General features: G+C 36.8%; 4 protein-coding genes across 5 annotated transcripts in view; 1 reads left to right on the top strand and 3 right to left on the bottom strand.

Annotated features, from left to right (window-relative positions):
• The first annotated feature begins 1,305 nt into the window (after window positions 1-1,305).
• On the top strand, window positions 1,306-2,244 carry LOC136254991 (zinc finger Ran-binding domain-containing protein 2-like). The gene is made up of 4 exons (XM_066047712.1): window positions 1,306-1,553; window positions 1,606-1,688; window positions 1,738-1,817; window positions 2,182-2,244. The coding sequence occupies exons 1-4, from the start codon at window positions 1,306-1,308 to the stop codon at window positions 2,242-2,244; spliced, it is 474 nt and encodes a 157-aa protein (XP_065903784.1).
• Window positions 2,245-5,714: 3,470 nt separating this feature from the next.
• LOC136254992 (collagen alpha-1(IV) chain-like) lies at window positions 5,715-29,914 on the bottom strand. The gene is made up of 48 exons (XM_066047713.1): window positions 29,789-29,914; window positions 29,620-29,697; window positions 29,362-29,553; window positions 29,255-29,308; window positions 29,139-29,174; window positions 29,023-29,076; window positions 28,918-28,968; window positions 28,817-28,861; window positions 28,735-28,756; window positions 28,598-28,674; window positions 28,489-28,533; window positions 27,224-28,371; window positions 22,668-22,767; window positions 22,503-22,580; window positions 22,245-22,436; window positions 22,137-22,190; window positions 22,013-22,048; window positions 21,899-21,952; window positions 21,795-21,845; window positions 21,694-21,738; window positions 21,605-21,626; window positions 21,468-21,544; window positions 21,355-21,399; window positions 20,101-21,237; window positions 15,537-15,647; window positions 15,372-15,449; window positions 15,114-15,305; window positions 15,007-15,060; window positions 14,891-14,926; window positions 14,775-14,828; window positions 14,670-14,720; window positions 14,569-14,613; window positions 14,487-14,508; window positions 14,350-14,426; window positions 14,237-14,281; window positions 12,976-14,124; window positions 8,423-8,533; window positions 8,258-8,335; window positions 8,000-8,191; window positions 7,892-7,945; window positions 7,768-7,803; window positions 7,654-7,707; window positions 7,550-7,600; window positions 7,449-7,493; window positions 7,360-7,381; window positions 7,223-7,299; window positions 7,110-7,154; window positions 5,715-6,992 (listed from the first exon to the last, which is right to left on the bottom strand). The coding sequence occupies exons 1-48, from the start codon at window positions 29,897-29,899 to the stop codon at window positions 5,841-5,843; spliced, it is 7,635 nt and encodes a 2,544-aa protein (XP_065903785.1). The 5' UTR covers window positions 29,900-29,914; the 3' UTR covers window positions 5,715-5,840.
• A 4,374-nt stretch (window positions 29,915-34,288) lies between these two features.
• LOC136254993 (collagen alpha-1(I) chain-like) lies at window positions 34,289-45,335 on the bottom strand. The gene is made up of 24 exons (XM_066047714.1): window positions 45,207-45,335; window positions 45,042-45,119; window positions 44,789-44,980; window positions 44,681-44,734; window positions 44,565-44,600; window positions 44,449-44,502; window positions 44,344-44,394; window positions 44,243-44,287; window positions 44,161-44,182; window positions 44,024-44,100; window positions 43,911-43,955; window positions 42,649-43,797; window positions 36,977-37,048; window positions 36,812-36,889; window positions 36,554-36,745; window positions 36,447-36,500; window positions 36,331-36,366; window positions 36,215-36,268; window positions 36,110-36,160; window positions 36,009-36,053; window positions 35,927-35,948; window positions 35,790-35,866; window positions 35,677-35,721; window positions 34,289-35,564 (listed from the first exon to the last, which is right to left on the bottom strand). The coding sequence occupies exons 1-24, from the start codon at window positions 45,309-45,311 to the stop codon at window positions 34,413-34,415; spliced, it is 3,786 nt and encodes a 1,261-aa protein (XP_065903786.1). The 5' UTR covers window positions 45,312-45,335; the 3' UTR covers window positions 34,289-34,412.
• A 19,196-nt stretch (window positions 45,336-64,531) lies between these two features.
• The window catches only part of LOC136256973 (collagen alpha-1(I) chain-like), a 23,253-nt gene continuing 15,695 nt past the window's right edge, over window positions 64,532-72,089 (bottom strand). Inside the window, exons 1-12 of one of the 2 annotated variants that reach the window (XM_066050060.1) lie at window positions 67,180-67,333; window positions 67,011-67,088; window positions 66,767-66,958; window positions 66,659-66,712; window positions 66,551-66,586; window positions 66,435-66,488; window positions 66,330-66,380; window positions 66,229-66,273; window positions 66,147-66,168; window positions 66,010-66,086; window positions 65,908-65,952; window positions 64,532-65,806 (exon numbers count right to left, since the gene is read on the bottom strand). In XM_066050060.1, coding sequence (XP_065906132.1) covers window positions 64,655-65,806; window positions 65,908-65,952; window positions 66,010-66,086; window positions 66,147-66,168; window positions 66,229-66,273; window positions 66,330-66,380; window positions 66,435-66,488; window positions 66,551-66,586; window positions 66,659-66,712; window positions 66,767-66,958; window positions 67,011-67,088; window positions 67,180-67,284 — 1,911 coding nt within the window. In that variant the 5' untranslated portion in view covers window positions 67,285-67,333 and the 3' untranslated portion in view covers window positions 64,532-64,654. Of the gene's footprint in view, window positions 65,807-65,907; window positions 65,953-66,009; window positions 66,087-66,146; window positions 66,169-66,228; window positions 66,274-66,329; window positions 66,381-66,434; window positions 66,489-66,550; window positions 66,587-66,658; window positions 66,713-66,766; window positions 66,959-67,010; window positions 67,089-67,179; window positions 67,334-72,089 lie in introns of those variants that run through there. The other variant, XM_066050061.1, reaches the window with a different exon arrangement.

A 72,089-nucleotide genomic window follows, 5' to 3' on the forward strand; every position in this document is an offset into this window, starting at 1 on the left:
TTTTGATTAGATATATATAGCCTAAATATTTCGATGGGCAATATTTTTGAGGGAGAAATTTTGTTTAAAAATTTTGTTGTGAATTTTCAAACAGTTAAAAAATGTAATAGACTATAATGTAAGGTGCAAATATTTCAAGGACAAAATTTTCACCCTTGAAATCAGCAAAACTTGTATTCCCTTAAAATATTTAGGCTAACAGTATATATGTACACTACTGAAAAAAGATGTACTGTTAGTAACTGTATACCATTGGGGCAACTTCACTTTATGCTACATTCTATTTGTTCACAAGCTATTTAATTGCCCTATATACATGGGAATGCATGTATATGATCCATAAGTGACTGCCCAGTACAATCAAACAAACAAGCATAATTAATGTTAAGGTTCTCAATATGTAATTTTTCATGCATTGTTAAAAGGAAACTGTCACCAACTGGATTAGTTTATCTCCTGCAATGTATGTAGCTACATCTACAACAGTATATCAATGATAAAAATGTAATACATGTGCAGCCATAGGTATAATTCACTGTTTACAAAATATACTTCAGTAATTTAAAGTTGCTTTGGACAATCAACTGACATTGTTATTAAGGAAACCCTATAATTTCCCAATGTATAATGTGCCAAAGCAACTTACATATGTACATAGCTGTATCAGAGGCTGTATAGGAGTGTGAACATCTACTACACAACATTGTAAAAGGTTATACGACTTCGGATTAATAGCAGAAATATCAAATCAATGTTGTCAAGCATAGCTAATTATTTGCATATTGTTTGTGTGCATAAAATGACTGGACAAAGTTTAAAGCAGACAATGTATTTAATGATTGCCTTGCATAGTGTATTAACTTATGCCAAAAATGTTTGTACATAATTTTTCATTGCAATCCATCCTAGCTAGACACTTATGCAGTAAAAGAAGTACTAGTGATATATAGGTACGTATTTGTCATGCAGTCTTTGTATACTATGTGGTTATGTAGTTCATAGTGTGCATGTGAGTGTCAGGTCAGACTTTGCTGACCGCAAAATCCCCTCTGTGTTCCCCTTCACAATACCCAACTGGTAAAGTGATAGTGTTTAACATTTCCTTACTTATGTGGCCTTCTTAGTGTGGTCAGCTGGTATTTGTGTTGCCTGAAAATTGACTCATAATGTTGAGATTGGCATTTTTGGCTCTTTTAGATATTTGTCCCACTTACACTAGCGCTAGGTTTTATATCATTAAACAAGTTTCACAGAAGACAAGAGGCCTTGTGGTGATAGGCAAACAACTTGTTAACATTGTTAGTGATGTGTGTTAGGCGCCTTTTTCTACTAGTTGTGGAAACATCAACTTCACGTGGAGGTCACGTTGTAACAGATGTGGGAAAGGTTTTAATAGTTTGCCGGTTGTTTGCATCTGCTCTATTTGCTTGTTGTTCACGTGATGCAGAAAAAGGTAAAGTGGACATATTTAAGAAAACAGGCTCAGAGATTGGCAAGTCAGCAGCGGCTAAAAGTGGCGGGCTATTTAGCGCTGAGGATTGGCAATGTTCAAAGTGGGCGTGTCCCTATAATAATGTGATATCACGTGCCTTATTGCTGCTACAGATGCGGCAATGTCAACTGGGCTCGTCGTAATACCTGCAATGTTTGTAATGAGCCAAAATTTGGCAAGGTAGAGGCTAGGACAGGTTAGTGTACTGGTGTTGCTATGGTGATTAGTTGCATAACATTAATTAGGATTTGGAGGTGGCTACAATGAGAGAGATGAGATAGTGGAATACAAAGATCGTGATGATTCTGATGGGGAACTTGATGAGGTAATCGTCAACTATAGTTTTGATTGTTCTCAACTATCAGTCTATCATAATGTATATCTCTTATCATGATTATTGTGGTATCATCATTCTACACTTATCAGTTAAAATGCCTCTGATATTAATGCAAAATAAAGGTGCAAGACACTCCTCCAAGTCACTGTGAGGGGATTTCCCTGTGGTGAAATGAGCTAGGTATTGTACGGCTTGCATGATGCCATGACAACAAGATTTTCCATAAATGGTTGAAATGTTTAGCTTTTCACACACATGAGCTCATGGTGTGTTAGGTAAAAGATCTTTTGATCACAAGAAATATGTATTACAAGATATTTAGTGTGATTTTGCTCTATTACTCTTCCCAAAGTATCTACTGAAACTGAAGTGGGCGTGTTTATCACATGATCCATTGACTAGTGCTAAGGAATAATATCGATAGTTTGATACTCACAATCAAAAATCATTATCGTTATATGATAATTACAGCTACAATTTATTATCAATCAATATTGCTGTAGGTTTGCTAAAAATGTTGTTGCCAAGTTATTTACGTTTTATAACTCTAGGCTTGTGGGACAGCAATTGTAGAACTATCATCCTCCCACGCAATTAATTACCTAATTAATGAGCTTGAAAGTAGTCATCTTTGAATACGTTAGCAGTTGATTACTTGACTCAATCAAAGTGTAACTATTGTATTGTAAATAATATCAAGTATATAATGGGGAGGGAGAACTATGCTATAACTTGTGAAATATGAACCTGTCAACGACTCAGTGATTTGTGTTGATTGGTGATCAATTGTAAGTGCAGTCGGTGCACTTTGTTGCATGCATGCACGTACGTACATGTGAAGAAGTACTGGGTGAAAAAAGAACGTATTTGAAAAAGTATGATAAATCATGAAGAGGAACTCAATACAAAAAGAAGATGCAGAAACATCACCAGGTACATTGATGCTGCCTTGGATAAATCCATGTTCCATTTCTCATGTGCACTGTACTCTGGGTCATGATAAGCTCACATGTGACAGCTTCTTTTGAGATTTCATCATAGCTGTCATCCCCTACCTCAGCAGTTAGCAGTGTTGGGGGTAATGCGTTACTCATTATGTAAGTAATAAGTATTACATAAGTAACGCATTACGTAATAATTATTACTTTTATGGTAACAAAGTAATATAACGAAATATGCTATAATTATAACTCAAGTTACTTTACTTACAAATGTAACGTGTTACCTAAGTAATGAAGTTACTGTAACGAGTCTAATATTACATAATATTATTACTACAAGTAACGAATTACTCATCTCGTTAGTAATCCACTGTGTAATGTCTAGCCACAACGAAGTAATGAAGCCTACTGAATGAAGCTTATTCACCAGCTTCTTGTAACCAAGATTTGCATATTCATAATCATGTCACGTGATAAGGTGGTAGTTTCACACGTGACAGCTTAAGGCTGTGGACACAAAGTAATATAATATGTAATATTATTATAGTTACTTTATTATATGGGTAATATGTAACTGTAACTAAATAGTTCAGTTGTAAGTAATATGTAACTAGTTACTTTTGAAAAGTAATTACCCCAACACTGACAGTTTGTGACACATGTAGAGTTTCAACCATGCGCCATACAGTTATGTTGGGTATCTCTTAAGATATAAATTAAATGGCTACGATTACAACACGCCTGTCTCTCCCTAATACCTTATTTAGTTTTGCCCCCCGTGCTGGGTTTGCGATTGCGTTGTTCGCGGGCGCCCCTCCAGTCTCCGCCCCTGGCGCACGTGGCCTCGATAGGCTTGGGTGAGACACATGGGCGTAGGTGCCCACTGTACCAAGAGGCTGGATTGCTTATTGCAATTCAGACCTCACCCAAGCAAACGGGGGGGGGGTTTAATTTATTTTTAAATCATCCAACTCTGTTTGCTTTCCCGTAGTCTCTATCTAATACAACATGCTGGCACCTGACCACAATGCTACAATACAATTTTATTCATTATTTATTCATTCCTTTTAAACAAAGCACAGAATATATTCATAGCACTCAATTCACATGTTTCGTTTGGTCACTTGTGATGTTGAACAAGGCGGCTCGCTACTGAGCATGTCTCCTTTGGGGTCCTGATGTAAACTGTGTATGCCGCACTCTCCCATCTCCCCAGTGTCTTTATCAATGAGTCTGGTAGGCCGGATCGCGTTGCTGTTGTTGCTGCGCTAATCCGAAAGCTATGTCCTGCATATTTCCGCAAATCTAGTCCTGCCTGCCCCAGTGCTGTCCTCATTGTTGTCACTAACCGTTCCCAGGTAAGAAATCAGTCAGAAGAATGGGCCCTCGTCAGGACCTCTCTGCACTATGTATGCTAGGACAGCAGATACTAAGCACAGGTTGCTGTCTGCTCTTCCCAGGTACACTGTCACACCTTTCCTGAATGGGTCTGTCTTTGACACTTTAATCCTGACCTCCAGATATTGTGGATTAACCGTGCTATCTACTCTCACATCGCCGTATGATAGGTGGACCGTTTTATCATACCCACTATCTGTTGGGACCACTACTTCGCCTGAGCGGAGAAAGCCGAAGAAACACATGCACACTGCTGCCCACAGCATGACTGCCTTTTCCCGGTCCACATCATCTTCCCAAGCTTTCTTTAACGCACATAAGATCTCTGGAGTTACTGGAAGTCTCGCCTGATTTTGTCCAGTTGCTGTCCTCTTCTTCAAGCCCCTAAACACAAATTCTAGTTGTGGCATTCCTGCTACGTTTGGGCCCCTGAAACCCAATGATATTTGGGTGTATCTTGCAGCTGACAAGTAGCTCTTAACAGTACCCGCCGACAATCCCTCATTGTAGAGAAAAGCCACGAAGTATGTCAAGTTCACTTCCGTCATTGGAAACGGAGTTAGGCCAAATTTACTGCAAAAATACATACCGCTTACTCCCTGACTTACATATTCTCTGTGTTGATTTAGCTATTCCTGCTGAAAATGCTAGTAACAGAGTACATGCTAGTAACAGAGTAATAATGGATGCCCAGAATTATGTTAGGCAGTATCTGGGATCTGATTTTGGTGAGTATGTGGGAATTTCTATTCGAACAGTTGTGAGAACAAAGTATTTGCCTGATAAAGAACATCTATACACCTTTTTCAAGGATTGTTTTAAAAGTCTTAGGCAAGCTATTCAATCTTTAAACATAACTAGTAAGAAAATGTTTAGGTCATTGGATCTAGGGAGATTGGGAGACAATAAACAAGCATCATTTATATCTCCACCAATGATTACATCTATTGAAGACACGCTATTTCAAACTGAGTACAATGGTTCAGTAACAATGCAAGAATGGGAATCATCTTTTATTGACAATGCAAATGGTGTAACATATAGCGGATACATTGCAGCTGTACAGAGAACAGCACTAGACAACAGTAAATGTCTTATCCTGTTTGGTGGCAGATCAAATTTCCAAAGAAGCATATTAATAGAGTACAAAGAAAGACATGGTAACAATTCATGTGTTAATGACCCATATTGTGAACTTTAAAGCTTCATAACTTTTTGATCATCGTATATAATTGCTTGAAAGTTTCACTGCATGTAGCAACAGTATCTGGCTACATTTTGATACTAAGATAAAGTTAATCAGTAAAAGGAGTCAAGTGTTACATCATTTTGTTTGCTGGTATGTCAAATGTGTGGAAAAGGTACCTTTTCGCAAATCTGGTCACCATTTAATTTTGTGGTGAAACTAGCAGAATTTTTTATAATATTGAATGTTAGAACAAAACTTCTAGCAGTCCACATCAAAGCTGTATGTATCTTCAAAGCTTCAATCACTAGAGCTTGTGTGTACATAATTTTATTATTATGGCTATGAATTACTATAGTATTTGTATGGAACACCAATTTTCATTTATTGTAAATTATGGGTGTACAAATTATAGTGCAGTTAAAGAATTAGAAATAATAATAGCACCAATCATAAATTGAACTTAAAATAATGTTTATACAAGCTTTAGTATTTTGGAACATAGCAGCACTTCCCTGTGGCTACTTTGTCTGCCAGCTTCTTCAATTCCAACTTGTAATATATCAACTCCTGTTTAGAAATATCACCTTCTGCTGCATCTCCCTTTCCTCCTGGTGGGCCATGTCTTCCTGGTTGTCCCTTCTTTCCAGGAACTCCAGGATAACCAGGTATTCCAGGGGCACCATCAGGACCATAAGAAGGTGGACAAGCATCTCCTCTAGGGCCACGGGATCCAGGCCTACCGGGAACACCCTGAACTCCCTTTCTGCCACGTATTCCTTTTGGTCCTTTGGGCCCTTGAGTAGGACAATCCAGGTAGAAATCTTCTCCATCTGGTCCCTGTTCACCAGGTGGTCCAATTTTACCCTTAGGTCCTTTGGCACCTGGTGATCCATCTGCTCCATCGTCACCTTTTGGTCCAGCATAACCTTGTATACCAGTGTCTCCTCTGGGTCCTTGTGGTCCAGGGTATCCCAATGGTCCCTTTGTAAATGGACAGTATTGAAAGTAGTAGTTGCATGTGTCACCATCTTCATAGTAAACGTAGTACTTGCATGGAAGTGCGTAATCATCTAAATCGTCAGTGATTCCAGCATCATCGCTCATTGTGTCATTAGTGTCCTCATCCATTTCTGATGCAATTTGTCTGACTGCTCTTTTAATGTGTGACTTGATTGTGAGACCAAAGCAACATTGGTAAAAGTCAGATTTAAAATTGGCAATGTATCTTAGGAGTTCATTTACTCGTGTAGCATTCTTTAGAGTTTTAATACTTCCTGGTCTACCTGGATATCCAGGAGGTCCTTGCTCTCCCTTTTGTCCATCATTACCAGGTTCACCAGTCTGACCTTTCATACCAGGTCTACCAATAAGACACTTAGCATCTTGTCCAGGAGGACCCTTTGGTCCTCTGTTACCAGGTCTACCCCGATCACCTTTTTCTCCATTGTCACCTCTATCACCTTTGATTGCAGGATGGTTTGGACACTCTTCACACTGATAACGTTCTCCAGGATATCCCTTTGGTCCATCAGGTCCCTGTGCTCCTTTATCACCTGGATACCCAACATGGCCATGCTTTCCAGGTATTCCATAATATCCTTTTGGTCCTTGTCTTCCATAGTCACCCAGTTCTCCCTATAATATTGGAGTAAAACAATAATACATACATAATACATTGATGTTGGTGTTGTGTGGAACTTTGTCACAAACATAAATGCTATGCAATGTATAGTATTGTTGTACATACAATACCTTAGGTCCTTCTGGTCCAGGGTATCCACGCTCCCCAGTTACATACTATGTAAAGACAAGATAAATAATTTACGGAGTTTCTTAGCTTCCAACACATTGTAGTACAAACTTACTGTGCCATGTTTAGGACATGTGCTGTAAGATGCGTATGCGGCACGTCTCTTTTTTGTAGGAGCAGAATAATGTCCAGCTGAAAGGATGGATTTTTAAATAATACTTTAATCTGGCATCACATTTGTAGTGATCATACCTCCATTACAACATGATTGCAGCTATTGTATGAAAAAAAGAATAATAAATTTGGCTAGCTATTATTGCTTTAATTAGTAATTGACATACCTGAAGTCCAAGGTATGTGATAAGGTAATCAAACTGCTTCCTGACCTAAAATTATAGTAAAGCATGTATATTGTATGATACACTTTGAATGTATAACTCACTTTGTAGAGTTGCCTTGTCATACCCTTCTGTCCCTTAGGACCTGGTGGACCCTACAAGAGTATAGTATTTTGAACATATTTTTCCTGTTGTCATTTATTCTTACTGGATCTCCTGCTTTTCCATCTTTTCCACATGGTCCTATCTCTCCAGGTGCTCCCTTAAAAATTCAATTCAAATTATACATTAATGTTATAGTGATAGATGGACAGCAACTTACAGGGTAGCCAGATGGAGCAAACAGGCAGCATTGTCCCTATGATAGTAAGAATGAAGCAATTTAAATGAGATCACAGGAGCAGTTGCATGTATGTATGTGCATATGTGTATATGTGTACACAAACCTTTTGTCCCTTGTAACCACGGGGACCAGGGAGTCCTCTGGATCCTCTAACACCCTGTAATAATAGTAACGATAGTAATAAACATTTATAAATGAATGATGCATTTACTTGTCTCCCTTGATCTCCCATATCTCCTGGAGGTCCAGCAGGTCCAGGTGTCGTAGTACAATTTCCTGCAGGTCCTCTTGGACCAGGATGACCTGGGTCACCTGTGTCTCCTTTAGGTCCATAATGTCCATCTTTTCCTGGTTCACCATTGTCACCACGAGGGCCATCTGGACCAGGGTAGCCTTTAGGACCCTATATGGATTATTTGTAATATAATATTTAATAAACAGTTTTTATTTCATGTAACCATTCACCCACCTGTGGTCCTGGTTCTCCATCATGTCCTCTGAAAGTACTGTATATGCAGTCACCACATGATGGGTAGGGAGGATCATCCTGCAGAGAAATTTAACATGTATAGTGACAACATCAACTAGTTAGCTACATTATTATCTCATACAATACTGTATATATTTGACTTACAGTCGCTCCTGCTAATGCCAATGCTGCAGTCAGGCTTGTGAGTATAAATAACAAATTCATCCTTCTGATTATCTGAACAAGATGTGATGATTTTGTTAAGCTCATGTTCATTTATATATACCACCATCACTTAGTGTGTGTGACATTGCATACATTCCTTTACTCATAAGTGAGACCAGTTGTGGTCTATCATATAGGGATACTGTTTGTCATTAAAGCACTACATAGTTATACCCACAGAATCCAGAATAATAAATCTTTTCTTCATCAGTATCACTGCACTGTTCAACACTGACTGCCCTTAAATTTGTTTACAAGTGCAAATGAAACTTGCTAGCTATCTTATGCTTTTAATTGATATTTTGTAAAATTTATTCAGATCTGGTGGATGAATATCAATTAAAGGCATTTGATTTGAATTACACCAAACCTCTCTAATTTGCACTTTGGTAGGGTCATTAAAGTTTCTTACAACGAAACAATGTACAACAGTTACTATAGGTATTGGACATTTTATTCTGTATGTATCACATATATATACAATTTGATGATATATACAACATGTATTGATAGTCAGCTGTGCATGTAATGCAGCCATATACTGTTGATATAGAAAATTACATATATGCATGTATTCTGCACACAGTACCCTTATACATACTGTAGTAGCTAAGTGATTATGGCAGCTATGAAGTCACTTGTGCTCATTATAGGGAATCAATGTTTGTTAACAACCATTATAGACACTACCGTACATCATTTAAAAATGTAGTGCAGTCTGGTATGCACACCCATACACAACCATCTGAATTTTTGCAGGCACAATATACATGTTGTTCTTTGAATGGAAAGTTGACTCATGTTTGCACAGTATTCTGCTGATTGTGTAATTTGATTGCTTGCGTATCAGTATACATTTTACATACTGAACTGTTACAGTTTCTGATCTATTTACTCAGCCTCTGCAGGTCCAACTACACTTTTGTCACTGTACATATTTGTGGCTTCCTATACTGACAATTATTTTCTTTAGCATGCAAGCATGACAAATTGGTAGTTGCAACCAATGAAAACCTATCAACTATGCCTATTCAATTTTATGCTACAAAAGATTTTCAGACATTAATGCACACATTACAAAAACACTATTACATACAGTAGCTACATAACTAACACTAGGACTGATCAGCTGTACTAACATGGCTATGCACATACATATGACAACCATTATCCGTTCACACGGTTGAGGCAACATCTGTATATACCCATACAATATACACTATACAACTTTTGAAGCAGATTAAAGCTGCATACAACTCTGCATGCATGGTGATTACTACATTGTAACTAGCTATAGTCGTAAAATCAAGCTTGTACAAATATGTACATACAATGAATATAATTTGAACTATGCATGAAGTTGACATATTAAGGACATTTTGTTTGTTCACATTATAAGCCATCTATTTTTTATCCAACCATATACGGTGAAGTATACAATATGTAAGTACAGTTTCATATAAGTGTTCAAGTTCATGATGTGCAAAACATGGATATCATAAAGTGCCTACACCTGTGGATTGGACTGACAGAGCCTGAGATTGATACCACATTTGAAACTAGCTCCGGATAAACAATGTAAATATATAGTCATCACTTATACATTGCAAACATGTATGCTGGAGATTCTCTATTATTGACAACATCTACTTCAGAATATGTAACAGTTTATGCAGTATTTAAAATATGCTAACTGTGACAAGCCTACATGCCTACTTTAATTATTTAAGATACCTTAATCATAGGATAATTGCATTTAGTACATGAATCAGGATATACCATTTGGTAATAAATCTGTGTTACCAGAGCTATAATATCGTATGTGAGTTCATGTACGTAAACACGTATGCTGTAGCTACAGATTTTGTAGCACATGGAATAAATAATTCATGCAGGCGTACAATGATTTGAGTAGTGTGTTTGTTTGTTGTTAATATACTTCAATCAACAACAGTTTTGATCCCCTAGATAGAATGGATATATATAGATCTAGAAACTTGCATATCACATATTGTACTTGTCTGTACGTTACTTGTACACAATCATTGACTTAGGTTGTTTATTTTGTCCTACAGTAAGGATTATGATCACTCATAGAATACTTGGTTGATGGGACGTACGTATGTAAAGATGGCTACTTAGGTCGTACAAACATCAGCTGCAGGTCACAACTTCATTACACCCACATGGAAAGCATATGTGTGTGTGTTTCCATTTGATAAACACAGCCATACCAAGGAGAATCACCATTATTTTGTTGTAACTAGTACTTAAAGCGCATTCTAATGATATTCTGTTTTCAATTGTTTGTGCATCAAGGGTGCCACATGTACAACAGCTATATGCAGTGTAATTGTTGTATATATGGTGAACCGGCTGCCAAAATATTTTATTAAATTTTTTCAAGATTATTGCTTTAATAGCACTGTCATCTATTAAGTACTGTACCAAGGAAACCACAGAATTTAGCCAGCTGACTTCTCAGTTTTTGAGCTAGGGCGTAGAGCCTCCTGGAGTTGGACCCTATATACAAAGAAAGCTTGTATGTAGTGACAATGAACACCAACATAAATATGAACAAGCTATTTGTGCTACACAATTCAGAAATATCCTACACTACATACAGAAACCCTGATCTGTTATGAGAAACCATATCAGACAAAATAAAATTTGAAATATTTGTCTATTAAAGCATGTAAGTATCAAGTAGCCACAAACATGCACATATGTATATAATACTAAAAACTCTGCTAAATGCAGAAAAAAGTAATGTTCTACTACATATTAGTGACTTGTATCTGTGTGTTACTGATCATAAACTCTTGGCTCCCTCTCCTGATACTGTTACACTTACCTCCAGTTAGGTTGCTCAGTTTCCTTTATCATAAGAAAGAGTCACTGTACATGTAACGTTCTATAACAATTGTAAATAATATTAGAGCTTAGTTCCTGCACTGTTGGTAATGTTCAGCATAGACATTACAACCAGTATTACACATCAGGCTGCCTAAACCAGAAATAGGTGTTTTTAATTTGGAAAGTATTACTCAAAGTTGTGTAGCATAGAAGTCAAGAACACTGTAAATAGTATATATGCTAGTAATAGCATAGTTACAAACACACAGCCTACTGTATGTTTGACAGTGTATATAAAGTGAGTTGGGGAGTATCCATTTAAACCATTGTAAGAGTTAAGTATTTTCGTAATGAAGAATACATATATACATATTATACAAACTGCTTTAAAAATCTAGGAGAGACTATTGGATCAACAGATATAACCAACAAGGAAGCATTTACGTCTTTGGATATTGGAAATTTGGAAACATTATACAATTAGTTATGTCGTCCTCATCTATTGGGGGAGTATCTATGATTGAAGACATGTTGCTTCAGACTGTGTATAATGGAGGTAATTATCATTTATTGACAGTACAGATGATATTACTGATATAAGACATGTGTATTGCAACACTTTAGAAAAAATTATGATCTAGACAATGAATGTCTTATCATGGAGGTGGTAGTCTACTAGTAGATCTAAACTCCAGAGACATCTTTTATATAATAGTTTGCAAAGAAAGACATGCTAATTATTCATGTGTTTATGAGGCCCGCTCACTCTGCTGCTGTATAATGTTGATAGATATAAATGACAAAATACTTGGTAGCAACTGCTGTCCATTTCCTTTCATAATAAAACTCTTGAGTTCAGACTTGTAGTGATATATAAAAGGTACTTGCTTTTAATTGCTACATACAAACACTGAATACCTGCTCAACTTTTGCTGACACATGTTCAAAGGTGGCTCTAGAAATTTTAGTGACAGGTTTCCAAATTTTCTGTTGCATCAACACTTAAGTCTAGGGGCATGCTCACCTAGAAAATTATTTGTTTGGAGATTAAATCTGGTGACAATTTGCACCAAAATACACTTTCAAGTAAAGCTTACATTTTAAACATATCTTAGGAATTAGCTGATTGATTGATTGATTGATTGATTGATCGATTATTTGATCGATTGATTGATATAGGTTGTTTTTGCATGCTTTCTTCTGCTGGAATAGCATCAGGAACAGGCTAAACAGTTAAGCTTGAAGCATACAATAGACACATGGATGCCATCCTGGGTGTTTGCATATACCCCCCAGGAAAGTTTTAAGGAATTAAACTAGGATTTTTACTATGCAAACGTTAAATATGACTGTTCTATTAAGATAGTTGACTGCTCTATTAGAGTATTTCGACCTGAACCCTTGATACCTTTGTATACTTGACCAGTTTCTAGAAACCTCAGAACTCCCCCCCCCTCCCCCACAGATCTGCCCCTGATAATGTAATTATTTATACATAGCTATCAGTGAATATGTAGATGAGAACAACAGTCTTAATTTATTGTCAAAGGATTACAAAATATAGTGCAGTTAAAAGAATAGAATCATAAAAACACAAATAATAGCTTTAACTTTAAATAATGTTTATACAAGTTCTAGTATTTTGGAATATAGCAGCACTTCCCTGTGGCTACTTTGTCTGCCAGCTTCTTCAATTCCAACTTGTAATACATCAACTCCTGTTCAGAAATATCACCTTCTGCTGCATCTCCCTTTCTTCCTGGTGGGCCATGTATTCCTGGTTGTCCCTTCTTTCCAGGAACTCCAGGATAACCAGGTATTCCAGGGGCACCATCAGGACCATAAGAAGGTGGACAAGCATCTCCTCTAGGGCCACGGGATCCAGGCCTACCGGGAACACCCTGAACTCCCTTTCTGCCACGTATTCCTTTCGGTCCTTTGGGCCCTTGAGTAGGACAGTACAGGTAGAAATCTTCTCCATCTGGTCCCTGTTCACCAGGTGGTCCAATTTTACCCTTAGGTCCTTTGGCACCTGGTGATCCATCTGCTCCATCGTCACCTTTTGGTCCAGCATAACCTTGTATACCAGTGTTTCCTCTGGGTCCTTGTGGTCCAGGGTATCCCAATGGTCCCTTTGTAAATGGACAGTATTGAAAGTGGTAGTTGCATGTGTCACCATCTTCATAGTAAACGTAGTACTTGCATGGAAGTGCATAATCATCTAAATCGTCAGTGATTCCTGCATCATCGCTCATTGTGTCATTAGTGTCCTCACCCATTTCTGATGCAATTTGTCTGACTGCTCTTTTAATGTGTGACTTGATTGTTAGACCAAAGCAACATTGGTAAAAGTCAGATTTAAAATTGGCAATGTATCTTAGGAGTTCATTTACTCGTGTAGCATTCTTTAGAGTTTTAATACTTCCTGGTCTACCTGGGTATCCGGGAGGTCCTTGCTCTCCCTTCTGTCCATCATTACCAGGTTCACCAGTCCGGCCCTTCATACCAGGTCTACCAATAAGACACTTTGCATCTTGTCCAGGAAGACCCTTTGGTCCTCTGTTACCAGGTCTACCCCGATCGCCTTTTTCTCCATTGTCACCTCTGTCACCTTTGATTGCAGGGTGGTTTGGACACTCTTCACACTGATAACGTTCTCCAGGATATCCCTTTGGTCCATCAGGTCCCTGTGCTCCTTTGTCACCTGGATACCCAACATGGCCATGCTTTCCAGGTATCCCATAATATCCTTTTGGTCCTTGTCTTCCATAGTCACCCAGTTCTCCCTATAATATTGGGGTAAAAAAATAAAATACGTACATTGATGTTATTGTTGTGTGGAACTTTGTCACAAACATAAATGCTATGCAATGTATAGTATTGTTGTACATACAATACCTTAGGTCCTTCTGGTCCAGGGTATCCACGCTCCCCAGTTACATACTATATAAAGACAAGATAAATAATTTACGGTGTTTCCTAGCTTCCAACACATTGTAGTACAAACTTACTGTGCCATGTTTAGGACATGTGCTGTAAGATGCATATGCAGCACGTCTCTTTTTTGTAGGAGCAGAATAATGTCCAGCTGAAAGGATGGATTTTTAAATAATACTTTAATCTGGCATCACATTTGTAGTGATCATACCTCCATTACAGCATGATTGCAGCTATTGTGGGAAAAGGAATAATAAATTTGGCTAGCTATTATTGTTTAGTAATTGACATACCTGAAGTCCAAGGTATGTGATAAGATAATCAAACTGCTTCCTGACCTAAAATTATAGTAAAGCATGTATATTTTATGACGCACTTTGAATGTATAACTCACTTTGTAGAGTTGCCTTGTCATACCCTTCTGTCCCTGAGGACCTGGTGGACCCTACAAGAGTATAGTATTTTGAAACATATTTTTCCTATTATCATTTGTTCTTACTGGATCTCCTGCTTTACCATCTTTTCCACATGGTCCTATCTCTCCAGGTGCTCCCTTAAAAATTCAATTCAAATTATATAAATAAATGTTTTAGTAATAGATGGACAGCAACTTACAGGGTAGCCAGGTGGAGCAAACAAGCAGCATTGTCCCTATGATAGTAAGAATGAAGCAATTTAAATGAGATCACAGGAGCAGTTGCATGTATATATGTGTATATGTGTACACAAACCTTTTGTCCTTTGTAACCACGAGGACCAGGGAGTCCTCTGGATCCTCTGACACCCTGGAGTAATAATAACGATAGTAATTAACGTTTTAAATAAATGATGCACTTACTTGTCTCCCTTGATCTCCCATATCTCCTGGCGGTCCAGCCGCTCCAGGTTTAGTAGTACAATTTCCTGTAGGTCCTCTTGGACCAGCATGACCTGGGTCACCAATGTCTCCTTTAGGTCCATAATGTCCATCTTTTCCTGGTTCACCATTGTCACCACGAGGGCCATCTGGACCAGGGTAGCCTTTAGGACCCTATATGGATTATTTGTAATATAATATTTAATAAACAGTTTTTATTTCATGTAACCATTCACCCACCTGCGGTCCTGGTTCTCCATCATGTCCTCTGAAAGTACTGTATATGCAGTCACCACATGATGGGTAGGGAGGATCATCCTGCAGAGAAATTTAACATGTATAGTGACAACATCAACTAGCTAGCTACATTATTATCTCATACAATATTGTATATAGTTGACTTACAGTCGCTCCTGCTAATGCCAATGCTGCAGTCAGGCCTGCGAGTATAAATAACAGATTCATCCTTCTGATTATCTGAACAAGATGTGATTTTTCTGTTAAGCTCGTGTTCATTTATATATACCAGCATCACTCAATGTGTATGACATTGTTTACATTCCTTTACTCATAAGTGAGACCAGTTGTGGTCTATCATATAGGGATACTGTTTGTCATTAAAATACTACATAGTTATACCCACAGAATCCAGAATAGTAAATCTTTTCTTCATCAGTATCACTGCACTGTTCAACACTGACTGCCCTTAAATTTGTTTACAAGTGCAAATGAAACTTGCTAGCTATCTTATGCTTTTAATTGATATTTTGTAAAATTTATTCAGATCTGGTGGATGAATATCAATTAAAGGCATTTGATTTGAATTACACCAAACCTCTCTAATTTGCACTTTGGTAGGGTCATTAAAGTTTCTTACAACGAAACAATGTACAACAGTTACTATAGGTATTGGACATTTTATTCTGTATGTATCACATATATATACAATTTGATGATATATACAACATGTATTGATAGTCAGCTGTGCATGTAATGCAGCCATATACTGTTGATATAGAAAATTACATATATGCATGTATTCTGCACACAGTGCCCTTATACATACTGTAGTAGCTAAGTGATTATGGCAGCTATGAAGTCACTTGTGCTCATTATAGGGAATCAATGTTTGTTAACAACCATTATAGACACTACCGTACATCATTTAAAAATGTAGTGCAGTCTGGTATGCACACCCATACACAACCATCTGAATTTTTGCAGGCACAATATACATGTTGTTCTTTGAATGGAAAGTTGACTCATGTTTGCACAGTATTCTGCTGATTGTGTAATTTGATTGCTTGCGTATCAGTATACATTTTACATACTGAACTGTTACAGTTTCTGATCTATTTACTCAGCCTCTGCAGGTCCAACTACACTTTTGTCACTGTACATATTTGTGGCTTCCTATACTGACAATTATTTTCTTTAGCATGCAAGCATGACAAATTGGTAGTTGCAACCAATGAAAACCTATCAACTATGCCTATTCAATTTTATGCTACAAAAGATTTTCAGACATTAATGCACACATTACAAAAACACTATTACATACAGTAGCTACATAACTAACACTAGGACTGATCAGCTGTACTAACATGGCTATGCACATACATATGACAACCATTATCCGTTCACACGGTTGAGGCAACATCTGTATATACCCATACAATATACACTATACAACTTTTGAAGCAGATTAAAGCTGCATACAACTCTGCATGCATGGTGATTACTACATTGTAACTAGCTATAGTCGTAAAATCAAGCTTGTACAAATATGTACATACAATGAATATAATTTGAACTATGCATGAAGTTGACATATTAAGGACATTTTGTTTGTTCACATTATAAGCCATCTATTTTTTATCCAACCATATACGGTGAAGTATACAATATGTAAGTACAGTTTCATATAAGTGTTCAAGTTCATGATGTGCAAAACATGGATATCATAAAGTGCCTACACCTGTGGATTGGACTGACAGAGCCTGAGATTGATACCACATTTGAAACTAGCTCCGGATAAACAATGTAAATATATAGTCATCACTTATACATTGCAAACATGTATGCTGGAGATTCTCTATTATTGACAACATCTACTTCAGAATATGTAACAGTTTATGCAGTATTTAAAATATGCTAACTGTGACAAGCCTACATGCCTACTTTAATTATTTAAGATACCTTAATCATAGGATAATTGCATTTAGTACATGAATCAGGATATACCATTTGGTAATAAATCTGTGTTACCAGAGCTATAATATCGTATGTGAGTTCATGTACGTAAACACGTATGCTGTAGCTACAGATTTTGTAGCACATGGAATAAATAATTCATGCAGGCGTACAATGATTTGAGTAGTGTGTTTGTTTGTTGTTAATATACTTCAATCAACAACAGTTTTGATCCCCTAGATAGAATGGATATATATAGATCTAGAAACTTGCATATCACATATTGTACTTGTCTGTGCGTTACTTGTACACAATCATTGACTTAGGTTGTTTATTTTGTCCTACAGTAAGGATTATGATCACTCATAGAATACTTGGTTGATGGGACGTACGTATGTAAAGATGGCTACTTAGGTCGTACAAACATCAGCTGCAGGTCACAACTTCATTACACCCACATGGAAAGCATATGTGTGTGTGTTTCCATTTGATAAACACAGCCATACCAAGGAGAATCACCATTATTTTGTTGTAACTAGTACTTAAAGCGCATTCTAATGATATTCTGTTTTCAATTGTTTGTGCATCAAGGGTGCCACATGTACAACAGCTATATGCAGTGTAATTGTTGTATATATGGTGAACCGGCTGCCAAAATATTTTATTAAATTTTTTCAAGATTATTGCTTTAATAGCACTGTCATCTATTAAGTACTGTACCAAGGAAACCACAGAATTTAGCCAGCTGACTTCTCAGTTTTTGAGCTAGGGCGTAGAGCCTCCTGGAGTTGGACCCTATATACAAAGAAAGCTTGTATGTAGTGACAATGAACACCAACATAAATATGAACAAGCTATTTGTGCTACACAATTCAGAAATATCCTACACTACATACAGAAACCCTGATCTGTTATGAGAAACCATATCAGACAAAATAAAATTTGAAATATTTGTCTATTAAAGCATGTAAGTATCAAGTAGCCACAAACATGCACATATGTATATAATACTAAAAACTCTGCTAAATGCAGAAAAAAGTAATGTTCTACTACATATTAGTGACTTGTATCTGTGTGTTACTGATCATAAACTCTTGGCTCCCTCTCCTGATACTGTTACACTTACCTCCAGTTAGGTTGCTCAGTTTCCTTTATCATAAGAAAGAGTCACTGTACATGTAACGTTCTATAACAATTGTAAATAATATTAGAGCCTAGTTCCTGCACTGTTGGTAATGTTCAGCATAGACATTACAACCAGTATTACACATCAGGCTGCCTAAACCAGAAATAGGTGTTTTTAATTTGGAAAGTATTACTCAAAGTTGTGTAGCATAGAAGTCAAGAACACTGTAAATAGTATATATGCTAGTAATAGCATAGTTACAAACACACAGCCTACTGTATGTTTGACAGTGTATATAAAGTGAGTTGGGGAGTATCCATTTAAACCATTGTAAGAGTTAAGTATTTTCGTAATGAAGAATACATATATACATATTATACAAACTGCTTTAAAAATCTAGGAGAGACTATTGGATCAACAGATATAACCAACAAGGAAGCATTTACGTCTTTGGATATTGGAAATTTGGAAACATTATACAATTAGTTATGTCGTCCTCATCTATTGGGGGAGTATCTATGATTGAAGACATGTTGCTTCAGACTGTGTATAATGGAGATAATTATCATTTATTGACAGTACAGATGATATTACTGATATAAGACATGTGTATTGCAACACTTTAGAAAAAATTATGATCTAGACAATGAATGTCTTATCATGGAGGTGGTAGTCTACTAGTAGATCTAAACTCCAGAGACATCTTTTATATAATAGTTTGCAAAGAAAGACATGCTAATTATTCATGTGTTTATGAGGCCCGCTCACTCTGCTGCTGTATAATGTTGATAGATATAAATGACAAAATACTTGGTAGCAACTGCTGTCCATTTCCTTTCATAATAAAACTCTTGAGTTCAGACTTGTAGTGATATATAAAAGGTACTTGCTTTTAATTGCTACATACAAACACTGAATACCTGCTCAACTTTTGCTGACACATGTTCAAAGGTGGCTCTAGAAATTTTAGTGACAGGTTTCCAAATTTTCTGTTGCATCAACACTTAAGTCTAGGGGCATGCTCACCTAGAAAATTATTTGTTTGGAGATTAAATCTGGTGACAATTTGCACCAAAATATACTTTCAAGTAAAGCTTACATTTTAAACATATCTTAGGAATTAGCTGATTGATTGATTGATTGATTGATTGATCGATTATTTGATCGATTGATTGATATAGGTTGTTTTTGCATGCTTTCTTCTGCTGGAATAGCATCAGGAACAGGCTAAACAGTTAAGCTTGAAGCATACAATAGACACATGGATGCCATCCTGGGTGTTTGCATATACCCCCAGGAAAGTTTTAAGGAATTAAACTAGGATTTTTACTATGCAAACGTTAAATATGACTGTTCTATTAAGATAGTTGACTGCTCTATTAGAGTATTTCGACCTGAACCCTTGATACCTTTGTATACTTGACCAGTTTCTAGAAACCTCAGAACTCCCCCCCCCTCCCCCAACAGATCTGCCCCTGATAATGTAATTATTTATACATAGCTATCAGTGAATATGTAGATGAGAACAACAGTTTAATTTATTGTCAAAGGATTACAAAATATAGTGCAGTCAAAAGAATAGAATCATAAAAACACAAATAATAGCTTTAACTTTAAATAATGTTTATACAAGTTCTAGTATTTTGGAACATGGCAGCACTTTCCTGTGGCTACTTTGTCTGCCAGCTTCTTCAATTCCAACTTGTAATATATCAACTCCTGTTCAGAAATATCACCTTCTGCTGCATCTCCCTTTCTTCCTGGTGGGCCATGTATTCCTGGTTGTCCCTTCTTTCCAGGAACTCCAGGATAACCAGGTATTCCAGGGGCACCATCAGGACCATAAGAAGGTGGACAAGCATCTCCTCTAGGGCCACGGGATCCAGGCCTACCGGGAACACCCTGAACTCCCTTTCTGCCATGTATTCCTTTCGGTCCTTTGGGCCCTTGAGTAGGACAGTACAGGTAGAAATCTTCTCCATCTGGTCCCTGTTCACCAGGTGGTCCAATTTTACCCTTAGGTCCTTTGGCACCTGGTGATCCATCTGCTCCATCGTCACCTTTTGGTCCAGCATAACCTTGTATACCAGTGTCTCCTCTGGGTCCTTGTGGTCCAGAGTATCCCAATGGTCCCTTTGTAAATGGACAGTATTGAAAGTAGTAGTTGCATGTGTCACCATCTTCATAGTAAACGTAGTACTTGCATGGAAGTGCATAATCATCTAAATCGTCAGTGATTCCAGCATCATCGCTCATTGTATCATTAGTGTCCTCACCCATTTCTGATGCAATTTGTCTGACTGCTCGTTTAACGTGGGACTTGATTGTTAGACCAAAGCAACATTGATAGAAATCAGATTTGAAATTGGCAATGTATCTTAGGAGTTCATTTACTCGTGTAGCATTCTTTAGAGTTTTAATACTTCCTGGTCTACCTGGATATCCGGGAGGGCCTTGCTCTCCCTTCTGTCCATCATTACCAGGTTCACCAGTCCGACCTTTCATACCAGGTCTACCAATAAGACACTTAGCATCTTGTCCAGGAGGACCCTTTGGTCCTCTGTTACCAGGTCTACCCCGATCACCTTTTTCTCCATTGTCACCTCTATCACCTTTGATTGCAGGATGGTTTGGACACTCTTCACACTGATAACGTTCTCCAGGATATCCCTTTGGTCCATCAGGTCCCTGTGCTCCTTTATCACCTGGATACCCAACATGGCCATGCTTTCCAGGTATTCCATAATATCCTTTTGGTCCTTGTCTTCCATAGTCACCCAGTTCTCCCTATAATATTGGAGTAAAACAATAATACATACATAATACACTGATGTTGGTGTTGTGTGGAACTTTGTCACAAACATAAATGCTATGCAATGTATAGTATTGTTGTACATACAATACCTTAGGTCCTTCTGGTCCAGGGTATCCACGCTCCCCAGTTACATACTATGTAAAGACAAGATAAATAATTTACGGAGTTTCTTAGCTTCCAACACATTGTAGTACAAACTTACTGTGCCATGTTTAGGACATGTGCTGTAAGATGCGTATGCGGCACGTCTCTTTTTTGTAGGAGCAGAATAATGTCCAGCTGAAAGGATGGATTTTTAAATAATACTTTAATCTGGCATCACATTTGTAGTGATCATACCTCCATTACAACATGATTGCAGCTATTGTATGAAAAAAAGAATAATAAATTTGGCTAGCTATTATTGCTTTAATTAGTAATTGACATACCTGAAGTCCAAGGTATGTGATAAGGTAATCAAACTGCTTCCTGACCTAAAATTATAGTAAAGCATGTATATTGTATGATACACTTTGAATGTATAACTCACTTTGTAGAGCTGCCTTGTCATACCCTTCTGTCCCTTAGGACCTGGTGGACCCTACAAGAGTATAGTATTTTGAACATATTTTTCCTGTTGTCATTTATTCTTACTGGATCTCCTGCTTTTCCATCTTTTCCACATGGTCCTATCTCTCCAGGTGCTCCCTTAAAAATTCAATTCAAATTATACATTAATGTTATAGTGATAGATGGACAGCAACTTACAGGGTAGCCAGATGGAGCAAACAAGCAGCATTGTCCCTATGATAGTAAGAATGAAGCAATTTAAATGAGATCACAGGAGCAGTTGCATGTATGTATGTGCATATGTGTATATGTGTACACAAACCTTTTGTCCCTTGTAACCACGGGGACCAGGGAGTCCTCTGGATCCTCTAACACCCTGTAATAATAGTAACGATAGTAATAAACATTTATAAATGAATGACGCATTTACTTGTCTCCCTTGATCTCCCATATCTCCTGGAGGTCCAGCAGGTCCAGGTGTCGTAGTACAATTTCCTGCAGGTCCTCTTGGACCAGCATGACCTGGGTCACCAATGTCTCCTTTAGGTCCATAATGTCCATCTTTTCCTGGTTCACCATTGTCACCACGAGGGCCATCTGGACCAGGGTAGCCTTTAGGACCCTATATGGATTATTTGTAATATAATATTTAATAAACAGTTTTTATTTCATGTAACCATTCACCCACCTGTGGTCCTGGTTCTCCATCATGTCCTCTGAAAGTACTGTATATGCAGTCACCACATGATGGGTAGGGAGGATCATCCTGCAGAGAAATTTAACATGTATAGTGACAACATCAACTAGCTTGCTACATTATTATCTCATACAATACTGTATATAGTTGACTTACAGTCGCTCCTGCTAATGCCAAAGCTGCAGTCAGGCTTGTGAGTATAAATAACAAATTCATCCTTCTGATTATCTGAACAAGTTGTGATGGTTCTGTTAAGCTCGTGTTCATTTATATACACCAGCATCACTCAATGTGTATGACATTGTTTACATTCCAGTACTCATAAGTGAGTCCAGTTGTGGTCTATCATATAGGGATACTGTTTGTCATTAAAATACTACATAGTTATACCCACAGAATCCAGAATAATAAATCTTTTCTTCATCAGTATCACTGCACTGTTCAACACTGACTGCCCTTAAATTTGTTTACAAGTGCAAATGAAACTTGCTAGCTATCTTATGCTTTTAATTGATATTTTGTAAAATTTATTCAGATCTGGTGGATGAATATCAATTAAAGGCATTTGATTTGAATTACACCAAACCTCTCTAATTTGCACTTTGGTAGGGTCATTAAAGTTTCTTACAACGAAACAATGTACAACAGTTACTATAGGTATTGGACATTTTATTCTGTATGTATCACATATATATACAATTTGATGATATATACAACATGTATTGATAGTCAGCTGTGCATGTAATGCAGCCATATACTGTTGATATAGAAAATTACATATATGCATGTATTCTGCACACAGTGCCCTTATACATACTGTAGTAGCTAAGTGATTATGGCAGCTATGAAGTCACTTGTGCTCATTATAGGGAATCAATGTTTGTTAACAACCATTATAGACACTACCGTACATCATTTAAAAATGTAGTGCAGTCTGGTATGCACACCCATACACAACCATCTGAATTTTTGCAGGCACAATATACATGTTGTTCTTTGAATGGAAAGTTGACTCATGTTTGCACAGTATTCTGCTGATTGTGTAATTTGATTGCTTGCATATCAGTATACATTTTACATACTGAATTGTTACAGTTTCTGATCTATTTACTCAGCCTCTGCAGGTCCAACTACACTTTTGTCACTGTACATATTTGTGGCTTCCTATACTGACAATTATTTTCTTTAGCATGCAAGCATGACAAATTGGTAGTTGCAACCAATGAAAACCTATCAACTATGCCTATTCAATTTTATGCTACAAAAGATTTTCAGACATTAATGCACACATTACAAAAACACTATTACATACAGTAGCTACATAACTAACACTAGGACTGATCAGCTGTACTAACATGGCTATGCACATACATATGACAACCATTATCCGTTCACACGGTTGAGGCAACATCTGTATATACCCATACAATATACACTATACAACTTTTGAAGCAGATTAAAGCTGCATACAACTCTGCATGCATGGTGATTACTACATTGTAACTAGCTATAGTCGTAAAATCAAGCTTGTACAAATATGTACATACAATGAATATAATTTGAACTATGCATGAAGTTGACATATTAAGGACATTTTGTTTGTTCACATTATAAGCCATCTATTTTTTATCCAACCATACATGTCTCAATACGGTGAAGTATACAATATGTAAGTACAGTTTCATATAAGTGTTCAAGTTCATGATGTGCAAAACATGGATATCATAAAGTGCCTACACCTGTGGATTGGACTGACAGAGCCTGAGATTGATACCACATTTGACACTAGCTCCGGATAAACAATGTAAATATATAGACATCACTTATACATTGCAAATATGTATGCTGGAGGTTCTCTATTATTGACAACATCTACTTCGGAATATGTAACAGTTTATGCAGTATTTAAAATATGCTAACTGTGACAAGCCTACATGCCTACTTTAATTATTTAAGATACCTTAATCATAGGATAATTGCATTTAGTACATGAATCAGGATATACCATTTGGTAATAAATCTGTGTTACCAGACCTATAATATCGTATGTGAGTTCATGTACGTAAACACGTATGCTGTAGCTACAGATTTTGTAGCACATGGAATAAATAATTCATGCAGGTGTACAATGATTTGAGTAGTGTGTTTGTTTGTTGTTAATATACTTCAATCAACAACAGTTTTGATCCCCTAGATAGAATGGATATATATAGATCTAGAAACTTGCATATCACATATTGTACTTGTCTGTGCGTTACTTGTACACAATCATTGACTTAGGTTGTTTATTTTGTCCTACAGTAAGGATTATGATCACTCATAGAATACTTGGTTGATGGGACGTACGTATGTAAAGATGGCTACTTAGGTCGTACAAACATCAGCTGCAGGTCACAACTTCATTACACCCACATGGAAAGCATATGTGTGTGTGTTTCCATTTGATAAACACAGCCATACCAAGGAGAATCACCATTATTTTGTTGTAACTAGCACTTAAAGCGCATTCTAATGATATTCTGTTTTCAATTGTTTGTGCATCAAGGGTGCCACATGTACAACAGCTATATGCAGTGTAATTGTTGTATATATGGTGAACCGGCTGCCAAAATATTTTATTAAATTTTTTCAAGATTATTGCTTTAATAGCACTGTCATCTATTAAGTACTGTACCAAGGAAACCACAGAATTTAGCCAGCTGACTTCTCAGTTTTTGAGCTAGGGCGTAGAGCCTCCTGGAGTTGGACCCTATATACAAAGAAAGCTTGTATGTAGTGACAATGAACACCAACATAAATATGAACAAGCTATTTGTGCTACACAATTCAGAAATATCCTACACTACATACAGAAACCCTGATCTGTTATGAGAAACCATATCAGACAAAATAAAATTTGAAATATTAGTCTATTAAAGCATGTAAGTAACAAGTAGCCACAAACATGCACAAATGTATATAATACTAAAAACTCTGCTAAATGCAGAAAAAAGTAATGTTCTACTACATATTAGTGACTTGTATCTGTGTGTTACTGATCATAAACTCTTGGCTCCCTCTCCTGATACTGTTACACTTACCTCCAGTTAGGTTGCTCAGTTTCCTTTATCATAAGAAAGAGTCACTGTACATGTAACGTTCTATAACAATTGTAAATAATATTAGAGCTTAGTTCCTGCACTGTTGGTAATGTTCAGCATAGACATTACAACCAGTATTACACATCAGGCTGCCTAAACCAGAAATAGGTGTTTTTAATTTGGAAAGTATTACTCAAAGTTGTGTAGCATAGAAGTCAAGAACACTGTAAATAGTATATATGCTAGTAATAGCATAGTTACAAACACACAGCCTACTGTATGTTTGACAGTGTATATAAAGTGAGTTGGGGAGTATCCATTTAAACCATTGTAAGAGTTAAGTATTTTCGTAATGAAGAATACATATATACATATTATACAAACTGCTTTAAAAATCTAGGAGAGACTATTGGATCAACAGATATAACCAACAAGGAAGCATTTACGTCTTTGGATATTGGAAATTTGGAAACATTATACAATTAGTTATGTCGTCCTCATCTATTGGGGGAGTATCTATGATTGAAGACATGTTGCTTCAGACTGTGTATAATGGAGGTAATTATCATTTATTGACAGTACAGATGATATTACTGATATAAGACATGTGTATTGCAACACTTTAGAAAAAATTATATTCTAGACAATGAATGTCTTATCATGGAGGTGGTAGTCTACTAGTAGATCTAAACTCCAGAGACATCTTTTATATAATAGTTTGCAAAGAAAGACATGCTAATTATTCATGTGTTTATGAGACCCGCTCACTCTGCTGCAGTATAATGTTGATGGATATAAATGACAAAATACTTAATAGCAGCTACTGTCCATTTCCTTTCATGATAAAACTCTCGAGTAGTGATATATAAAAGGTACTTGCTTTTAATTGCTACATACAAACACTGAATACCTGCTCAACTTTTGCTGACACATGTTCAAAGGTGGCTCTAGAAATTTTAGTGACAGGTTTCCCAATTTTCTGTTGCATCTACACTTAAGTCTAGGTGAGTCTAGGGGCATGCTCACCTAGAAAATTATATGTTTGGAGATTAAATCTGGTGACAATTTGCACCAAAATATACTTTAAACATATGTTAGGAATTAGTTGATTGATTGATTAATTGATTGATTGATTATTTGATCGATTGATTGATATAGGTTGTTTTTGCATGCTTTCTTCTGCTGGAATAGCATCAGGAACAGGCTAAACAGTTAAGCTTGAAGCATACAATAGACACATGGATGCCATCCTGGGTGTTTGCATAATAATACTCCCAGGAAAGTTTTAAGGAATTAAACTAGGATTTTTACTATGCAAACATTAAATAGTTCTATTAAGATAGTTGACTGCTCTATTAGAGTATTTCGACCTGAACCCTTGATACCGGCCTTTGTATACTTGACCAGTTTCTAGAAACCTCAGAACTCTCTCTCTCTCTCCCCCCCCCCCCCCCCACAGATCTGCCCCTGATAATGTAACTATTTATACATAGCCATCAGTGAATATGTAGATGAGAACAACAGTCTTAATTTATTGTCAAAGGATTACAAAATATAGTGCAGTCAAAAGAATAGAATCATAAAAACACAAATAATAGCTTTAACTTTAAATAATGTTTATACAAGTTCTAGTATTTTGGAACATGGCAGCACTTTCCTGTGGCTACTTTGTCTGCCAGCTTCTTCAATTCCAACTTGTAATATATCAACTCCTGTTCAGAAATATCACCTTCTGCTGCATCTCCCTTTCTTCCTGGTGGGCCATGTATTCCTGGCTGTCCCTTCTTTCCAGGAACTCCAGGATAACCAGGTATTCCAGGGGCACCATCAGGACCATAAGAAGGTGGACAAGCATCTCCTCTAGGGCCACGGGATCCAGGCCTACCAGGAACACCCTGAACTCCCTTTCTGCCATGTATTCCTTTCGGTCCTTTGGGCCCTTGAGTAGGACAGTACAGGTAGAAATCTTCTCCATCTGGTCCCTGTTCACCAGGTGGTCCAATTTTACCCTTAGGTCCTTTGGCACCTGGTGATCCATCTGCTCCATCGTCACCTTTTGGTCCAGCATAACCTTGTATACCAGTGTCTCCTCTGGGTCCTTGTGGTCCAGAGTATCCCAATGGTCCCTTTGTAAATGGACAGTATTGAAAGTGGTAGTTGCATGTGTCACCATCTTCATAGTAAACGTAGTACTTGCATGGAAGTGCATAATCATCTAAATCGTCAGTGATTCCAGCATCATCGCTCATTGTATCATTAGTGTCCTCACCCATTTCTGATGCAATTTGTCTGACTGCTCGTTTAACGTGGGACTTGATTGTTAGACCAAAGCAACATTGATAGAAATCAGATTTGAAATTGGCAATGTATCTTAGGAGTTCATTTACTCGTGTAGCATTCTTTAGAGTTTTAATACTTCCTGGTCTACCTGGATATCCGGGAGGGCCTTGCTCTCCCTTCTGTCCATCATTACCAGGTTCACCAGTCCGACCTTTCATACCAGGTCTACCAATAAGACACTTAGCATCTTGTCCAGGAGGACCCTTTGGTCCTCTGTTACCAGGTCTACCCCGATCCCCTTTTTCTCCATTGTCACCTCTGTCACCTTTGATTGCAGGATGGTTTGGACACTCTTCACACTGATAACGTTCTCCAGGATATCCCTTTGGTCCATCAGGTCCCTGTGCTCCTTTGTCACCTGGATATCCAACATGGCCATGCTTTCCAGGTATTCCATAATATCCTTTTGGTCCTTGTCTTCCATAGTCACCCAGTTCTCCCTATAATATTGGAGTAAAACAATAATACATACATAATACACTGATGTTGGTGTTGTGTGGAACTTTGTCACAAACATAAATGCTATGCAATGTATAGTATTGTTGTACATACAATACCTTAGGTCCTTCTGGTCCAGGGTATCCACGCTCACCAGTTACATACTGAAGACAAGATAAATAATTTACGGTGTTTCTTAGCTTCCAACACATTGTAGTACAAACTTACTGTGCCATGTTTAGGACATGTGCTGTAAGATGCATATGCAGCACGTCTCTTTTTTGTAGGAGCAGAATAATGTCCAGCTGAAAGGATGGATTTTTAAATAATACTTTAATCTGACATCACATTTGTAGTGATCATACCTCCATTACAGCATGATTGCAGCTATTGTGTGAAAAGGAATAATAAATTTGGCTAGCTATTATTGTTTAGTAATTGACATACCTGAAGTCCAAGGTATGTGATAAGATAATCAAACTGCTTCCTGACCTAAAATTATAGTAAAGCATGTATATTTTATGACGCACTTTGAATGTATAACTCACTTTGTAGAGTTGCCTTGTCATACCCTTCTGTCCCTGAGGACCTGGTGGACCCTACAAGAGTATAGTATTTTGAAACATATTTTTCCTATTATCATTTGTTCTTACTGGATCTCCTGCTTTACCATCTTTTCCACATGGTCCTATCTCTCCAGGTGCTCCCTTAAAAATTCAATTCAAATTATATAAATTAATGTTTTAGTAATAGATGGACAGCAACTTACAGGGTAGCCAGGTGGAGCAAACAAGCAGCATTGTCCCTATGATAGTAAGAATGAAGCAATTTAAATGAGATCACAGGAGCAGTTGCATGTATATATGTGTATATGTGTACACAAACCTTTTGTCCTTTGTAACCACGAGGACCAGGGAGTCCTCTGGATCCTCTGACACCCTGGAGTAATAATAACGATAGTAATTAACGTTTTAAATAAATGATGCACTTACTTGTCTCCCTTGATCTCCCATATCTCCTGGCGGTCCAGCCGCTCCAGGTTTAGTAGTACAATTTCCTGTAGGTCCTCTTGGACCAGCATGACCTGGGTCACCAATGTCTCCTTTAGGTCCATAATGTCCATCTTTTCCTGGTTCACCATTGTCACCACGAGGGCCATCTGGACCAGGGTAGCCTTTAGGACCCTATATGGATTATTTGTAATATAATATTTAATAAACAGTTTTTATTTCATGTAACCATTCACCCACCTGTGGTCCTGGTTCTCCATCATGTCCTCTGAAAGTACTGTATATGCAGTCACCACATGATGGGTAGGGAGGATCATCCTGCAGAGAAATTTAACATGCATATATGGTGACAACATCAACTAGCTAGTTACATTATTATCTCACACAATACTGTATATAGTTGACTTACAGTCGCTCCTGCTAATGCCAAAGCTGCAGTCAGGCCTGCGAGTATAAATAACAAATTCATCCTTCTGATTATCTGAACAAGATGTGATGATTTTGTTAAGCTCATGTTCATTTATATATACCACCATCACTTAGTGTGTGTGACATTGCATACATTCCTTTACTCATAAGTGAGACCAGTTGTGGTCTATCATATAGGGATACTGTTTGTCATTAAAGCACTACATAGTTATACCCACAGAATCCAGAATAATAAATCTTTCTTCATCAGTTTCACTGTACTGTTCAACATTGACTGCCCTTAAGTTCTTTTACAAGTACAAATGAAACTTACTAACTATCTAATGCTTTTGATTGCATGTAATAGCATTGACAGTTTGTGAAATTTATTTCAAACCATGTGGATGAATATCAGAATCAGCCAAAACCAGTTTTGAGTCCAGTTTTGAGATAACCAACCTCTCTTGGTAGGGTCATTAAAGTTGTTTCTTGCAGCAAAACAATTTACAACAACAGTCGCTATAGGCATTGGACAGTTTACTACTCATATGTTACAAGTCATAATGTGATGATATAATATTCAGCTGTGCATGTGTTGCAGTCATATACTGTTGATATAGAATGCATACAGTACCCTTAAACATGCTGTAGTAGCTAAGTGATTATGGCAGCTATGAAGTCACTTGTGCTCATTATAGGGAATTAATGATTGTTGACAATGAAAATGATAAGGATGTTTGGTGAATATACAAAAGCCATTGTAGACACTACCATATACCATTTTAAAATGTGGTATGCACAGCCATACCCAACCACCTGAATTTTTGCATGCACATGTACAATCAGTCTTACATGCTGTTCTTTGACTGGAAAGTTGACTCATGCTGCTGATTGTGTAATTCTATGTTTACACATCAATACACTTTTTACACAGCTGTTACAGTTTCTGGTCTATTTACTCAGCCTCTGCAGGTCCAACTACACTTTTGTCACTACACATATTTGTGGCTCCCTATACTGACAGTTATTTTCTTTAGTATGCAAACATGACAGATCGGTAGTTTAAAAGTTCAAGTAACAAACAAAAATCTACGTATCAACTATGCCTATTTAAACTTATGCTACAAAAAATTTTCAAACATTATTAATGGACACATTACACATTTATACACAAACACAATAGCTACATAACTAACATTAGGACTGTTCAGCTGTACTAGAGCATAAATGACAAACTTTAGCTGTTCACATGGTTGAGGCAACATTCTGTGTAGTCATACAGTATAATAATTTTGAAGCAGATATAAGCTGCATGCAGCTCTGCATACATGGTGATTATACTAAATTGTACTTTACTACATTGTAACTAGCTATAGTCATAAAGTCAAGCTTGTACAAATATGTACATACAATGAATATAATTGGAACTATGAAGTTGACAAATTAAGGACATTTTGTTTGTTCACATTATAAGCCATCTATTTTTCATCCAACCATACATGTCTCAATACGGTGAAGTATACAATATGTAAGTACAGTTTCATATAAGTGTTTATGTTCATGATGTGCAAAACATGGATATCATAAAGTGCCTACACCTGTGGATCGGACTGACAGAGCCTGAGATTGATACCACATTTGAAACTAGCTCCGGATAAACAATGTAAATATATAGTCATCACTTATACATTGCAAACATGTATGCTGGAGATTCTCTATTATTGACAACATCTACTTCAGAATATGTAACAGTTTATGCAGTATTTAAAATATGCTAACTGTGACAAGCCTACATGCCTACTTTAATTATTTAAGATACCTTAATCATAGGATATTTGCATTTAGTACATGAATCAGGATATACCATTTGGTAATAAATCTGTGTTACCAGAGCTATAATATCGTATGTGAGTTCATGTACGTAAACACGTATGCTGTAGCTACAGATTTTGTAGCACATGGAATAAATAATTCATGCAGGTGTACAATGATTTGAGTAGTGTGTTTGTTTGTTGTTAATATACTTCAATCAACAACAGTTTTGATCCCCTAGATAGAATGGATATATATAGATCTAGAAACTTGCATATCACATATTGTACTTGTCTGTGCATTACTTGTACACAATCGTTGACTTAGGTTGTTTATTTTTGTCCTACAGTAAGGATTATGATCACTCATAGAACACTTGGTTGATGGTACATACGTATGTAGAGATGGCTACTTACAGTAGGTCGTACAAACATCAGTTGCAGGTCACAACTTCATTACACCCACATGGAAAGCATATGTGTGTGTGTTTCCATTTGATAAACACAGCCATACCAAGGAGAATCACCATTTGTTGTAACTAGTACTTAAAACACATTCTAATGATATTCTGTTTTGTTTGTGCATCAAAGGTGCCACATGTGCAACAGCTATATGCAGTGTAATTGTTGTACACTGTATATAATTTATGGTGAACTGTCAAAATATTTTATTAAATTTTTTTCAAGATATTGCTTTAATGGCACTGTCATTTCAGTACTGTACCAAAGAAACCACAGAATTTAGCCAGCTGACTTCTCAGTTTTTGAGCTAGGACATTTGCTTAGAGCCTCCTGGAATTGGACCCTATATACAAAGAAAGCTTGTATGTAGTGGCAATGAACACCAACATAAATATGAACAAGCTATTTGTGCTACAAAATTCAGAAATATCCTACACTACATACAGAAACCCTGATCTGTTATGAGAAACCATATCAGACAAAATAAAATTTGAAATATTTGTCTATTAAAGCATGTAAGTAACAAGTAGCCACAAACATGCACATATGTATATAATACTAAAAACTCTGCTAAATGCAGAAAAAAGTAATGTTCTACTACATATTAGTAACCATACATACTACAATGTTGTATCTGTGTGTTACTGATCATAAACTCTTGGCTCCCTCTCTTGATATTGTTACACTTACCTCCTGTTAGGTTGCTCAGTTTCCTTTATCATAAGAAAGAGTCACTGTACATGTAATGTTCTATAACAATTGTAAATAATATTAGAGCTTAGTTCCTGCACTGTTGGTTATGTTCAGCATAGATGTTACAACCAGTATTACACATCAGGCTGCCTAAACCAGAGGTAGGTGTTTCTAATTTGGAAAGTATTACTCAGAGTTGTGTAGCATAGAAGTCAAGAACACTGTAAAATTAATAGTATACATATGCTAGTAATAGCATAGTTACAAACACACAGACCTACTGTATGTTTGACAGTGTTTATAAAGTGAGTTGGGGAGTATCCATTTAAACCATTGTAAGAGTTAAGTATTTTCGTAATGAAGAATACATATATACATATTATACAAACTGCTTTAAAAATCTAGGAGAGACTATTGGATCAACAGATATAACCAACAAGGAAGCATTTACGTCTTTGGATATTGGAAATTTGGAAACATTATACAATTAGTTATGTCGTCCTCATCTATTGGGGGAGTATCTATGATTGAAGACATGTTGCTTCAGACTGTGTATAATGGAGATAATTATCATTTATTGACAGTACAGATGATATTACTGATATAAGACATGTGTATTGCAACACTTTAGAAAAAATTATATTCTAGACAATGAATGTCTTATCATGGAGGTGGTAGTCTACTAGTAGATCTAAACTCCAGAGACATCTTTTATATAATAGTTTGCAAAGAAAGACATGCTAATTATTCATGTGTTTATGAGGCCCGCTCACTCTGCTGCTGTATAATGTTGATAGATATAAATGACAAAATACTTGGTAGCAACTGCTGTCCATTTCCTTTCATAATAAAACTCTTGAGTTCAGACTTGTAGTGATATATAAAAGGTACTTGCTTTTAATTGCTACATACAAACACTGAATACCTGCTCAACTTTTGCTGACACATGTTCAAAGGTGGCTCTAGAAATTTTAGTGACAGGTTTCCAAATTTTCTGTTGCATCAACACTTAAGTCTAGGGGCATGCTCACCTAGAAAATTATTTGTTTGGAGATTAAATCTGGTGACAATTTGCACCAAAATATACTTTCAAGTAAAGCTTACATTTTAAACATATCTTAGGAATTAGCTGATTGATTGATTGATTGATTGATTGATTGATTGATTGATTGATTATTTGATCGATTGATTGATATAGGTTGTTTTTGCATGCTTTCTTCTGCTGGAATAGCATCAGGAACAGGCTAAACAGTTAAGCTTGAAGCATACAATAGACACATGGATGCCATCCTGGGTGTTTGCATATACCCCCCAGGAAAGTTTTAAGGAATTAAACTAGGATTTTTACTATGCAAACGTTAAATATGATTGTTCTATTAAGATAGTTGACTGCTCTATTAGAGTATTTCGACCTGAACCCTTGATACCTTTGTATACTTGACCAGTTTCTAGAAACCTCAGAACTCCCCCCCCCCCCCTCCCCCACAGATCTGCCCCTGATAATGTAATTATTTATACATAGCTATCAGTGAATATTTAGATGAGAACAACAGTCTTAATTTATTGTGAAAGGATTACAAAATATAGTGCAGTTAAAAGAACAGAATCATAAAAAAACACAAGTAATAGCTTTAACTTTAAATAATGTTTATACAAGTTCTAGTATTTTGGAACATAGCAGCACCTCCCTGTGGCTACTTTGTCTGCCAGCTTCTTCAATTCCAACTTGTAATATATCAACTCCTGTTCAGAAATATCACCTTCTGCTGCATCTCCCTTTCCTCCTGGTGGGCCATGTCTTCCTGGTTGTCCCTTCTTTCCAGGAACTCCAGGATAGCCAGGTATTCCAGGGGCACCATCAGGACCATAAGAAGGTGGACAAGCATCTCCTCTAGTACCACGGGATCCAGGCCTACCGGGAACACCCTGAACTCCCTTTCTGCCATGTATTCCTTTCGGTCCTTTGGGCCCTTGAGTAGGACAATCCAGGTAGAAATCTTCTCCATCTGGCCCCTGTTCACCAAGTGGTCCGATTTTACCCTTAGGTCCTTTGGCACCTGGTGATCCATCTGCTCCATCATCACCTTTTGGTCCAGCATAACCTTGTATACCAGTGTCTCCTCTGGGTCCTTGTGGTCCAGGGTATCCCAATGGTCCCTTTGTAAATGGACAGTATTGAAAGTGGTAGTTGCATGTGTCTCCATCTTCATAGTAAACGTAGTACTTGCATGGAAGTGCGTAATCATCTAAATCGTCAGTGATTCCTGCATCATCGCTCATTGTGTCATTAGTGTCCTCACCCATGTCTGATGCAATTTGTCTGACTGCTCTTTTAATGTGTGACTTGATTGTTAGACCAAAGCAACATTGGTAAAAGTCAGATTTAAAATTGGCAATGTATCTTAGGAGTTCATTTACTCGTGTAGCATTCTTTAGAGTTTTAATACTTCCTGGTCTACCTGGGTATCCGGGAGGTCCTTGCTCTCCCTTCTGTCCATCATTACCAGGTTCACCAGTCCGGCCCTTCATACCAGGTCTACCAATAAGACACTTTGCATCTTGTCCAGGAAGACCCTTTGGTCCTCTGTTACCAGGTCTACCCCGATCGCCTTTTTCTCCATTGTCACCTCTGTCACCTTTGATTGCAGGATGGTTTGGACACTCTTCACACTGATAACGTTCTCCAGGATATCCCTTTGGTCCATCAGGTCCCTGTGCTCCTTTGTCACCTGGATACCCAACATGGCCATGCTTTCCAGGTATCCCATAATATCCTTTTGGTCCTTGTCTTCCATAGTCACCCAGTTCTCCCTATAATATTGGGGTAAAAAAATAAAATACGTACATTGATGTTATTGTTGTGTGGAACTTTGTCACAAACATAAATGCTATGCAATGTATAGTATTGTTGTACATACAATACCTTAGGTCCTTCTGGTCCTGGGTATCCCCGCTCCCCAGTTACATACTATATAAAGACAAGATAAATAATTTACGGTGTTTCTTAGCTTCCAACACATTGTAGTACAAACTTACTGTGCCATGTTTAGGACATGTGCTGTAAGATGCATATGCAGCACGTCTCTTTTTTGTAGGAGCAGAATAATGTCCAGCTGAAAGGATGGATTTTTAAATAATACTTTAATCTGACATCACATTTGTAGTGATCATACCTCCATTACAGCATGATTGCAGCTATTGTGTGAAAAGGAATAATAAATTTGGCTAGCTATTATTGTTTAGTAATTGACATACCTGAAGTCCAAGGTATGTGATAAGATAATCAAACTGCTTCCTGACCTAAAATTATAGTAAAGCATGTATATTTTATGACGCACTTTGAATGTATAACTCACTTTGTAGAGTTGCCTTGTCATACCCTTCTGTCCCTGAGGACCTGGTGGACCCTACAAGAGTATAGTATTTTGAAACATATTTTTCCTATTATCATTTGTTCTTACTGGATCTCCTGCTTTACCATCTTTTCCACATGGTCCTATCTCTCCAGGTGCTCCCTTAAAAATTCAATTCAAATTATATAAATTAATGTTTTAGTAATAGATGGACAGCAACTTACAGGGTAGCCAGGTGGAGCAAACAAGCAGCATTGTCCCTATGATAGTAAGAATGAAGCAATTTAAATGAGATCACAGGAGCAGTTGCATGTATATATGTGTATATGTGTACACAAACCTTTTGTCCTTTGTAACCACGAGGACCAGGGAGTCCTCTGGATCCTCTGACACCCTGGAGTAATAATAACGATAGTAATTAACGTTTTAAATAAATGATGCACTTACTTGTCTCCCTTGATCTCCCATATCTCCTGGCGGTCCAGCCGCTCCAGGTTTAGTAGTACAATTTCCTGTAGGTCCTCTTGGACCAGCATGACCTGGGTCACCAATGTCTCCTTTAGGTCCATAATGTCCATCTTTTCCTGGTTCACCATTGTCACCACGAGGGCCATCTGGACCAGGGTAGCCTTTAGGACCCTATATGGATTATTTGTAATATAATATTTAATAAACAGTTTTTATTTCATGTAACCATTCACCCACCTGCGGTCCTGGTTCTCCATCATGTCCTCTGAAAGTACTGTATATGCAGTCACCACATGATGGGTAGGGAGGATCATCCTGCAGAGAAATTTAACATGTATAGTGACAACATCAACTAGCTAGCTACATTATTATCTCATACAATATTGTATATAGTTGACTTACAGTCGCTCCTGCTAATGCCAATGCTGCAGTCAGGCCTGCGAGTATAAATAACAGATTCATCCTTCTGATTATCTGAACAAGATGTGATTTTTCTGTTAAGCTCGTGTTCATTTATATACACCAGCATCACTCAATGTGTATGACATTGTTTACATTCCAGTACTCATAAGTGAGTCCAGTTGTGGTCTATCATATAGGGATACTGTTTGTCATTAAAACGCTACATAGTTATACCACCGAATCCAGAATAATAAATCTTTCTTCATCAGTATCACTGATCTGTTCAAGTATACAAGTACAAATGAAACGTATCTATGTTTTTGATTGCGTGAAATAGCATTGATAGTTTGTGAAATTGATTTCAAATCTTGTGAATGAACATCAGAATCAGCCAAGTTTTGAGTCTAGATTTGAGATAACCAACCTCTCTTGGTAGGGTCATTAAAGTTGTTTCTTGCAGCAAAACAATTTACAACAACAGTCGCTATAGTCATTGGACAGTTTACTACTCATATGTTACAAGTCATAATGTGATGATATAATATTCAGCTGTGAATGTGTTGCAGCCATATACTGTTGATATAGAATGCATACAGTACCCTTAAACATACTGTAGTAGCTAAGTGATTATGGCAGCTATGAAGTCACTTGTGCTCATTTTAGGGAATGTTTGTTGACAATGAAAATGATAAGGATGTTGAAAGCCATTGTAAACACTACCATATACCAATTTAAAATGTGGCATGCACAGCCATACCCAACCACCTGAATTTTTGCATGCACATGTACAATCAGTCTTACATGCTGTTCTTTGAATGGAAAGTTGACTCATGCTGCCGATTGTGTAATTTTATGCTTACACATCAGTACACGTTTTACACAACTGTTACAGTTTCTGGTATATTTACTCAGCCTCTGCAGGTCCAACTACACTTTTGTCACTGCACATAATTGTGGCTCCCTATACTGACAATTATTTCCTTTAGTATGCAAGCATGACAAATCGGTAGTTTAAAGGTTCAAGCAACCAACAAAAACCTACGTATCAACTATGCCTATTTAAGCTTATGCTATAAAAAATTTTCAAACGTTATTAATGGACACATTACACATTTATACACAAACACAATAGCTACATAACTAACATTAGGACTGTTCAGCTGTACTAGAGCATAAATGACAAACTTTAGCTGTTCACATGGTTGAGGCAACATTCTGTGTAGTCATACAGTATAATAATTTTGAAGCAGATATAAGCTGCATGCAGCTCTGCATACATGGTGATTATACTAAATTGTACTTTACTACATTGTAACTAGCTATAGTCATAAAGTCAAGCTTGTACAAATATGTACATACAATGAATATAATTGGAACTATGAAGTTGACAAATTAAGGACATTTTGTTTGTTCACATTATAAGCCATCTATTTTTCATCCAACCATACATGTCTCAATACGGTGAAGTATACAATATGTAAGTACAGTTTCATATAAGTGTTCAAGTTCATGATGTGCAAAACATGGATGTCATAAAGTGCCTACACCTGTGGATCGGACTGACAGAGCCTGAGATTGATACCACATTTGACACTAGCTCAGGATAAACAATGTAAATATATAGACATCACTTATACATTGCAAACATGTATGCTGGAGGTTCTCTATTATTGACAACACATCTACTTCAGAATATGTAACAGTTTATGCAGTATTTAAAATATGCTAACTGTGACAAGCCTACATGCCTACTTTAATTATTTAAGATACCTTAATCATAGGATAATTGTATTTAGTACATGAATCAGGATATACCATTTGGTAATAAATCTGTGTTACCAGAGCTATAATACCATATGTGAATTCATGTACGTATACACGTATGCCGTAGCTACAGATTTTGTAACACATGGAATAAACATTTTATGTGAGTGTACAATGGTTTGAGTAGCGTGGTTGTTTGTTGTTAATAGACTTCAATCAATAAGATCATCAAATATCAAACTACGTCACAAGATTTTAAGTAATTCAATATGTGCCAATTCTTATTTTTATAGACTTCCCAGATTATGGAATTCTCTGCCAGTAATTGACCTTACCCTCTCCTTCAACACAATTAAGCAACAGTTAAAGAGCTATTTATGGGAACATTTTTAAAGTAATTTTAATTCAAATAATAAATGTACTTTTCATTTCGCATGTCCTTGTTGTAATTGTGCTAAGCTCCCCAACCCTTGTAACTATCATTTATTGTAATAACTAGTTTCATAGGCTTTTGGTAATTAAGTTAAGTATAAGTAGCTAGTTTTATAGGCATCTGGCATTGATTGTCATTTGTCCTTCAGATCACCTTTCCAATCATACTGTCTTATTATTGTACCTACCATCCTTGTAATTTTGCTGTGTATCTGTAAAGCAATGAAATAAAAAAAAAAATAATAATAATACCAGCTTTGATCCCCTAGATGGAATTGATATAAATCTAGATCATTGTACTTATCTATGCGTTACTTGTACACAGTCGTTATTATCAAGGCTGAAGGCTATGCACAAGAGGTGAGGGTTAAAGTGTAATGCATGGCTGCAATCATTAATTGGACTGGAAATATGAAGTACTTAAGCTGTTAATTTTTGTCATACAGTAAGGATTACAATCATTCATAGAAGACATTGAATACTTAATTGATGGAACATATGTAGAGATGACTACTTAGGTCGTCATACAAGCAACCGCTGCAAGTCATAACTTCACTACATCTTCATGGAAAGCGTAAGTGTGTGTTTCCATTTGATAAACACAGCCATACCAAGGAGAATCACCATTTGTTGTAACTAGTACTTAAAGCGCATTCTAATGACATACTGTTTTGTTTGTGCATCAAAGGTTCCACACGTACAACAGCTATATGTAGTGTAATTGTTGTATAATTTATATATGGTGAACTTTCCTTAATTACACTAAATGTTTCTCAAGATTATTGCTTTCATAGCACTGTCATCTATTATGAACTGTACCAGAAACAATTGGGACACCACAGAATTTAGCCAGCTGACTTCTCAGTTTTTGAGCTAGGGTATTTGCTTAGAGCCTCCTGCAGTTAGACCCTATATACAAATAAAGTTTGTATGTAGTAGCAATGAACATGAAAATAAATATGAACAAGCTACATGTACTACACATCCTACACTATAGTATGTATAAGTTAACCTGAAAAACAGCTAAAAATGAAAAGTGGATTTTTACTCAACATTTCAGCCAACCAGATGATTAAAGGTGTCAACAATAGACACATGTGGGTTGGCTCCATTACAAATTCAGGAGAAGGTTGTAATAGAGCCAGCATTATATTTTATGGCTTCCTATATGAAATGTATGGCAAAAATATGGATTGAACGTAACTATCATGTCAGGTATTTGAACGAAACTATTTTGAAATATTTTTAGCAGGTAAAGAAGTGCTACAAATGAGCCAAATTTCAAGATCGTGTGCAATTGCATCCATGAGATATTAAATGCTTATTATGCTTTTGAGGATCCAGCATATGTACTATACATACAGAAACCCTGATCTGTTATGAGAAACCGTATCAGACAAAATAGAATTTGAAACGTTTGTCTATCAAAGCCTGTGAAGTAACAAGTAGTCACAAACATGTACATATGTCTATAATACTAAAAACTCTGCTAAATTCAGAAAGAAAGCAATGTACTACATACTGTATCAGTAACCTACAGTGTTGTATCAGTGTGTTAATGGTCATGAACTCTTGGCTCCTTCTCTATTACCTCTGGTTAGGCTGCTTAGTTTCCTTAACTTTTAAAGAGTCACTGTAACTTTCTATATAACAATCGAACGATATTAGAGCTTACTTCCTGCACTGTTAGTTTTGTTCACCCTACAACGTTACAACCAGTATTACACATGAGGCTGCCTAAACCAGAGTTTAAGTGTTTTAATTTGCCTATAACAGCATAATTATTCAGAGTTGTGCAGCATAGGTGTCAAGAACACTGTAAATGGTTTGCATGCTAGTAATAGCATAGTTACAAACACACAGAACTATGTTTGACAGTGTTTATAAAGTGAGTTGGGGAGTATCCATTTAAACCATTGTAAGAGTTAAGTATTTTCATAATTAAGAATACATACATATGTACAAACTGCTTTAAAAATCTAGGAGAGACCATTGGATCAACAGATATAACCAACAAGGAAGCATTTATGTTTTTGGATATTGGAAAATTTGGAGACATTATGCAAAGATTTGTTATGTCTTCCTCATCTATAGGGAGTATCTATGATTGAAGACATGTTGTTTCAGACTGTGTACAATGATGGAGTAAAGATGTAAGAATTGGAATCATCTTTTATTGACAGTACAGATGATATTAGTGATAAGTATTGGATTAAATCATATACTAGACAACAGTAAATGTCTTATCATAATTGGTGGTAGTCTACTAGTAGATATATTTTCCAGAGAAGTCTTTTAATAGATTGCAAAGAAAGGCATGCTAATTATTCATGTGTTTATGAGGTCTGCTGCAATGTAATGTTGATGGATATAAATGACAAAATGCTTGGTAACAACCACTGTCCTTGCCCTTTCATGATAAAACAATCATTCACAACAGAGTCCAGACCTGTAGTGATATGTAAAAGGTACTGTGCTTTTAATTGCTGCATACAAACACTGAATATCTACATTGACACATATTCAAGGGTGGTTCCAGAAATGTTGGTGACAGGTTTTCAAATTTTCTGTTGCATTCATATATGTGACCGGATTTGCGAAAAGGGGTCTTCCACACACATCCAATTCTATGAACTTGGAAGACCATAACTTAGTGTTCAAGTAAAATATGACTCTGACATTTTCTTCATCCATTAAGCCATGTTGGTACTCACTGCTGACCAAATTTCAAGCCATTAGCTTTTTCCAATCCAAAGTTATGGATTGTCAAAGTTGGTAAATTGTATGTGTGTGGAAGACCCCTTTTCGCAAATCCGGTCACATATGTGAGTCTAGAGCCTAGAAAATGTTTGAAAAATTATTTGTTTTGAGTTTGAATCTGGTGACACTTTGCACCAATAAAATCTTTCAAATAAAGTTGATATTTTAAACATATGTTGAGAATTGATTAATTGATCAATTAATATAGGCTGCTTAAATGCATGCTTGCTTCTGCTGACATAGCATTCAAGAATAGGCTAAACAGTAAAATTTGAAGCATACAACAGACACATGGATTCCATCCTGGGGGCTTGCATATACCCCCAGGAAAATTTTCAGATCTTAAACACTCTGAGATATGATTTTTACTGTTTAAGCTAAATAACTTTTAAAAATACATAATAAAACAATTCTATTAGAGTAGTCGACTGCTCTATTAGAGTATTTTGAATTGAACCTTTGATCCCTTTGCAAATCAATTTTAATTGCTTTAATATACTTGACCAGTTTCCAGAACCCTCAGAACCCCTAAATCCACCACTGATATTAGGGATGATGTAGCTATTTATATGTAGCTATCCGTGAATATGTAGATAAGAACAACAATCTTAATTTATTGTAAAAGGATTACAAAATATAGTGCAGTTAAAAGAACAGAATCATAAAAAAAACACAAGTAATAGGTTTAACTTTAAATAATGTTTATATAAGTTCTAGTATTTTGGAATATAGCAGCACCTCCCTGTGGCTACTTTGTCTGCCAGCTTCTTCAATTCCAATTTGTAATATATCAACTCCTGTTCAGAAATATCACCTTCTGCTGCATCTCCCTTTCCTCCTGGTGGGCCATGTCTTCCTGGTTGTCCCTTCTTCCCAGGAACTCCAGGATAGCCAGGTATTCCAGGGGCACCATCAGGACCATAAGAAGGTGGACAAGCATCTCCTCTAGTACCACGGGATCCAGGCCTACCGGGAACACCCTGAACTCCCTTTCTGCCATGTATTCCTTTCGGTCCTTTGGGCCCTTGAGTAGGACAATCCAGGTAGAAATCTTCTCCATCTGGCCCCTGTTCACCAAGTGGTCCGATTTTACCCTTAGGTCCTTTGGCACCTGGTGATCCATCTGCTCCATCGTCACCTTTTGGTCCAGCATAACCTTGTATACCAGTGTCTCCTCTGGGTCCTGGTGGTCCAGGGTATCCCAATGGTCCCTTTGTAAATGGACAGTATTGAAAGTGGTAGTTGCATGTGTCACCATCTTCATAGTAAACGTAGTACTTGCATGGCAGTGTGTAATCATCTAAATCGTCAGTGATTCCTGCATCATCGCTCATTGTGTCATTAGTGTCCTCACCCATTTCTGATGCAATTTGTCTGACTGCTCTTTTAATGTGTGACTTGATTGTTAGACCAAAGCAACATTGGTAAAAGTCAGATTTAAAATTGGCAATGTATCTTAGGAGTTCATTTACTCGTGTAGCATTCTTTAGAGTTTTAATACTTCCTGGTCTACCTGGATATCCAGGAGGTCCTTGCTCTCCCTTCTGTCCATCATTACCAGGTTCACCAGTCCGGCCCTTCATACCAGGTCTACCAATAAGACACTTTGCATCTTGTCCAGGAGGACCCTTTGGTCCTCTGTTACCAGGTCTACCCCGATCGCCTTTTTCTCCATTGTCACCTCTATCACCTTTGATTGCAGGATGGTTTGGACACTCTTCACACTGATAACGTTCTCCAGGATATCCCTTTGGTCCATCAGGTCCCTGTGCTCCTTTGTCACCTGGATACCCAACATGGCCATGCTTTCCAGGTATCCCATAATATCCTTTTGGTCCTTGTCTTCCATAGTCACCCAGTTCTCCCTATAATATTGGGGTAAAAAAAATAAAATACGTACATTGATGTTATTGTTGTGTGGAACTTTGTCACAAACATAAATGCTATGCAATGTATAGTATTGTTGTACATACAATACCTTAGGTCCTTCTGGTCCAGGGTATCCACGCTCCCCAGTTACATACTATATAAAGACAAGATAAATAATTTATGGAGTTTCTTAGCTTCCAACACATTGTAGTACAAACTTACTGTGCCATGTTTAGGACATGTGCTGTAAGATGCATATGCAGCACGTCTCTTTTTTGTAGGAGCAGAAAAATGTCCAGCTGAAAGGATGGATTTTTAAATAATACTTTAATCTGGCATCACATTTGTAGTGATCATACCTCCATTACAGCATGATTGCAGCTATTGTGTGAAAAGGAATAATAAATTTGGCTAGCTATTATTGTATAGTAATTGACACACCTGAAGTCCAAGGTATGTGATAAGATAATCAAACTGCTTCCTGACCTAAAATTATAGTAAAGCATGTATATTGTATGACACACTTTGAATGTATAACTCACTTTGTAGAGTTGCCTTGTCATACCCTTCTGTCCCTGAGGACCTGGTGGACCCTATGAGAGCATAGTATTTTGAAACATATTTTTCCTGTTGTCATTTGTTCTTACTGGATCTCCTGCTTTTCCATCTTTTCCACATGGTCCTATCTCTCCAGGTGCTCCCTTAAAAATTCAATTCAAATTATATAATTTAATGTTTTAGTAATAGATGGACAGCAACTTACAGGGTAGCCAGGTGGAGCAAACAAACAGCATTGTCCCTATGATAGTAAGAATGAAGCAATTTAAATGAGATCACAGGAGCAGTTGCATGTATATATGTGTATATGTGTACACAAACCTTTTGTCCTTTGTAACCACGAGGACCAGGGAGTCCTCTGGATCCTCTAACACCCTGTAATAATAATAATGATAGTAATAAATGTTTGTAAATGAATGATGCATTTACTTGTCTCCCTTGATCTCCCATATCTCCTGGAGGTCCAGCAGGTCCAGGTTGAGTAGTACAATTTCCTGCAAGTCCTCTTGGACCAGGATGACCTGGGTCACCAGTGTCTCCTTTAAGTCCATAATGTCCATCTTTTCCTGGTTCACCATTGTCACCACGAGGGCCATCTGGACCAGGGTAGCCTTTAGGACCCTATATGGATTATACATAATGTAATATTTAATAAACAGTTTTTTATGAACCATTCACCCACCTGCGGTCCTGATTCTCCATCATGTCCTCTGAAAGTACTGTATATGCAGTCACCACATGATGGGTAGGGAGGATCATCCTGCAGAGAAATTTAACATGTATAGTGACAACATCAACTAGCTAGTTACATTATTATCTAACACAATACTGTATATAGTTGACTTACAGTCGCTCCTACTAATGCCAAAGCTGCAATCAGGCCTGCAAGTATAAATAACAGATTCATCCTTCTGATTATCTGAACAAGATGTAATGATTTTATCAAGCTCATCCTTTATATATACCAGCATCACTCAACGTGTATGACATTGTTTACATTCCAGTACCTATAAGTGAGACCAGTTGTGGTCTATCATATAGGGATTGTCATAAAACACTACATAGTTATACCACAGAATCCAGAATAATTAATCTTAGACCTATTTCTCAGCAATGTTGCTGCATTGTTTACCACTGATACATAGCCCTTAGATTCCACTTATGTACATTTTTAATGGTGTAATCCCAACAGAGTTTACATATGTTGCTACAATATTATGTGGTGGCATGGAATGTTCTGTGTAGTTGTTTATTGGAAGTGCAATCTCACATGAAAACTAAATCCTGCATATATATAAGGAGACTGACTCTTTAAACTCTGCTAAAAATATGTAGTTACATGATTCTGTGGATATTATCAACATGCAGTATTTCTTTACCTCACATCAGCACACAAACACCAATACCCATACGGTTAATACTTGACACATGTAGTGGTGGATGTTCTTATCACTGGAAGTACATAATCAGCCAAAGCTATTTTTCAGCTGTACCCTAGAGTAATGTATATGCATATCTAATCTTCAACTAGGTAGTATAACATAAACAACTAATAATGAATTTTTGTACTCATGCAAGGAAACAATTTGAACAGCAGTCACTGAGCATTGGACTGGGGCCTTACAGGGTGTATTAACAATTAACCATGTTTGTGTTAAAGTGTGGGTGCAGCCATATTGTGTGTGTACCAATAGTTTCCATACTGGTCATAGTACCCTCAAACATAACATGTGAAAAATTGGCAGCTAGCGAGTTAAGAAGTCATCTGTGTGTTCACTATAGGGTTGTTAACAATGAAAATGATAAATGCATACACAACTGTCTAACACAGTCAGTCCATACATGCTGTTTTACACTAAGTTGACTCATTGTTTATAACTGAGAATTTTTCTAATCATGTAATTTGATGGCTTGCACACCTGTATGCATTTTATGCAACAGTTTCCGGTCCATACGTATATACTACAGGCTATTCTGCCCTTCTTTACTGTAGATTAATTGATTGGTTGATTGATCAATTGATCAATCAACCAATCAATCAATTAACAGTATAAGAAGGTCAGAAGGACCTGCACCACTAATGTTAATTGCTTATGTACCCATACAGCACAATCTCACAAAATCCTGCTTTAGCCTTAGATTCATACAAATGTTACAGGCTAATGTCTACACTTGTATACAGGTTGCTATAGATATGCACAAATACGATTAATTTAATTGGAACTATGAAGTTGACAAATTAAGGGCATTTTGTTTGGTCACATTGTAGGCCATCTATTTTATGATCAGCCATACATGTCTCAATAAGTATGGACATTGATGTGAAAGTACAAGTGTTCGTGGTCATGATGTGCAAAAATGGATGTCATAAAGTGCCTGCACCTGTGGATTGGACTGACAGGGATTACTATTTGAAACTAGCTCAGGATAAACAATGCAAATAGAAATCTTCAGTATCATATAACGTGTAAATACCTATGCTGGGAGTTCTATTATTGACAGTGTCTTCATCAGAATTTGTAACATATTGTACTGTTGACCATCAGTATTGTTGTGATTAATAGTGCCTTCTATATGGTATACATGTTATTTGGTAGTGTTATGTGCTATCATTGACTCTCAGTGTGTACAATTATGTGAATGCATGTATAACTTATACAGTATGCTGTATACTGCAGTAGCACATGGACTACTGAACAATACTATATATAACAATGTAAAAGGTTTGATGTTATGTGCATAAACATACAGATCTAGATCCAAGGCTGTAGACAAGCTGCCACCAAACGCACAGTGTCAGATATATACTTGGATTCGGGAGTTTGTAAAAGACGGAATAAGGAATAGCGGAATAACTCGCATCACAACGAATGGGCATTTATATGGCTTATGCAATGTTAGGGTGATTGTACTGTTACAGCTGTGAACTCATCCCTCGTAGATATCCTTACAATGTAGGGTGATTCCGGTGTGTACTGTTACAGCTGTGAACTACACTGCTTCGTCACTCATAGATGTCCTAGCGAAATGATTACTATACGCTCTTACTACTACTGTATGTAGCTAAGCTAGAATATACAGTAGTTAGCTATTAGTTTCGTTTTCGAGTCTTCATCCTTCCAGTGGAGGGATGAAACGAAACGACTGCCACGCCCCCTTTGCTCATGACGTTGGTACCATACTTAACATACAGTACCCGCTTACGAAGTGCAAAATTACATTTGATTATAGCTCTTACTAGCTACTACTGTATGTAAAGTATGGTACCAATGTCGCGAGCAAAAGGGGGTGTGAAAGCCGATTCGTTTCATCCCTCCACTGGAAGGATGAAGACTTAAAACGAAACTAATAGCTAACTACTGTATATTCTAGCTGTACTAGCGCAATGATACTTAGCTACATACAGTAGTAGTAAGAGCGTATAGTAATCACTTCGCTAGGACGGCTATGAGCGACGAAGCAGTGTAGTTCACAACTGTAACAGTACACGCAATCACCCTACATTGTAAGGATATCTACGAGGGATGAGTTCACAGCTGTAACAGTACAATCACCCTAACATTGCATAAGCCATATAAATGCCCATTCGTTGTGATGCGAGTTATTCCGTTATTCCGCTATTCCTTATTCCGCCTTTTACAAACTCCCCTTGGATTCTATTTTGTCTAACATGGTTTCTCATATTACAAGATAGGGCTTCCACATAGTGTAGGATATATGTGTAAATTGGGTAATAATAATTATGAATGCATATACGTAGTTATGTTGGCTAGGTGTACATGCAGGTACATTACTACAAAATTATATTCATACAATCCACACACTATACTATGCTTGTATCATCATTTTCCTATAAGACTGAAGGTGCACAAAGGTGACAGTTACAATGGCTACCTATACATACAATCACTTGACTAGAAGAGTGCTAAAGTTGTTTTATTTTTTTTTGTGACTTTGTCACAAGTGTTATAATCACCATAAACAGTTAATAAGATTACTCATGCAGCTAGATAACATTGATAATTTAAAGCAATTCTTAGTTGTTGGTATTCAGATGAAAATACTTAACTAGCTCACCAGCTGCAGACTATGTTAGCATAACTACATACACCCAAAAAGTTTGATTTTATGTACAAGTGTAACTTTCAGTACTCTGTTAGATTTCCATTATAACTTTCAGTGCTGAGAAACACAGTCAGCTATTTCCCATAACAAGAAATCAATATGCAAGCTGTTGCACACTTGTGCATTCCAGTGACATTCTATTAATATGCACCTGCAGATTACACACATACAGCAACAGCAGTAGTAGTGGTAGTGGTGGTGGTGGTGGAGGAGGAGGGATGGCGACAGCAGCAATATACACCATACAAACCGTGTATGTGTAATTGTTGTATATTTAATAAAAAAACACTTTATAAATTTTTCTCCCACTGATACTGACATTCACCCCCACTATCTCTATCTAGAATATATCCAAAATGACAGACCTAAAGAATCAGAATCTTAAAGGTGAAAGTTAATGATTTTTTACATAGCTCATAATCAAAGAAAATATCCTCTCAAAAAAATTGTACTATACTATTTGGATGTTCAATTTGGAAAAAGATCAGATGCATCTTTTCAATGATTGTGGTACATCTGTATGTGTACACATGTGCATGTACTGTTATGTAGAAACTTGAAGGTATTTTTTAACTTAACACATGTACAATCAGAGTAACCATCATTATACAAGAAAGAATCTCAGCAACAATCTAGAAGAACATACAACAAGTATATCTGAAACCTTGTCTGCTCCCAAACAGGGAAAGTCTCCAAGAAGTTGTGGTCATTTATTAAGGCACAAAAGAATGATCACTGTGATGTGGCTACATTACAGGACAATGGTGTTGTCTATAGCGATCCACAAAGTAAGGCAGAACTTATTAATAGAGCTTTTTCTGCCGTCTTCACAAGTGAGGACACATCGACTATGCCAGTACTGAGTGATATTTGCATCAAGAAATTCCACCCACTCATATCGATACAAATGGTATTGTTCAACTTTTACAAAATCTTAAACCAACTAAAGCTCCTGGATCTGACAAAATTCCAACCTTTTTTTTGCTTTGAGTTTGCACCTAGTTTAGCTATGATTTATAAAGCTTCACTGGGACAGGGCCAACTGCCTCAGGAATGGAAGCATGCTAACATAGTCCCCATTTATAAGAAAGATGATCGATCAAGTCCACTAAACTATCGTCCAGTCTCCCTTACTTGCATTTGCTGCAAATTTTTTGAACATATATGCTCAACATCTTTAAGCACTTAGATGTCAGAAGTATTTTGTGCAATAATCAGAGTGGTTTCAGAAGAAATCAGCCATGTCAAACACAATAACAACAGTGGATGACGTTTTACAGAATTCACATTTAGGTCTACAAACTGATGTATTGTTGCTAGATTTCAAAAAAGCATTTGATACGGTCCCATATCAATGTTTGTGTTATAAATTATCACATTACAGAATACCATGGTACAACTCTTGAATAGATTAAACTTTTTTCTTATGAATAGAACCCAAAAACTGATTGTAAATAGATACAATTGTAGTTCTAGTGAAGTGATATCTGGGGTCTCACAAGGGACAGTCTTAGGACCATTATTGTTATGTCCAGCTGCAGACTATGTTAGCATAACTACAGGCACCCAAAAAGTTGCTTCATTACTTTCGTTTTGGCGAGGCGTTACTCAGTGGATTACTAACGAGATTAGTAACTTTGTTACTTGTAGTAATAATATTACATAATATTAGATTCATGATTTTATGTACAAGTGTAACTTTCAGTGCTCTGTTAGATTTCCATTATACCTTTCAGTGCTGAGAAACACAGTCAGCTATTTCCCATAACAAGAAATCAATATGCCAGTTGTTGCACACTTGTGCATTCCAGTGACATTCTATTAATATGCACCTGCAGATTACACACATACAGCAGCAGCAGTAGTAGTGATAGTGGTGGTGGTGGTGGTGGAGAAGGAGGGATGGTGACAGCAGCAATATACACCATACAAACCGTGTATGTGTAATTGTTGTATATTTAATAAAAAAACACTTAATAAATTTTTCTCCCGCTGATACTGACATTCACCCCCATTATCTCTATCTAGAATATATCCAAAATGACAGACCTAAAGAATCAGAATCTTAAAGGTGAAAGTTAATGATTTTTACATAGCTCATAATCAAAGAAAATATCCTCTCAAAAAAATTGTACTATACTATTTGGATGTTCAATTTGGAAAAAGATCAGATGCATCTTTTCAATGATTGTGGTACATCTGTATGTGTACACATGTGCATGTACTGTTATGTAGAAACTTGAAGGTATTTTTTAACTTAACACATGTACAATCAGAGTAACCATCATTATATACAAGAACGAATCTCAGCAACAATGTAGAAGAACATACAACAAGTATATCTGAAACCTTGCCTGCTCCCAAACAGGGAAAGTCTCCAAGAAGTTGTGGTCATTTATTAAGGCACAAAAGAATGATCACACTGTGAAAAAGGTAGGATATAAGATGGTATTTCCAGTGGCTTATTGAATACAAATAAGCAATAATATAAACCCTGTATTATACTCATGTTATACTTTAGTATAATGCATACTATACTATTACATATATGGTTTCAGCTTATTTACCGCATTACTTAAAATAGCTTATATCAAATATAATGCCCACACTATACCATCACATATATGGTTTCAGTATGTTTAACACATTAACTAAAGCCTTACATGTGATTGTTAGTATACTACAGGTTATATCAAGCTTTTCTGTATTCAATAAGCCACTGGAAATACCATCTTATATCCCTCTTTTTTTCACAGTGTTACTGTGATGTGGCTACATTACAGGACAATGGTGTTGTCTATAGCGATCCACAAAGTAAGGCAGAACTTATTAATAGAGCTTTTCCTACCGTCTTCACAAGTGAAGACACATCGACTATGCCAGTACTGAGTGATATCTGCATCAAGAAATTCTACCCACTCGTATTGATACAAATGGTATTGTTCAACTTTTACAAAATCTTAAACCATCTAAAGCTCCTGGATCTGACAAAATTCCAACCCGTTTTTTGCCTTTGAGTTTGCACCTAGTTTAGCTATGATTTATAAAGCTTCACTGGGACAGGGCCAACTGCCTTAGGAATGGAAGCATGCTAACATAGTCCCCATTTATAAGAAAGATGATAGATCAAGTCCACTAAACTATCGTCCAGTCTCCCTTACTTGCATTTGCTGCAACTTTTTTGAACATATATGCTCCAACATCTTTAAGCACTTAGATGCCAGAAGTATTTTGTGCAATAATCAGAGTGGTTTCAGAAGAGATCAGCCATGTGAAACACAATAACAACAGTAGATGACTTTTTACAGAATTCAAATTTAGGTCTACAAACTGATGTATTGTTGCTAGATTTCAAAAAAACATTTGATACGGTCCCATATCAATGTTTGTGTTATAAATTATCACATTATAGAATACCATGGTACAACTCTTGAATAGATTAAACTTTTTTTCTTATGAATAGAACCCAAAAACTGATTGTAAATAGATACAATTGTAGTTCTAGTGAAGTGATATCTGGGGTCTCACAAGGGACAGTCTTAGGACCATTATTGTTATATCTATGACTTACCTAGTCATGCTAAATCATCTGTTAAACTTTAAGCTGATCATGTTATACTTTACAGAACAATAAAGATTGTGCTGCAGACCATGAGATGCTTCAGCAGGACCTTATTTATTGCTTTATCTAAATGGGCCAATACTTGGCAAATGACATTTATTTAAATGTGTATTACAAACAAAAAGAACTCAGCAAGATCAGTACTGCTACTACTTAATTGGTGAGAATGTGAGATCTGTACCTCACACCAAATATCTTGGAGTTATCCTGGATGAACACTTAACATTTTTAATGAGCATATTAAGAAGACCTCTTACAAAGCAAATCAAGTCAAGTTTTTCTTACAGCAAAACATCAGCTCTTGCCCAACTATGGTGAAAGAAGCCTGTTGTAGATCAATGGTGAGGCTAGTGATAGAATATGCTAGTCTGTGTGGTCTCCATACACAAAAACAAACATCAACTTGATTGAAGCACTTCAGTGAAAAGCTGCAAGATTTAAGACTGGGAACTTTGGACTAACATCTAGTGTTGCAGAAATGTTACAATCACATGGTTGGAACAACGTCATGAGATCTTGCGTCTCACCATGTTGTATAAGATTTTACATAACGTAGTCAGACTCAGTATACCTAACCATCACATTCCCACAATGACTAACTCCAGTACAAAAGGTCATTTACAAAGATTCCAACAATTGCAAGCTCACCTTGATGTTTATTTGCACTCCTTTTTTTCCTTCAGCTCTTAAAATGTGGAACAGTTTACTAGCTAGTTATTGAAGTAACAAATGTAGAAGATTTTAAGAAGAGAATATTGAAATATTTTTGTATTAACCCAGCTACTGTATACATTTTTGTGTAATTGTCTGTATCTGTGCACAAATACTCCATTTTGGAGTTTTGTACAGTATTTAATATAAATAAATAGGGATTTGAGTAACCACTAACAGCATAGGAAACAGATCACCTGTATTTGCACTGTATCATAGACATGGATGCCAATAGTGTACTGGCTGTACTGCAAGTGTATAGAAATAACATCATCTAAGAATAAGCATGAATACGTCATTGTGTTTGCAGTATTGTCTACTGCTTTGGCTTTTGGGGAGGACAAAATTAGTTGGTGTATTACTGCAAACTTGAACACTTAAAATGTACTATGATGCTTCACAGAAGGATCTTTCTTCCCTACACCCATCATGTGGAGACTGTTGGTGTGCACCGAGAGTGGATGATTAGCCACCAGAGGATTGGGAGGCACAACTTAATAGGTTAGGAACCCAGCCCAGGGTTCTTCATGGTTTTAGAAACTGAGGCAAAACTGACGTTTCTAAAAATTATGAATAACCAAGGAGTAGTTCTTAACTGACTTAGAACATGGTTCAGTGTTATTTATAACTAGGTTTTAAGTACGCTTTGCTAAAATACTACACAGCGAATACATTATATGCTCAAAGTCTAAATAATAACTTGGCAGGTTTCTATATAGATAGCCAACTCAAGGAGGTTCTAATTTGCCAGGAGGTTTCTTACTGATATTAGAGACCTCATTAAATATCAAAGATCAAAACATACATTGTATGCTATGTTCTTATTCTGAAGAGAAGTTGACAAATTTAATTTAAAAGTTGAGAAGTTTAAATTTAAAAGTTGACAAAATAATATTGAAGTTTTGTTCATTCATTTTATGCAATGCAAAGGAGCAATAAACACATCTACATGCCACGAAAATGTAAATACGGTATAGGCATAATATTCTTGATGGCCACATGTTGTGCATAATTCCACATCTTCAAACTGGCAAATGCAAATGTTTTTAACTAGTATAACTATTCCCAAAGGTAACAAGTGCCTAGTCAGACATGATGCTATACTTGGGCCTACAAAAGGAAGGTGGAAGTAAGGATTTATACCTTAGTAAATTTATTAGGGTCTGAGGGCATAGCTATCCCATGGAAAATTTTTGAGATCTAGGCTCTCTGAAATTGTGAGAATAATAGCAGTTTATTTAAAACACTTTTATGTTCAGTTCACTAATATATTGTACTATATAAGCTGACTGATTTATTAAAGTATATACGCACTACTTTAGCATGGGCATTCAAAGGCACTGTACAGGGCTTCCTGGGCAGTATCATGTTTGCTTATGGCTTTGATACCCAACCAATTCAAAGATACATTACACTTTGACTCATGACATGGAGCGTTAAATTGTGGGTTTAGGTTTACAGGTTTAAGCTATGATGGTCAGTGTAGTTGCTAAGTTTTGACTAATTGACAATTAAAAAACAGCAAACGATCAGTTAAATAATTGTTTGGGCAATGTGTGGATGCATATTTCTACCCACCTTATAGTCATCTGGTCTGCAGCCCTCAGGATTTTGGGCATACATATCAGCAAAACCCTGCAGCATTACCTCATTATATACTTTAGATATCAATACTACACATGATATGACTTACATGAGGTAAGCAAGCTAAATAATATGCATATAAAAAATAATTTAGTAACGTCAGTAGAAATCCTACACAAGCTAAATCGGTTGAAAATATGACCAAATGTCAAGTGTCTGGTTATATTGATACCTACAATACCAATCTTGGAGTAGAGTATTACCACTTGATATCACAATACTGGGTAGTATCATGAACCACGGTAGTGATTCATAGTAGAGATCGACTATGTTTTTTACCAAAATCCTAATAGAACACACACCTAAACACCATCTTAGGAAGCTCCCCCAACCACAAAAGAAGTCTTAGAAGTTAATTTGGAAGAAGTATAGGTCCACTGGAAAATATGAAGTCAAAAGGAACCAACAAAAGTACTTTTTAAATAACTAAAATATGCCATCTTGTTATTTTTTTCCACATGGCTAGAGCAAAATGTAAATACTTTTGGATAAAAACTTCATAACTCTCCTTCCTATGTCTTTCTTCACATCTGTGACCTATTTTTAAATGCATATTACAGTGATAACACCCATTCTCAAGCAAATTTGCTTCTTATAGATTCGCTTTACCATTGATCTTCTGACTTAGTCTCTGCAAGGGTAACCAAAATGTTAATAGGTGTTAATAAGTATCCAATCTATTTCAAGTTCATTTGGAAACCTTATATCATTACTGATATTTAACCACAGTATCATGAACCACGGTAGTGGTTCATAATAGAGATCGTCTATGTTTTTTTCCAAAATCCTAATAGAACGCTCAACTAAACACCACCTTAAAAACCTTTTCCAACCTCAAAAGAAGCCTTAGAAGTTAATTTGAAAGGAGTTTAGGTCCACTAGCAAAGATGAAGTCAAAAGATTTGATAAAAGGACTTTTTTATTAAAGAACTGAAATCTGCCATTTTGTTCATCTTCTAATTATTATTTTCTCACAGGGTTAGAGCAAAATGTGAGTACTTTTTGGGGATAAAAACTATGCTACTTTCCTTCCAATGTCCATGACCTATTTTTAAATGCATATTACAATGATAACACCCATTCTCAAGCAATGTTGCTTCTTGTAGGTTCACTTAGCCATTGATCTTCTGACTTAGTTTCTGCAAGGGTAACCAATGTGTTAATAAGTATCCAATCTATTTATGTGAACAAGTTCATTTGGAAACCTTATATCATTACCTTTGACTTAATTGTGATCACATAACTGCACAAATCAGAAGCCATACTATTGCTGACCACAACATGCTATACACTGCCTATAGTTGGATATGTTGAAGCTGTATAGTACAAAGTACATTCAATGGTATGGACAGGGGCGTAGCCAGCCAATATTTGATGGTTGGGCATAACATCAACTTAACTACACACAAGAAAGACGCTCACTTTCATGTGAGACATTATCAAAGAAAATATGAAAAGTGTATGCACACAAAGCCTACAGCTACCTATGCTATAGTGTAAACAAATGCTGCTTGCATGCATGCAAACATTTACTAGCTATAATGCTAAACTTGTAGGACAGGCATCCACCGACGATCGTCGTAGCAGAGCATCACGTGACATCAAACTGCTGTATCTACAAGAACCAACAATGTAAACAGTTCATCATATATTTACTACAATCAACTGGCAGTATATAGCTTAAAGACCAACACCACAGCGACATGTAATACTTTTTCAAGTAAACGCCACATGGCCCCAAATGAAGGCCCGGGGCGCTAATTTATGAACTATGAGCCTTATCACAAATATCAGCATGCCAAGAAAGTTTCGTCCCAGACTTATAGCAGCCAATGTACATTTTGCATGAATCTCGTGTAAACCACAACTCGATTAATCAGTACAAATTGTGCACGTGACACTTCATAATGACTTGACCTTTTCTCCATTTCCAGCTCCATTTGCATATGTCATTATTGTTATCTAGAAGAGTATGTTTTCCCGTTTTCTTTCATCAGCAGTAAGTTAGGCTATACGGTACTTTCCTTATCAAAAAAATACGCTTGACAAGTCCACTGAAACCAAATTTTTTTGCTGCCAGCACCATCCACACTGAATCCTACTGACGATTATCACTCACTGTGACTTAGAGATACAGTACCACGCTTCGACTCCATTTAAAATTTCGAACTTCAACCGCGCCAAGGAGCGTGGCACGTGCGTCTACATACTTCCCGAGGGATTTTCTGCGTAATGGATCACGTGATACCCCATCTAACTCGATCTCTTCTTCGAAGTCATGGTTCAACAAATGAGGTACACGTTTACGCTTTACAGTATTAAAATAAGGTTGTTTTGTGTGCTGCTGTAAATCCTCGCGTGAATCTTAAGCTACTTGTGATGGTTGGGCAAATGCCCGCACATGCCCACCCTTGGCTACGCCACTGGGTATGGAAACATGTTTGCTAACTCTGATAATATTAGCTGACTACTTAATAGCTATGTACTGTACATGTGCAATATCAAGCACCACCAGCACCTCTTATGATCATGTTAGCTATCCATAAATGGATTTATAAAAAGTAAACAAACTAGTGTAAAAATAATTCTCAACAATTAAAACATGGGAATAGATTGCTGAAAAAAGTAAAGAAACAAGGGTCAAACAAGCCAGCATGTTAAACACACAGAGATCTCTATTTGGACTCAAATAAACATTTATACAGAAGAATTCTCAGTGCTTACTGATTATTTTCAGTACTTGTCTGCCCCTATTTATATAAAACTACTAATTTTCCTTAATCTCTATCTATACCCCATATCCTTTGAGTCCAAATAGAGATCTCTGTGTGTTTAACATGCTGGCTTGTTTGACCCTTGTTTCTTTACTTTTTCAGCGATCTCTATTCCTATGTTTTAATTTTTGAAAATCAAGACACACGATAGTGTGTCATGCGGCCTAAGAAGCCGGCGCGCAATTAACACCCGTGAGTATATTGACAGGAAGAACGAAAACGCAATTTCCGAACCTCCGTAGCTCTGTGCTACCTTGGTGAGACAAGACGATTTTTGCTGTGGACACGCCCTCCAACTGCAGCACTCCACATTCCAAGTTTGAGCAAAATCGCTTCAAGCATTCCTGAGATATGCGACTTCAAAAATTGGCTTAGTTTCTTCGTTTTTTTTCTTTCTTATTTTTCTTCCTCTTTTCGCACACTTACAAAAACCGCTATAAAACGCGAACGCCATATCCGATTTCCTTGAAATTTGGCACACAGACGAGGGTATAAAGGCGTATCTCTGTACCAACTTTGGTTGGAATACGATACACAGACAAAGAGTTATTAGCGATTATTCACAAATAATAACTCCGATATGTTGTCATGCCTACAGGGTCTACAGGGTAAACCGCTTAAGGGAAGAAGCTGAAAATCGGTGGGTGAATATGTTAACTATTGAACCTCAAACCTTTTGTGGTTTGAAACAAATCGAGCTAAAAACCACGAAGATACAACAACAAAAACCAACAGTGTGAAATATTTGGGAGTTTTCTTTCAATCAAATTTGTCATGGTCACACCACTGCAAGTATGTTGCAGCCAAAACCAGCAAGTCCTTGAATTTTCTACGTCACACTTTATGGGGTGCTACAACTGAGGCCAAATCCATGGTCTATAAGTCTTTAGTGTGGCCTTCACTAGAGTACGCTTGCACTGTGTGGAATCCTCATACTGTTTCTGATAAGTCCACAGTGGAATCTGTCCAATGACGTGCTGCACGTTGGGCCTGTGGAAGTCGTTGGTCACCATTACATAAGTGTTGGAATAAATCTTCTAATGCTTGTTTACAAGAGTTACACTGGCCAACACTGTCATCTCGAAGGGATTATTTGAGCGTGGCTATGCTTTATGACATCATAAAAGGTAGGTACGATTCTTTGAAACTATCAAATTACTGTAATTTCAATACATCTTGTACCCGAGCGCATCCTCTCACCCTTGTTCCGCTACAGTCTTCTATCAATTCTTATAGACATTCTTTCTTTGTGAACACTGTTTTCTTATGGAACACTCTATCGTGTGATGTATTTGATCTCAGCTCATCTAAGTTTCGCCAAGCTGTGTATAAACTGTTTTGTTGTAATTAATTTATATGTGTATGTGTTCTTTCTTGGTTTTCGTAGCTGTGTTTTCTCTGTATTTGTCCCCTCCGTTTTTGGTTTTGTATCTTCTAGGGAAACACCCTTGTACAGGCTCTGCCTTTTGGTGTCACCCTGTCTTTTTTTGACAAATCAGATAAACAATAATAATAATAATAATAACAATTACGCAATCGAGATTAGATAATAAAAAACGACTACTTGCCAGGCCTACCAGAAAAACTGCTTGGGGTAATGCTTTGAAATTCGCTGTACAGATGGAGCAATCATCTTAGAAAGGCTCTTCAATGGTGTAGAAGAATCAGACTTAAAGCCACGGAGTTATAACACGAAATCCAACTTGGTGTAGGAAGTGCAAGATCGAGATACTCTAATAGAGCAGTCATCCTAATAGAGCAGTCACCCTGAAAAGAATTCTGCTACAAACGAATTGCCCTGTAGAGAGTTCAGCTACAAACAATTCACCCTGTAGAGAGATCAGCTAGAAGAAGTTATCTTGTAGGGCGTTCAACTACGTAGTTCAGCTAGAAGAAGTCACCTTGTAGAGAGTTCAGCTACAAACAAATCGCCCTGTAGAGGGATCAGCTAGAAGAAGTTACCTTGTAGAGAGTTCAGCTACAAAGAAACCATCATGTAAAGAGTTCAGCTACAAACAAATCACCTTGTAGAAAGATCAGCTAGAAGAAGTCACCTAGTAGAGAGTTCAGTTACAAAGAAACCACCATGTAAAGAGTTCAGCTACAAACTAGTGACCCTGCAGAGACATCAGCTAGAAGAAGTTACCTTGTGGAGAGTTCAGCTACAAAGAAACCATTATGTAGAGAGTTCAACTACAAACAAGTGACCCTGTAGAGACATCAGCTAGAAGAAGTTACCTTGTAGAGAGTTCAGCTACAAACAATTCACCCTGTAGAGAGATCAGCTAGAAGAAGTTACCTTGTAGAGAGTTCAGCTACAAAGAAACCATCATGTAGAGAGTTTAGCTGCAAACAAATTACCTGTACAGAATTCAGCTACAAACAAATCACCCTGTAAAGAGATCAGCTAGAAGAAGTTACCTTGTAGATAGTTCAGCTACAAACAATTCACCCTGTAGAGAGATCAGCTAGAAGAAGTCTCCTTGTAGAGTGTTCAGTTACAAAGAAACCATCATGCAGAGTTCTGTAATAAATATATGTATTATATATAATTTGTACATTTACTGATAAAATCAGAAATATTTAAAGTATTTAACATCTGCCTCATCTTTTCTTCTTCCTGTGGTAATGAAACAAAGATAGGTTAAAAAGCCCGGGGTATACAAATACAAAATGAAATGAAATCTAATCCAAAACAGCCAAGATGTAAAAAAAGAGTGCGGCCCTCAAAAAGGCTATGGTGAAAAAAGATGTGAAATCCAAGGTGGCGGCTAAGAAATGGCTGTGATGGTAGATTAATGGTAAAAATTTTAATGACGACAATTCAGGTGAGTTTTGTGCCAAGACCAAGCAACACCAAAATTCACCTGAATTGTCGTTATTAAAATTTTTACCATTAACCTACCATCACAGCCATTTCTTAGCCACCACCTTGGACTTCACATCTTTTTTCACCATAGCCTTTTTGAGGGTCGCACTCTTGTTTTACAGCTTGGCTGTTTTGGATTAGATTATTTTTACACTATATTAAGTCCATACCAGAGCAACAATGTTGTTGTGTACCACTGTGTACTTGACTTATTGTGATCACATAGCTGCACAAGTGTGCATGTGAATATGATAAATCAGAAACCATACTATTGCTGACCCACTCAACATGTTATACACTGCCTATAGTTGGATATGTCAAAGCTGTAAAGTACATTCAAATTATGCAATACACTGGTGTTAGCTAACTCTGTGATAATAATAAGCTGACTACTTAACAGCTACTGCACATGATGACTAACTTGATATACATGTTTAGTATTGTGTAATATCGAGCACCACCAGCACCTCTTGCTATCATGTTAGCCATCCATACAAAGTAAACAAACTAGTGTAAAAATAGTTTTAAAAATAAAACATGGGAATAGAGATCGCTGAAAAAGTAAAGAAACAATAGTCAAACAAGCCAGCATGTTAAACATTGTTAATTTGGACTCAAATAAACATCTATACAGAAGCATTCTCAGTACTTATCTACCCCTGATTTATGGAAAATCACTGTTTTTTCCTTAGTTTCTACCATATCTATTGAGTCCAAATAGTGTGTTTAATATGCTGGCTTGTTTGACTCTTGTTTTTTTACTTTTTTCAGGAGTCTCTATTCCAACATTTTAATTTTTTTAATTATTTTTACACTAGTTGATAGTATTCCACAGCTGCTGTTTTTTCTAACAATTCTTTTCGTTCTGTACTTTGATAACTATTAGTGTATACTCATGATCACTTTTTTTCTTACAGAATGAGTTCAACATGTTTGTATTACTTTATCACCATGTTGGTATTGCAAAACATATACACATACATATATAGACCATCTTGAGTCTTGAGCAAAGCAGTACTGTCACTATCGTGCCATATTACATTTTAAATAGGTATGCATTTGAGTGTGGGCCAAATCTTGGGGAAAGCATACACAGTGGTATATAAGATATACAAAATTTCAGAGGACATGTTCTCCAGCATTTCAGAGGACATGTTCTCCATCATGTCCTCTGAAAGTACTGTATATGCAGTCACCACATGATGGGTAGGGAGGATCATCCTGCAGAGAAATTTAACATGTATAGTGACAACATCAACTAGCTAGCTACATTATTATCTCATACAATACTGTATATAGTTGACTTACAGTCGCTCCTGCTAATGCCAAAGCTGCAGTCTGGCCTGCGAGTATAAATAACAGATTCATCCTTCTGATTATCTGAACAAGATGTGATGTTTCTGTTAAGCTCGTGTTCATTTATATACACCAGCATCACTCAATGTGTATGACATTGTTTACATTCCAGTACTCATAAGTGAGTCCAGTTGTGGTCTATCATATAGGGATACTGTTTGTCATTAAAACGCTACATAGTTATACCACAGAATCCAGAATAATAAATCTTTCTTCATCAGTATCACTGCACTGTTCAAGTGTACAAATACAAATGAAACGTATCTATGCTTTTGATTGCGTGAAATAGCATTGATAGTTTGTGAAATTGATTTCAAATCTTGTGGATGAACATCAGAATCAGCCAAGTTTTGAGTCTAGTTTTGAGATAACCAACCTCTCTTGGTAGGGTCATTAAAGTTGTTTCTTGCAGCAAAACAATTTACAACAACAGTCGCTATAGGCATTGGACAGTTTACTACTCATATGTTACAAGTCATAATGTGATGATATAATATTCAGCTGTGAATGTGTTGCAGCCATATACTGTTGATATAGAATGCATACAGTACCCTTAAACATACTGTAGTAGCTAAGTGATTATGGCAGCTATGAAGTCACTTGTGCTCATTGTAGAGAATTAATGATTGTTGACAATGAAAATGATAAGGATGTTTGGTGAATATACAAAAGCCATTGTAGACACTACCATATACCATTTTAAAATGTGGTATGCACAGCCATACCCAAGCACCTGAATTTTTGCATGCACATGTACAATCAGTCTTACATGCTGCTGAAAAACAGCTAAAAATGAAGAGTGGATTTTTACTCATCATTTCAGCCAACCAGAAGATTAAAGGTGACAGTAAAGGTGTCAACAATAGACACATGTGGCTTGACTCCATTACAAATTCAGGAGAGGGTTGTAATAGAGCCAACTTTATACTTTATGGCTTCCTATATGAAATGTATGGCAAAATATGGATTAAACGTAACTATCATGTCAGGTATTTGAACGAAACTGTTTCGAAATATTTTTAGCACGTAAGAAGTGCTACAAATGAGTCAAATTTCAAGATCGTGTGCAATTGCATCCATGAGATATTAAATGCTTATTATGCTTTTGAGGATCCAGCATATGTACTATACATACAGAAACCCTGATCTGTTATGAGAAACCGTATCAGACAAAATGGAATTTGAAACGTTTGTCTATCAAAGCCTGTGAAGTAACAAGTAGTCACAAACATGTACATATGTCTATAATACTAAAAACTCTGCTAAATTCAGAAAGAAACTACATACTGTATCAGTAACCTACAGTGTTGTATCAGTGTGTTAATGGTCATGAACTCTTGGCTCCCTCTCTATTACCTCTGGTTAGGCTGCTTAGTTTCCTTAACTTTTAAAGAGTCACTGTAACTTTCTATATAACAATCGAGCAATATTAGAGCTTACTTCCTGCACTGTAGTTTTGTTCACCCTACAACGTTACAACCAGTATTACACACGAGGCTGCCTAAACCAGAGTTTAAGTGTTTTAATTTACCTATAACAGCATAATTATTCAGAGTTGTGCAGCATAGGTGTCAAGAACACTGTAAATGGTTTGCATGCTAGTAATAGCATAGTTACAAACACACAGAACTATGTTTGACAGTGTTTATAACGTGAGTTTCAATAGTATTCATTTAAACCATTGTAAGAGTTAAGTATCTTCATAATGAAGAATACATACATATGTACAAACTGCTTTAAAAATCTAGGGATCAACAGATATAACCAACAAGGAAGCATTTATGTTTTTGGATATTGGAAAATTTGGAGACATTACGCAAAGATTTGTTATGTCTTCCTCATCTATAGGGAGTATCTATGATTGAAGACATGTTGTTTCAGTTTGTGTACAATGACGGAGTAAAGATGTAAGAATTGGAATCATCTTTTATTGACAGTACAGATGATATTAGTGATAAGTATTGGAATAAAACATATACTAGACAACAGTAAATGTCTTATCATAATTGGTTGTAGAGAAGTCTTTTAATAGATTGCAAAGAAAGGCATGCTAATTATTCATGTGTTTATGAGGTCTGCTGCAATGTAATGTTGATGGATATAAATGACAAAATGCTTGGTAACAACTACTGTCCTTGCCCTTTCATGATAAAACAATCGTTCGCACCAGAGTCCAGACCTGTAGTGATATGTAAAAGGTACTGTGCTTTTAATTGCTGCATACAAACACTGAATATCTACATTGACACATATTCAAGGGTGGCTCCAGAAATGTTGGTGACAGGTTTTCAAATTTTCTGTTGCATACATATATGTGACCGGATTTGCGAAAAGGAGTCTTCCACACACATCCAATTCTATGAACTTGGAAGACCATAACTTAGTGTTCAAGTAAAATATGACTCTGACATTTTCTTCATCCATTAAGCCATGTTGGTACTCACTGCTGACCAAATTTCAAGCCATTAGCTTTTTCCAATCCAAAGTTATGGATTGTCAAAGTTGGTAAATTGTATGTGTGTGGAAGACCCCTTTTCGCAAATCCGGTCACATATGTGAGTCTAGAGCCTAGAAAATGTTTGAAAAATTATTTGTTTTGAGTTTGAATCTGGTGACACTTTGCACCAATAAAATCTTTCAAATAAAGTTGATATTTTAAACATATGTTGAGAATTGATTAATTGATCAATTAATATAGGCTGCTTAAATGCATGCTTGCTTCTGCTGACATAGCATTCAAGAATAGGCTAAACAGTAAAATTTGAAGCATACAACAGACACATGGATGCCATCCTGGGGGATTGCATATACCCCCAGGAAAATTTGCAGATCTTAAACACTCTGAGATATGATTTTTACTGTTTAAGCTAAATAACTTTTAAAAATACATAATAAAACAATTCTATTAGAGTAGTCGACTGCTCTATTAGAGTATTTTGAATTGAACCTTTGATACTTTTGCAAATCAATTTTAATTGCTTTAATATACTTGACCAGTTTCCAGAACCCCTAAATCCACCACTGATATTAGGGATGATGTAGCTATTTATATGTAGCTATCCGTGAATATGTAGATGAGAACAACAATCTTAATTTATTGTGAAAGGATTACAAAATATAGTGCAGTTAAAAGAACAGAATCATAAAAAAAACACAAGTAATAGCTTTAACTTTAAATAATGTTTATACAAGTTCTAGTATTTTGGAACATAGCAGCACCTCCCTGTGGCTACTTTGTCTGCCAGCTTCTTCAATTCCAATTTGTAATATATCAACTCCTGTTCAGAAATATCACCTTCTGCTGCATCTCCCTTTCCTCCTGGTGGGCCATGTCTTCCTGGTTGTCCCTTCTTCCCAGGAACTCCAGGATAGCCAGGTATTCCAGGGGCACCATCAGGACCATAAGAAGGTGGACAAGCATCTCCTCTAGTACCACGGGATCCAGGCCTACCGGGAACACCCTGAACTCCCTTTCTGCCATGTATTCCTTTCGGTCCTTTGGGCCCTTGAGTAGGACAATCCAGGTAGAAATCTTCTCCATCTGGCCCCTGTTCACCAAGTGGTCCGATTTTACCCTTAGGTCCTTTGGCACCTGGTGATCCATCTGCTCCATCGTCACCTTTTGGTCCAGCATAACCTTGTATACCAGTGTCTCCTCTGGGTCCTGGTGGTCCAGGGTATCCCAATGGTCCCTTTGTAAATGGACAGTATTGAAAGTGGTAGTTGCATGTGTCACCATCTTCATAGTAAACGTAGTACTTGCATGGAAGTGCATAATCATCTAAATCGTCAGTGATTCCTGCATCATCGCTCATTGTGTCATTAGTGTCCTCACCCATTTCTGATGCAATTTGTCTGACTGCTCTTTTAATGTGTGACTTGATTGTTAGACCAAAGCAACATTGGTAAAAGTCAGATTTAAAATTGGCAATGTATCTTAGGAGTTCATTTACTCGTGTAGCATTCTTTAGAGTTTTAATACTTCCTGGTCTACCTGGGTATCCGGGAGGTCCTTGCTCTCCCTTCTGTCCATCATTACCAGGTTCACCAGTCCGGCCCTTCATACCAGGTCTACCAATAAGACACTTTGCATCTTGTCCAGGAGGACCCTTTGGTCCTCTGTTACCAGGTCTACCCCGATCGCCTTTTTCTCCATTGTCACCTCTGTCACCTTTGATTGCAGGATGGTTTGGACACTCTTCACACTGATAACGTTCTCCGGGATATCCCTTTGGTCCATCAGGTCCCTGTGCTCCTTTATCACCTGGATACCCAACATGGCCATGCTTTCCAGGTATTCCATAATATCCTTTTGGTCCTTGTCTTCCATAGTCACCCAGTTCTCCCTATATATTGGGGTAAAAAAATAAAATACATACATTGATGCTATTGTTGTGTGGAACTTTGTCACAAACATAAATGTATAGTATTGTTGTACATACAATACCTTAGGTCCTTCTGGTCCAGGGTATCCACGCTCCCCAGTTACATACTATATAAATAATTTACACAGTTTCTTAGCTTCCAACACATTGTAGTACAAACTTACTGTGCCATGTTTAGGACATGTGCTGTAAGATGCGTATGCAGCACGTCTCTTTTTTGTAGGAGCAGAATAATGTCCAGCTGAAAGGATGGATTTTTAAATAATACTTTAATCTGGCATCACATTTGTAGTGATCATACCTCCATTACAGCATGATTGCAGCTATTGTGTGAAAAGGAATAATAAATTTGGCTAGCTATTATTGTTTAGTAATTGACATACCTGAAGTCCAAGGTATGTGATAAGATAATCAAACTGCTTCCTGACCTAAAATTATAGTAAAGCATGTATATTGTATGACACACTTTGAATGTATAACTCACTTTGTAGAGTTGCCTTGTCATACCCTTCTGTCCCTGAGGACCTGGTGGACCCTATGAGAGCATAGTATTTTGAAACATATTTTTCCTGTTGTCATTTGTTCTTACTGGATCTCCTGCTTTTCCATCTTTTCCACATGGTCCTATCTCTCCAGGTGCTCCCTTAAAAATTCAATTTAAATTATATAATTTAATGTTTTAGTAATAGATGGACAGCAACTTACAGGGTAGCCAGGTGGAGCAAACAAACAGCATTGTCCCTATGATAGTAAGAATGAAGCAATTTAAATGAGATCACAGGAGCAGTTGCATGTATATATGTGTACACAAACCTTTTGTCCTTTGTAACCACGAGGACCAGGAAGTCCTCTGGATCCTCTAACACCCTGTAATAATAATAATGATAGTAATAAATGTTTGTAAATGAATGATGCATTTACTTGTCTCCCTTGATCTCCCATATCTCCTGGAGGTCCAGCAGGTCCAGGTTGAGTAGTACAATTTCCTGCAAGTCCTCTTGGACCAGGATGACCTGGGTCACCAGTGTCTCCTTTAAGTCCATAATGTCCATCTTTTCCTGGTTCACCATTGTCACCACGAGGGCCATCTGGACCAGGGTAGCCTTTAGGACCCTATATGGATTATACATATAATAAACAGTTTTTTTATGAACCATTCACCCACCTGCGGTCCTGATTCTCCATCATGTCCTCTGAAAGTACTGTATATGCAGTCACCACATGATGGGTAGGGAGGATCATCCTGAAGAGAAATTTAACATGCATATATGGTGACAACATCAACTAGCTAGTTACATTATTATCTAACACAATACTGTATATAGTTGACTTACAGTCGCTCCTACTAATGCCAAAGCTGCAATCAGGCCTGCGAGTATAAATAACAGATTCATCCTTCTGATTATCTGAACAAGATGTAATGATTTTATCAAGCTCATCCTTTATATATACCAGCATCACTCAACGTGTATGACATTGTTTACATTCCAGTACCTATAAGTGAGACCAGTTGTGGTCTATCATATAGGGATTGTCATAAAACACTACATAGTTAATACCCACAGAATCCAGAATAATTAATCTTAGACCTATTTCTCAGCAATGTTGCTGCATTGTTTACCACTGATACATAGCCCTTAGATTCCACTTATGTACATTTTTAATGGTGTAATCCCAACAGAGTTTACATATGTTGCTACAATATTATGTGGTGGCATGGAATGTTCTGTGTAGTTGTTTATTGGAAGTGCAATCTCACATGAAAACTAAATCCTGCATATACACTGTATATAGGGAGACTGACTCTTTAAACTCTGCTAAAAATATGTAGTTACATGATTCTGTGGATATTATCAACATGCAGTATTTCTTTACCTCACATACAGCACGCAAACACCAATACCCATACAGTTAATACTTGACACATGTAGTGGTGGATGTTCTTATCACTGGAAGTACATAATCAGCCAAAGATATTTTTCAGCTGTACCCTAGAGTAATGTATACGCATATCTAATCTTCAACTAGGTAGTATAACATAAACAACTAATAATAAATTTTCGTACTCATGCAAGGAAACAATTTGAACAGCAGTCACTGAGCATTGGACTGGGGCCTTACAGGGTGTATTAACAATTAACCATGTTTGTGTTAAAGTGTGGGTGCAGCCATATTGTGTGTGTACCAATAGTTTCCATACTGGTCATAGTACCTTCAAACATAGCATGTGAAAATTTGGCAGCTAGCAAGTTAAGAAGTCATCTGTGTGCTCACTATAGGGAATTAATGTTTGTTAACAATGAAAATGATAAGGATGTTTGGTGAACATACACAAGCCATTGCAGACGTATAATGTAAACCATAAAATGAATTGTAGTCTAGAATGGAAGACTCATGCATACACAACTGTCTAACACAGTCAGTCCATACATGCTGTTTTACACTAAGTTGACTCATTGTTTATAACTGAGAATTTTTCTAATCATGTAATTTGATGGCTTGCACACCTGTATGCATTTTATGCAACAGTTTCCGGTCCATACGTATATACTACAGGCTATTCTGCCCTTCTTTACTGTAGATTAATTGGTTGGTTGATTGATCAATTGATCAATCAATCAATTAACAGTATAAGAAGGTCAGAAGGACCTGCACCACTAATGTTAATTGCTTATGTACCCATACAGCACAATCTCACAAAATCCTGCTTTAGCCTTAGATTCATACAAATGTTACAGGCTAATGTCTACACTTGTATACAGGTTGCTATAGATGTGCACAAATACAATTAATTTAATTGGAACTATGAAGTTGACAAATTAAGGGCATTTTGTTTGGTCACATTGTAGGCCATCTATTTTATGATCAGCCATACATGTCTCAATAAGTATGGACATTGATGTGAAAGTACAAGTGTTCATGGTCATGATGTGCAAAAATGGATGTCATAAAGTGCCTGCACCTGTGGATTGGACTGACAGGGATTACTATTTGAAACTAGCTCAGGATAAACAATGCAAATAGAAATCTTCAGTATCATATAACGTGTAAATACCTATGCTGGGAGTTCTATTATTGACAGTGTCTTCATCAGAATTTGTAACATATTGTACTGTTGACCATCAGTATTGTTGTGATTAATAGTGCCTTCTATATGGTATACATGTTATTTGGTAGTGTTATGTGCTATCATTGACTCTCAGTGTGTACAATTATGTGATTTTATGCATAACTTATACAGTATGCTGTATACTGCAGCAGCACATGGACTACTGAACAATACTATATATAACAATGTAAAAGATTTGATGTTATGTGCATAAACATACAGATCTAGATCCAAGGCTGTAGACAAGCTGCCACCAAACGCACAGTGTCAGATATATACTTGGATTCGGGAGTTTGTAAAGGACGGAATAAGGAATAGCGGAATAACTCGCATCACAACGAATGGGCATTTATATGGCTTATGCAATGTTAGGGTGATTGTACTGTTACAGCTGTGAACTCATCCCTCGTAGATATCCTTACAATGTAGGGTGATTCCGGTGTGTACTGTTACAGCTGTGAACTACACTGCTTCGTCACTCATAGATGTCCTAGCGAAATGATTACTATACGCTCTTTTCTCCAACTTTTCAAACACACCTTAAGTAGTTAAAGTCTAAGTAGCTAAAGTCTTTGAGCAGGCTGTAGGACCAGGTGTCCTACAGACCTTCAGCACTTGTGCTGTAAAGCATTAATAAAAAAAAAAATAATAAAAAAAAAACTACTACTGTATGTAGCTAAGCTAGAATATACAGTAGTTAGCTATTAGTTTCGTTTTCGAGTCTTCATCCTTCCAGTGGAGGGATGAAACGAAACGACTGCCCCGCCCCCTTTGCTCATGACGTTGGTACCATACTTAACATACAGTACCCGCTTACGAAGTGCAAAATTACATTTGATTATAGCTCTTACTAGCTACTACTGTATGTAAAGTATGGTACCAATGTCGCGAGAAAAAGGGGGTGTGACAGCCGTTTCGTTTCATCCCTCCACTGGAAGGATGAAGACTTAAAACGAAACTAATAGCTAACTACTGTATATTCTAGCTGTGCTAGCGCAATGATACTTAGCTACATACAGTAGTAGTAAGAGCGTATAGTAATCACTTCGCTAGGACGGCTATGAGCGACGAAGCAGTGTAGTTCACAACTGTAACAGTACACGCAATCACCCTACATTGTAAGGATATCTACGAGGGATGAGTTCACAGCTGTAACAGTACAATCACCCTAACATTGCATAAGCCATATAAATGCCCATTCGTTGTGATGCGAGTTATTCCGTTATTCCGCTATTCCTTATTCCGCCTTTTACAAACTCCCCTTGGATTCTATTTTGTCTAACATGGTTTCTCATATTACAAGATAGGGCTTCCACATAGTGTAGGATATGTGTAAATTGGGTAATAATATGAATGCATATACGTAGTTATGTTGGCTAGGTGTACATACAGGTACATTGCTACCACAAAATTATATTCATACAATCCACACACTATATACTATGCTTGTATCATCATTTTCCTATAAGACTGAAGGTGCACAAAGGTGACAGTTACAATGGCTACCTGTACATACAATCACTTGACTAGAAGAGTGCTAAAGTTGTTTTATTTTTTTTTGTGACTTTGTCACAAGTGTTATAATCACCATAAACAGTTAATAAGATTACTCATGCAGCTAGATAACATTGATAATTTAAAGCAATTCTTAGTTGTTGGTATTCAGATGAAAATACTTAACTAGCTCACCAGCTGCAGACTATGTTAGCATAACTACAGACACCCAAAAAGTTTGATTTTATGTACAAGTGTAACTTTCAGTACTCTGTTAGATTTCCATTATAACTTTCAGTGCTGAGAAACACAGTCAGCTATTTCCCATAACAAGAAATCAATATGCAAGCTGTTGCACACTTGTGCATTCCAGTGACATTCTATTAATATGCACCTGCAGATTACACACATACAGCAGCAGCAGTAGTAGTGGTAGTGGTGGTGGTGGTGGAGGAGGAGGGATGGCGACAGCAGCAATATACACCATACAAACCGTGTATGTGTAATTGTTGTATATTTAATAAAAAAACACTTTATAAATTTTTCTCCCACTGCATGATACTGACATTCACCCCCATTATCTCTATCTAGAATATATCCAAAATGACAGACCTAAAGAATCAGAATCTTAAAGGTGAAAGTTAATGATTTTTACATAGCTCATAATCAAAGAAAATATCCAATACACTCCTCTCAAAAAAATTGTACTATACTATTTGGATGTTCAATTTGGAAAAAGATCAGATGCATCTTTTCAATGATTGTGGTACATCTGTATGTGTACACATGTGCATGTACTGTTATGTAGAAACTTGAAGGTATTTTTTAACTTAACACATGTACAATCAGAGTAACCATCATTATACAAGAAAGAATCTCAGCAACAATGTAGAAGAACATACAACAAGTATATCTGAAACCTTGTCTGCTCCCAAACAGGGAAAGTCTCCAAGAAGTTGTGGTCATTTATTAAGGCACAAAAGAATGATCACTGTGATGTGGCTACATTACAGGACAATGGTGTTGTCTATAGCGATCCACAAAGTAAGGCAGAACTTATTAATAGAGCTTTTTCTGCCGTCTTCACAAGTGAGGACACATCGACTATGCCAGTACTGAGTGATATTTGCATCAAGAAATTCCACCCACTCATATCGATACAAATGGTATTGTTCAACTTTTACAAAATCTTAAACCAACTAAAGCTCCTGGATCTGACAAAATTCCAACCTTTTTTTTGCTTTGAGTTTGCACCTAGTTTAGCTATGATTTATAAAGCTTCACTGGGACAGGGCCAACTGCCTCAGGAATGGAAGCATGCTAACATAGTCCCCATTTATAAGAAAGATGATCGATCAAGTCCACTAAACTATCGTCCAGTCTCCCTTACTTGCATTTGCTGCAAATTTTTTGAACATATATGCTCAACATCTTTAAGCACTTAGATGTCAGAAGTATTTTGTGCAATAATCAGAGTGGTTTCAGAAGAGATCAGCCATGTGAAACACAATAACAACAGTAGATGACGTTTTACAGAATTCAAATTTAGGTCTACAAACTGATGTATTGTTGCTAGATTTCAAAAAAGCATTTGATACGGTCCCATATCAATGTTTGTGTTATAAATTATCACATTACAGA

The sequence above is a fragment of the Dysidea avara genome, chromosome 5 (genome assembly GCF_963678975.1).
Source record: "Dysidea avara chromosome 5, odDysAvar1.4, whole genome shotgun sequence".
In the NCBI taxonomy this organism is placed as follows: Eukaryota; Metazoa; Porifera; class Demospongiae; order Dictyoceratida; family Dysideidae; genus Dysidea; species Dysidea avara.

Bases quoted from the DNA above. Each gene is read 5' to 3' on its own strand.
- LOC136254991 (XM_066047712.1), top strand. From the start codon at position 1,306: ATGTGTGTTAGGCGCCTTTTTCTACTAGTTGTGGAAACATCAACTTCA. The intron at 1,554-1,605 runs GTGGGCGTGTCC...TTGCTGCTACAG, and splicing joins GAGGATTGGCAATGTTCAAA to ATGCGGCAATGTCAACTGGG. The intron at 1,689-1,737 runs GTTAGTGTACTG...AACATTAATTAG, and splicing joins CAAGGTAGAGGCTAGGACAG to GATTTGGAGGTGGCTACAAT.
- LOC136254992 (XM_066047713.1), bottom strand. From the start codon at position 29,899: ATGAACATGAGCTTAACAAAATCATCACATCTTGTTCAGATAATCAGA. The intron at 28,757-28,816 runs GTATGTCAATTA...TTCACACAATAG, and splicing joins TCACATACCTTGGACTTCAG to CTGCAATCATGCTGTAATGG. The intron at 21,400-21,467 runs GTAAGTTTGTAC...GTCTTTACATAG, and splicing joins CATGTCCTAAACATGGCACA to TATGTAACTGGGGAGCGTGG.
- LOC136254993 (XM_066047714.1), bottom strand. From the start codon at position 45,311: ATGAGCTTGATAAAATCATTACATCTTGTTCAGATAATCAGAAGGATG. The intron at 43,956-44,023 runs GTAAGTTTGTAC...GTCTTTATATAG, and splicing joins CATGTCCTAAACATGGCACA to TATGTAACTGGGGAGCGTGG. The intron at 36,890-36,976 runs GTAAGTCAACTA...ATTTCTCTGCAG, and splicing joins TGGCATTAGCAGGAGCGACT to GATGATCCTCCCTACCCATC.